This window comes from Choristoneura fumiferana, chromosome 3 (assembly GCF_025370935.1).
Source record: "Choristoneura fumiferana chromosome 3, NRCan_CFum_1, whole genome shotgun sequence".
NCBI lineage: Eukaryota > Metazoa > Arthropoda > Insecta > Lepidoptera > Tortricidae > Choristoneura > Choristoneura fumiferana.
Genome location: NC_133474.1, coordinates 5,849,072 through 5,921,160, shown reverse-complemented (window position 1 = coordinate 5,921,160; position 72,089 = coordinate 5,849,072). Strand labels below are relative to the sequence as shown.

Below are 72,089 nucleotides of genomic sequence, written 5' to 3'. Positions count from 1 at the left end.
AAAAAAAATTGCACGTTAAATAGCATTTAAAATGCAAAATTATTGGGACAGATTTTTTTTTTTATTTGTGGCCTTTTTGTATTTATTTATTACATCATTGCACTTTGTACAGTCACCTTAGGTCTAAGTACCCATTTAAGCAACGCTATGGCCTTCTCTGGGACTCAAACTATCAGTATACCGAATTTCACCCTAATCGGTTCAGTTTGATGCATCTATGTTTCAATTTGTACTTTTGATGTGGATTTTACGGGATGACCGTAAAAGTAACAAAATTTGGAGTTGAAATAAAAAATACAAAAAGACTCCAAAAACCAAACTTAATGAAAATTCAAATGTTTGTTTAAGATTCCCTTTGTAAGGGATACGGCAATTTTTTGCAATATTCCCATGGGATAGGAAGTTATGCAACAGAACAAAGACGAATTATACTAGTTAAGAATACCTAAACAAGTACAGGTTTTAATGCGTGGGTAATTGAATAGCTAACAAACCAAAACCACATAATAACTGGTGGTTCGTGGTGTAAAATTATAGTACTGGCTCTGCTCCACGGTTTCGCTTGTATTTACTCAAGCAATCTAAGGTACTTGTTCTATCGTCTACGATAAACGAGGAAAGAGTCTTAAGTTGAGGAAAGGGTATCAACAATTCTGAAGGGAAATTTTGTGGTTTACGATATTCTAATGCCAAACTGAAGGTAGTAGGTACGGTCAATTGCAAAGATATCGACGAGTATTGCATGACTCCAATTATTAATATTACTATTATTTTTATTGTTTTTTAATTATTCTTTTCTATTTTGATTTTGTATTATTGCCACAACTAATTAATTCATACCAATACCAATTTATTGTTTTGAAAACTCTCTCTCTCTCTCTCTTAAAAATGCTGCGCCCTTCCGGGTCTCATAATGTTAGAGCTATATTGTACTTTTGGCATGTGAATTGCCTTTAATAAATAAATAAATTTTATTATTATTTTATTTATTTATTATTATTTTATTCGACTGGATGGCAAACGAGCAAGTGGGTAAATTATGTTTAGTGCATAAGGTCGTGTATACATATTTTTGCTGGCGTGGTCGTGTCGATATCTTTGCACTTGACTGTACAAACAATTAACAAGAATTACCGTACAGACAACTCTTCTGCTTAGCTTGGTTACTTGGTATGTGAATTCACTTGGTACCATCAGCCAAATATGTGGTCTACCACCCTAAAGTTTATAATCGTTTGCATGTCATAAAACAATAATGCCAATGAGGGCTATCGCGAATGAATTCGCCGCTAGAGGCGCTAGTGTAGCGTGAGGTCTCCGAAATGTCAAATCTCATAGTTTTAGGGTGAGCTACGTGGGTTTATTTATAATTAGAATTATTTTGTGAATATTTTGCAATATCTGAAATTAATTATGGCAAATACGCGTTCCGGGGCAATGAATGTCTGTGTTTTGAGACAGTTTTGTCTTTCGGAAACCATTGTCCTCCCTTTTTTCCGAACAAAACGGGGACTTTGCAACACTGTGGTATGCTCGATATTTTTAAGCTACGGTTTTAAGGTGTATTAAATATGATTTTAATCTAAACTTTGTTTTCACGCCCGTAATAACAGACTTTGAAAGCCATACTTAAAAACCTCACGCAACAGCGCGCCATCTAGTGAGACAAAAAAAGAATAGCCCTCATTGACGTATCTATCAACTTGAGAGTTTGACTTTAGCGACATATTAATTTGATAGGAACTTGTTTAAAAATTGGTAGACCAATTATTTGGCTGATGGTACCTACAATGATCCTATTCTATTAAAGAATATATTGCTTACTTATGAATTAACCATTACTTATGAGTTCAAACGTAGGTGTTCGGAATCCAAAAACTTACCGCGAACTGCAAAACGCGAACTGCAAAATTTACCACAAACTTTACGGTGAAGGAAAACATCGTGGCAAAACCTGCACAAACAGCAAAGCAATTCAATAGTCTGTGTGAAGTTCCCAATCCGCACTCGACTCGCGTGAGAACTACGGCCCAAGCCCTCTCATCCTAAGAGCATGTACCCAGTCAGCGGCGGCCTTAGGGGGTGGCGAACAGGGAAATCACCTGAGGCCTCGCTCTTGAAGGGGCCTCGCGCAACAACCCAAGCAAATTTTAAAAAATATAGATTTTTTTAACTATATTTTCGCATCACATTCTTTTCACGAAGGACAAAGGGCCTCACAAAGACCTGCCGCCCGGACTCTCGCAAGGGTAAGGCCGCCCCTGTACCCAGTGGGACGTACCTAGGTACCTTGTTATATAGACTGAGATGAACTAGCAAATAACTTTCGCAACCACAACCCGTCCGCGGTTATCTTGGCACATGATAAACAGTGTTAATTAACAAGCAGTCGTAATCGCCGCGTATCAATCTGTCGCCTATCTCCGCTCGATCCATAAACCATATTAATTAAACGTTTACGAAACGTTTACCGGCCGTTTTATGAAAGGTTTGTATTTTATTACTGGATTTTCGTGCCCGAATCAAAGTAGAACAATAATGCGCTGTTTTAATCGGATGCAATTTTTATAAAAAAAAATGCTGAAAGAGGGCGTTATGGGTTGTATAAAGTCGTAGAGTTCTAAAATAAAAAAATGAAAATGAAAAAGTTTATTCGAGACAAAGAATAGGTATAATAACACAATAATAAAATAAAAATAAAAACTGGCCAAGAGCGTGTCGGACACGCCCGAAATAGGGTTCCGTAGCCATTATTAATTTGCGATTAGGTTAAGATTTTGCATGCCAAATTGGGGCAGAACAAACATGACATGTACCTGTGTAATATTTCTTCTGACATGTGTAATATTTGTAACACCTGTGTATGTTCCTGCGAAATAAATAATTTCAATTTCAATTTTCAATTTCAATTGCATAAAAATTAAGTAATATTTTTCTAAGGATTTTGTATTTTGTACAGAATGTTCCAAGTTTAGGTATATTTTATACCTTAGGCTGCAATTTACTCTTAAAATACTAATAATTCTCAAGAAAACTTAACCGTTATAGTTTTCTTTGTACGTTTGATATACTTACTACCATCCTGATTTTTTTCAAATTTTTCCACCCACTTGTTTAGATTTTTAAGGGGAGGACGCTCGATTTTTAAGAAAAATTGCACTTTAAAATTGAACATTTGGCAAACAAATCACTGAATCGAAAAATCGTTTTAGAAACTCCCCAATAGTTTTAAAAGGCCTATCCAACGATACCCCACACTACAAGATTGGATAAGAAAAAAAATCACCCCCACTTTACGTGTATGGGAGGCACTCTAAAAAAATTTTTTTTAATTCTTTGTTGTACCATTTTGTCGGCATAGTTTACATATATATTCGTGCAAAAGTTTAAAGGATTGAGATCCGGCTTTACCCAATTAAAATACATTATTCACTATATCTGTAGGTACCTACTGTGCACGACTGTGCATATATAACCTTGTTTTTCTATGTATTTTGTTCCTTTTTTATGATTAGTATTGTCTTTGGATTGCTAGAATAATGTCAATTGAAAAATAAAAGATTTGGTTACAAAATATGCTAATATTGTTTCTATTTTAATATTAGTAGACCAAATAATGGTCCTTCTGTTAATATAACAAATAATACAACCAGTGTAAATACAGTGCAGTGCTACAAAATGGTTGTCACACGTAGCCAAACAAAATTTATACAATCGGCTACAGATAATCAGGAACCTCCTTCAGGTAATGTTTCAAGGCACGTACAAATACCTCAAGGCCCCAATGAGAGCGAAGCAGTGACATCGCGGGAACACCAAACTGATCCGCCACTGCCGCGCCCGTGGCCGGCCCCTCAAATACACGCTCGACAACATCGCGCACGAGCCGCTCCTCGGCGACGGTTACTGCGAGGAAACTCGCAGTAGAGGCACAGCACGCCCGTCACCTCGCACAATTGGAGTTGCATGCCAGAAAAGTGGAGCTCCAGCGGAGGACGGCCGAGCTGGAATACCAGGCTGAGCTCGCAGCTATTGACGCGTGTAGTGAACATGGTTCCGTTAGTAGTAGGAGGCATAATAGTGTCAAAGAATGGGTACAATCTACAGCCAGCCGTACTGGGATGCCCGAAATTTGTAATGACACCTTTAACATGTTGCCTGATGGTTATAACCAAATCGGCAACCCAACTGTAGGCTCAGGAACAGGTGAGTTAAATAATAATGCTATTCCTCAGCATGTGCCTACTAACTCTGCCTACTATTTACAGATTCCTTTACCGAGCTTGAACATCGACAAGTATGACACGATGCACCATCCATCGTTACCATCGTTATTAGCAGCGGAACAGCCGACGACGTCCCAGCCCAATAATTGCCGAGACATCTACGAGGCGACCGACTGTACTACTCCGGTCAATTTCTGCTCTCATGACGGCGTGGATAACGTGTCTCGATTAGTAAAGACATTTGAACGTTTGGTAAATAAAGTCGAACCTAGTAAACGCAATAAATATAAAATAAAGCTTCCGACCTATGACGGCAAGTCCCCTATGGACTGGCTTGTTTTTAAAAGGTCATACTTCGACTCGAACAAATCATTCTCAGCAGCAGAAAATGTAGCTCGATTGAGTGCAGCCTTAACAGGGGTCGCGCGTGATGCGGTCTGCATGCTTCTTGCAACAGCGCCAGAACCCGACATCATAATAGCAGAGTTGGACAGTCGTTTTGGACGACCAGAGCAGATAGTGTTGCGAGAAGTTGCAGCGATCCGCGCCCTGCCCAGAATCACCGGCGACCTAAAGGACCTAGCAACGTTTGCCGCTCGTGTGCGTAACTGCGTTGAAGTAGTCAAGCTGTTGAACGAAACTGACTATTTACGTTCACCGGAATTATTTAGCGCACTTATCAACAAACTTCATCCGCTCCTACGCACACGATGGCTAGACTACGCCGCAGCACAGGCTTCCACCGCGGCGCCGTCTAGCAGCGCAAAAGTAGAGTTATTATCCCATTTTTTGTCGCGAGAAGTGGATCTACACATAAAGTTCGATTCACCGGCCGATGTCCCACACGTGCAGCGAGAACGCACGCACGCTACATCGGAATCAGAACCAGGGCTACGTAAGTATTCTGATACAGGTAATACACCTAAAAACAGGAAAAAATATCAGAGCATTGTGTGTGCACTTTGTAAACAAAGTCATGACTTGTCATTATGTGACACCTTCAAAGCAATGACAGTAGATGATAGGTGGAGTTTCATTAAAGAAAATAAAATATGTTATCGATGTTTGCAAAAAGGTTCGCATAGTTTTAGGTTGTGCAACAAAAATAAAAATAAGTGCGAAATAAATGATTGTCATCGCAAACATCACACTTTGTTACACAATCCAAACTTTCTTCCCATAACATCGGATCGCAAAAATGATGCTAATTACGCACAAGCCACACCTTCATTAATGTCAAATACAACTAGCTCAAACGACACAAGTCATGAAAGGGACGTTACCGCTCACACCACCGCTAACCCGAGTTCTCTTAGTCCAATCAACGTTAATCCTACATCTCGGCCTCTCTTGAAGATAGTCGCAGTAACAGTCTCCGGGCCAGCAGGAAGTGTTGACACGTTTGCCCTCTTGGATGACGGGTCGACGTCATCATTTATAGATTCTGACATTTGCTCTCGTATCGGTGTACGAGGACCGGAAGGGCAAATCCACGTTGATTGTGTGGGTGGTTTACATCGAGAAGCGTCAGTACAATATGTTGATTTTGAGATAAAAGGCCGACACACTAGTCAAACATTTTCAGTATATAGAGCACGGTCGATTGAAAACTTAGGACTAGCATGCAAGCAGTCAGTCAAGTCAGTTGATTTGCGGCAATATCCGTACCTAACAGACTTATGCGCTGAATTGTGTTACGACAATGCTATTCCTACGTTAATAATAGGGATTGATAACTGGCATTTGTCGGTTGCGATCGCCATCAGGAAAGGCACAAAGTCGCAACCTGCAGCAATTCAAACGGCGTTAGGTTGGGTTCTTTTTGGATTCACCAGTTCTAAAACAAAGCCAATTGACTCGCTATATCACGCCTTTTCAATTGAGTCTGAAAACCCTAGGTCTGAGCTCGAAGAGCTTATTAAAGCTCAATACAAATTAGATGGCATCGGAATCACCAAGTACGAGGCACGTAGCACCGATGATCAACGTGCGCTAGAAATTTTAGATCGCACCGCTCGTCGACTTCCTTCCGAGCGTTTTGAAGTAGGTTTACTTTGGAAATCAGACCAACTTACCGCGCCTGAAAGTTACCCCTTAGCATTGTCGAGGTTCAAATGCTTGAGAAAAAGATGTCTAGGGAGCCGACTATGCTGAGCGGTACCGAAAAAATATTCAGGACACACTGGATAAAGGTTACGCCGAAGAATGCACCGGGGCAGAACCTTCGGGTATATGTTGGTATTTAACATTTGGGGTGATAAATGCCAATAAACCCGCAAAACTTCGCGTAGTTCATGACGCAGCTGCGCGGTCTCAGGGAGTGTCTCTAAATTCAATGTTACTTACAGGGCCGATCTTTTACAAAATCAGCTTAGTATTTTGATGCGTTTTAGGGAAGGACGGATCGCCCTATCAGCTGATATCAAGGAAATGTTTCCACAAGTAAAAATAATAGATAAAGATAGGGACGCTCAACGATTCTTGTGGCGCGACGATCTTTCCGGCCCTATTAAGACCTTTCGCATGAGCTCAATGATTTTTGGTGCCTGTTCAGTCCCTCGACTGCAATCTATATAACTAACCTAAACGCATCAGAGTTTCAAAAGAGTTCCCGAGACCGTGGAGGTTATTAAAAGCGATACCTACATGGACGATTTTATCAGCAGTGTTGACAACGTGGAGAAGCAAATCGTCTAGCCACTGAAGTGGTAACCATTTATAAACGTGGCGGGTTTGAAATGCGCGGCTGGACTACAAACAAACCAGAAGCTGTAGCCTCGTTGCCGGACGATTTGCTATCAGACACTGTCAACAATATAACACAAGACGTGGATTTGTGTAAGGATGCCATTTCCCGCACTTTGGGTCTCATTTGGCAACCTCTTCATGACGAGTTGACATTTAACTCTGGCCTATCGAAAGACTCATGTGCCCCTTAACCAAGCGCCAAGCCCTTACACAAGTCATGCGCATCTATGATCCTTTAGGGATATTATCACCGATTGTAGTAAAAGGTCGAATTCTCTTTCAATTTTGTGGCGAAAGGGATTGGAATGGGACGAACAGCTTTGCGAGGTGGATTGCAAGGCGTGGCGAGTGGTTCGAAAGCCTAAAGTCAATTTCAGATATACGAATACCTCGGTGGTATAATATGAGTAACGTGGAAGTGGTAGAAGGGAATTGCACGTGTTCTGCGATGCAAGCGAGTGGCGTATACCGCTGTTGCATACTGGCGATATGTTCATGTCTCTGGCCAAGTTACGCTAGCACTTATTGCCAGCAAAATACGCGTAGCACCGTTAAAACCAGCGTCTATTCCAAGGTTAGAACTTCAAGGCAGTTTGATAGCCACTCGCCTTGCCACATTTATTTGTGAGTCTCACCGCGCTAAACCCAGCCGACGTTACTTTTGGACTGACTCGATGTCTGTATTGGGTTGGTTGCGAAGTGACGCTCGGGAATATAAGCCCTTTGTGGCAAATCGAGTAGGCGAAATTTTGGAAAACAGCTCTGTGGCCGAATGGCGGTGGGTCCCCACGGACCTTAACGTTGCTGACGATGCTACACGTATTAAACCTAGTACATTAGATGTAGAGTCACGCTGGATATCTGGCCCAGGATTTTTGCTCACTGATCCAAGTGACTGGCCTCCTAATCCAGCAAATAGTGCGGTGCGTTGGACCACTCGATCAAATAGAGTTAAAACCATTAGAGCGCACCATCAAATCATCATCTGCACGCTTAAATTCATCTTCGGCTTCAGCACTTAGTAATGTTGCTTGCCACTACAATGAAGTAAACGAGTTTCCCGTAGCTGTAGTTGCGGATCCGACACATTTTAGTTCTTGGTTGAAACTAGTAAGGGCAACCGCTAGAGCTCATCAGTTCATTGCTGCATGCATCACAAGGGTCAGGGGCAATTCTGAAAACTTTATCCTCCCCCCATATAATCCTTCGGCGGTCACATCTCAGACTACCCTGCGGCAACTTAATGTTCAAGCTTTAGAACTGGCAGAAACCCATATTTACGTCATAGTCAAAAGAACACTTTCAACACGAACTGCAATGCTTACTACGTGGCCGGCCCATATCGCCGAAAAGTCGTCTGGCGAATTGTCACCGGCTATAAACCACGATGGTTTGCTGTATTTGAAAGGGCGCACAGCTGCTGTTGAACACGTTCCTACTCAAACCGTCTACCCTATTCTGCTCGACGGCAAGGACCCTGCCGTACGCCTGCTGATCGCGGCATTATCACAAGAAGTTCGCCCACGCCTACGCCGAAACTGTCATAAATGAGCTTCGCCAACATATTGGATAATAGGGTTAAGGAACGCTGTCAGATCAGTTGTACATACATGTCAGCTATGCAAGTTGTTGCGTGGACAACCGCTACAGCTCCTATGGAGATTTACCAGAGCCGACTCGCGCACCATCATCGCGCCTTCACTTTCACTGGTGTCGATTACTTTGGCCCCCTTCAAGTAAAATTGGCCGTAGACGAGAGAAGAGATGGGTCGCATTATTCACTTGCCTTACTCTCGGGCTTTACACCTTGAAGTGGTTTACAGCTTGTCTGCCGATGCTGCTATTATGTGCCTTCGCCGTTTTATCGCTAAAAGAGGGACACCGAGCCAGATATACTCCGATAACGGAACTTCTTTCGTCGGCGCAAACCGACAGTTACGTGCACTATATAATGAAGCCGTTGCTGACTATGCCGCTAATGAAAAATTGAATGGATTTCATTCCCCCCTCTGCGTTCATGGGAGGGGCCTGGAGCGTTTAGTAAAAAGCGTTAAATTGGCCTTAAAGGTTACCCTCCGTGAACGAGCTCCGACCGACGAAGTGCTTGCCACACTCTTGGCCGAAGCCGAAGCACTCGTAAACGCGCGTCCGCTCACACACGTGTCGCCCGACGCTGCTGACCCTGAGGCCCTTACACCGAGTCACCTACTACTGGGATCTTCCTCTGGTCGCCCGATACCGGCCCAGCTCACGGATGCAGACCTCTGCAGCAGGAGCGGATGGCGCAGAGCTCTGAGACTTGCGGATCATTTCTGGCGCCGCTGGGTGATGAATACTTGCAACCCTTGCCCGGCCGTGTCAGAGGCCTCCCGACTCCAACAATTTCGATTGGAGACCCTGTCCTCATTGCCGATGGAGATCTACCGAGGGGCACGTGGCCACGGGGCATAGTTTCACGTACATTCCAGGTCGAGATGGAGTGATAAGAGTGGTTGACATAAGGACTGCCGCAGGGACGTTACGTCGGCCCTTAAAAAAAGTTGTTCTCTTGTAAAATGGGGGAGGATGTGCACGACTGTGCATATATAACCTTGTTTTTCTATGTATTTTGTTCCTTTTTTATGATTAGTATTGTCTTTGGATTGCTAGAATAATGTCAATTGAAAAATATATATTCGTGCAAAAGTTTAAAGGATTGAGATCCGGCTTTACCCAATTAAAATACATTATTCACTATATCTGTAGGTACCTACAGTACACTACGCTAGACCTACTTATCACTCTTCAATTTTCTTTTTTTAAATAAAAATTCTAAAATATAGGCATGTTCGCGGTGCGGGTGCGCCCGCGGCGCGGCTGACGTACGACGTGCGAACTCTGCAATTACACCCGGTGATTACCGCCCTGATAATTGCTGCCTGTTCACGATGCGATAGCAATAACTGTACTTTCTATATTATATTTACAAATTGTGTGACAAAAACTTGTATAGATCTTAACCGTCTCTGTCAAAGTCGCTATGCGCGCATTGCAAGGGTTTTTGCTGCAGCTCTTGGTCTTTTTTAGGGTTCCGGAGCCAAAATGGCAAAAACGGAACCCTTATGGTATCGCCATGTCTGTCTGTCTGTCTGCCCGTCCGTCCGCGGCTTTGCTCAGGGACTATCAATGCTAGAAAGCTGTAATTTTGCACGGATATATATATAAACTATGCCGACAAAATGGTACAACAAAAAACTGAAAAAAAAAATTTTTTTAGGGTACCTCCCGACGTACCATAGACCAAACCATACCATATAACCATAGACGTAAAGTCGGGGTGATTTTTATTCCCTATAATGTGGGGTATCGTTAGATAGGTCTTTTAAAACCATTAGGGGTTTGCTAATTTTTCGATTCAGTGATAAGTTTGCGACATATTCAACTTTAAAGTGCAAATTTTCATTAAAGTCGAGGGTCCCCCCTCCCCCCCTCTAAAATCTAAACCGGTGGGTGGAAAAATTTGAAGAAATTCAGGATGGTAGTAAGTATATCAAACTTTCAAGGAAAACTATAACGGCTAAGTTTGCTTAGAGAATTATTAGTAGTTTATGAGTAAATAGCTGCCTAAGGTATAAAATATACCTAAACTTGGAAGATTCCGTATAAAATACGAAATCCTCAGAAAAATATTACTTAATTTTTTCGTAATGGCTACGGAACCCTATTTTGGGCGTGTCCGACACGCTCTTGGCCGGTTTTTTTTTCTCATATTATTGGTAGTTCTTTTTAGGGTTATGTGCCTAAAGGGCGTCGACGGATTCCTATTACTTAGGCTTTACAGGTCCAAAGTTCTTCGTGTTGTCCATTTGTAATAATATTGTTGTGTCTTGTGCTGTGTGGATATATATTTTTCTCTCTTTCTTTCTTTAAGTCTCTTGGCTGTACTTTTTGAACCGTAAGTTAGATTCTTGAAATTTTCGTAGATGGAGACAAACAATAAAACTAAAAGCAAGTTGAAAATTTAATAGAGTCACTGTAAGTAACTTTTTACATTTCTCTCAATCTTATCATTTTTCGTGACTTGTACGGTACCGAACCATTCGTATTTAAATCTGGCTCACACTTGGCCCGTTTTTAATAAGCTAGCTTGAAGAAAAAATGGCACGCAACTAGAAATATTGCTTTATAATATTGTATTTAATTTGCACAGTAATGTATCTGTTGCTCTTTATATCTTTGTTCAATTACCTGACTAATGGATTTGAAATGGTGATTGTAATTGTAAACGGTGCTGGCTGAAAATCAGCGCTGGGGTGATTATTATTAAAGCTTCAGCATGATGCTGAGCCAGTGTCCGATTCACTACCGCAATGCCACATACTTTCCTTCGTGTTGTCTATTCGTACTTAATACTATTGTTGTGTCTTGTATTGTGAATAAATAAATGTATTTTCTTTTAAACAATTTAACTGAACTGAGTTTAACTGCACAAATTGTTAAAATTAACTGCACAAATTGAAAATATTCATTCAACAAATTAAATAACATTACCGGATAAATTATGCTACTACAGGTCGTAACAAATTTGATAAATTAATAACAAAGCGTAAGCAAAAAATATAAATTACAGCAAAAAAAAGCGTAAACAATTTTCTTTAACCTTTAAGTGAACCGCTTAAGAGCAATTAATCAGGAATTGAGACTGCGGTTAAAAGATCTCACAAAATTACCCTGAATGTTGCCAGTGCATAAATTACTAAGCATGGCAGCACCCGACATGCGTCTGTCAGGTCCGTCGTACTGTGAATGGCACATAATAAATCTCGTCATTACAACAGACAATTTAATCTTGTTAACATTCAACTACACCTTAATTTAATACAATTATCAGTCATTAAAACGCTGTCTGCAACCAACTAATAAACATTTTTTATTATAAATAAACACACTGAAATTGTAACTTTCGTCTTATGACATTTTGAACGCCATTTGATCTTAATCATAAGGTTTACTTAAGTTAATTTAGGGAAAAAAATATAAAACTCAATTTATAATTACAATTACCCTAACTGAGAATTCCGTACCTCAGTCTGCGAAAACGGAACCCTTACAGCATCTGATGACGAGCGGATAGCCAATAAGTGGTTAGAAAACCAGACTACGACGCTTGAGGTCCCGGGTTCGATTTCCGGCCGGGGCAGATATTTTTATAAATAATACGAATGTTTGTTCTCGGGTCTTGGATGTTTAATTGTATTTAAGTATTTATTTATCCATAGCCTAGTATCCATAGTAGGTACAAGCTTTGCTTACACAATATTTTATACTATCGCGGTCATTACTGCGCGTCGATTGTTTTTACGCGGCATTGCGCAAACGCGCTGCATCCCTGCGCCGGGTGCGCGCCAGCCCCAACCGCGTCCTGTCAATGATCGCGGGCAGGCTGGACTGTGCCTATATGACACATTGTGGGAAACTACATGTCCCCACTAGTGTCATAATGTGGTGAACTCCCTATTCAGCATATGTATAACTAACACTTAGATTAAGTCAAACTAACAACATATGTGTCTAAGAACAAGTAATATTGATTTTACCGACGACGTCGCCGTTACGTCCGATTTATTTTTCTGACTGACAGTTATACCAGCATACCTGCAATTCTCCAAGCTTTGCTTAGTTTGTAACCAGGTCAATTGGTGTCAAGTGTCCCATGATAATTATTTATTATTTATTTCTTTATCTCTTCATCGTCCATCTGTCACATCGACATCTAAGTATACAGTGTGTGCCCAGAACCGGGGATAATATTAAAAACAGAGGCTCTACAGGGTGATTTTTAATCGGTGATCAGGAATAACAAAAAGCGATAAAGACGGTCAATACTGAATAACTTTTCCCATGGTACCAATACGAAAATCGGGAAAAAAATCCCTGGTTTCATCCTTTGCGGCTGGTGAGGTGCTGAGGTTTTCTATGAAATAGCTGATTTTTTACCCCGATTTTGGTATTGGTCCCAGGAAAAGTTGTTCAGTATGACCGACCTTATCGCTTTTTGTTATTCCTGATCACCGATTAAAAATCAACGTGCATAGGTCACCGGTAATTGGATCATCATGGTCCCACTTAATTAAAATCAAAACTTAACTTTTTTTTTTTTTCTAACAAGCTTAATCGTTGATGTACGCCATCCTAGAACCCAACTGATGGACGTCGCCTGTCACTCTACAAATATCAAACATTTTGCTTTACAATTACTTCTTCGAATAAACTTTAAAGTGTAATAAAAATAAAAATAAAAACTTATTATTTTTAAAAGTCGCTGAATTAATGTTGTTCAATTTGACCAGTCCGATCTATGTTTTAATGATTTGCTCATGTTAGAGGCCACACCCGGTACATAGACTGCATGATTCTTACGGTATCGGTATCCAATCATTTGGCATAAAACGTTTCACCAAATATTCATTTAAGTAACAATTGATCATTTCACAAACTCTTTATTTGACAAGCCATCATATAAAAAATCAAATCTTGGCAAAAAAATGTATAATAAGATGCTTCATTTGGTTACACTTTAGGTATTAAGAATAATAAGAGGTACCGTAGCTCAGGTTTACTTGGTTAAGAATTAGGCTAGGTTAGAACTGAGACCTTAAGAAAAACTAACTTCTGCCAGTATAGTTGGTTAGATGAGATTAGAACTGTGACCCTATTCCTGGGATTAAACGGATTTGAGGGACGTACAACAAAAATGATCTTTAAGGGTTCTTTGAGGTATGGAACCATGGCACTCTAAAAACAGTCACATTAAAAAACAATTGCTACTGTCGTACGGAGCGCACTTCGAATTTCAAACGAAAGTGACGTCAAAATAGCTGCCAGTACGAAACGTGTCCACAAACAAAGGGCTCTTGGCTTGCTCTTGGTGAATTACGACGTGCGAACACTGAATTACATCAGCTATTACACGGTTTAACTCGTATTGGACCTTTCATTACGCGCCGCTCGCCAGTAACGACAACGACTGAAACGAATCGAAAAACTGCGGTCCGAATGCACCTCTGACGTTTTTTAAACGCATTCTCGCTGAACGCTCAACCATGGTCCGGGACGTCTTAAAAACGGCATGTTAAATCCTGTTTACACGACGCATGGTTTTTTTCTAAATTGATTTAAATTACGGCGCTTGATCTACCCTTTATAACTTTTAAGCATGGCAACCCCGCAATGTTGCTTGCTTGCTCTATTTTAACCGCACCACGTACAAACAGAGCTTAAACTTTAGTTTTTTTTTTATAAATCTACTCATTTGAACTTGACGATGGAATTTAATTATTTCATTCACAGGCAGCCCTTTACAGTTATTATTTTAATAAAAAATAATTGAAAACTTGTTCTGCCCTACAAATGTACTTACGTTTTCTCAAATTAATATAATAATCGTGCATTTATGTCGTGTGGATTAAGGTATTTGCAATTCAACATGACATTAACATTTTATAATTATAGCGATAAAACTTATTAATTAAAACATAAAAGCATCACAGTTATGTATAATTACTCAAAGACCTCCACGCTAGATTCTAGATCTGAGTCCGAGTCCTAAGCTAGGTAATTAACATTACTGAAGGTAATAAAAAGATTATATTCCTGTCTTAAACATTATCTAATAAAGTAAAAAAATCTATCCCAAATCTTTGGCAATGGGTGTGCCCAAAAACCTATGGCAGCATTGCCTCGTTGTTTTAAAAGCTGAGCAAAATATTGACTAGTTTTTAAGCAAGTATCTACGAGTAGGTACATGTACAAGTATATTAAGGTTGCGAGTTAGGTTTATGTATATATAAAGAAAACAGTTGAAGAACATGTTTCCTTGTGATTTGGAAAGGCGCGACAAGATTTTACTATTTTTTGTAGGAAAAAAGTGATATGAAACTCTAGTAAGGTTGTCAGCTAAATTGCACCTGCCATCACGCTATGTTTAATATTTTTTATAATACAAGCTTCTACTAACAGCAGAGCAGATTCACGTGGTTGTATCACTTGTGAATTTTGCATGTATAAATGAAAAGTTTATACAAATTTCGCCTTTCTAAGTCTTAACTAGGCTTAAATGAGTTAGTCACTTAATTCATTTCTATGTATTAATATAAACCTTATAGTTGATAGGTTACAATTTAGAATGGTCCGGTGTAGCCAATTTTAATTAAAATACAGTCCAAAGCGTTTCTAACGACAACGAAGGGACAGCAATATATAAGTGGTCCAATTTCTCCGTAGTTTACTGAAATTAGAGTTAAGTGAATTCCGCCAAAAAAATACTACAGTCCAAAGGTTTTTAACGACTAACCGAAGGTGAGGAATATATCCCTTCGCCTGGTAAAGGGTTAAGCACGCTTTGGTCGTCATAACTTTTTTCTTGGCCGTTACGTTACATCCAATATGTCGTTTCAATTGGTGTCGCTATTTAAACGGTTATAACTGTATTATATTGATAAAAAATCAGCTCCCGATACATCAACTCCAATTTTTAACTCCTTTTTTACCAACACAGTAACAAAACGCTTCTACTCCGTGCCCATAAAACCTTATGGAGGTGCCTTCCATTATCCCTCATAAGCTAAAAGTCCTTATAAAGAGTGGCGTCAGTTATCGACGCCTGCGCATGCTTTACGGCCACTTACCTTAAGCCAGGGGTGTGCAACTCGAATTTCTATTTGCCCATCACTTAATGAAAATAAACCTTGTAAGGCCTTCTGCGGCGCTACAACCCTTTATAGGTCATGGCCTGCTACAAGATTTTTCTCCATTGTAAGACCCACGTCTAATATAAAACACTAATTATTGCCCGCGACTTCGCCTGAGATGAATTCGTTTGTCAAATGCCTGCAATTATCGGGATAAAAAGTATTTAATGTGTCCAGATTAAATGTATGCCAAACTGCATCCAAATCCGTTTAGCCGTTTCAGTGTGTAAAAATGACATACTTTCGCATTTATAGTGTTAGTTATCCCAATGATTTTGTATGACAATAGAGGTCTGTGATATAAAGTTATTTGGGTACTCAATCAACTATTTATTTTTGTTTGTTTCAAAACCAGATGTTTCCTTGCAGTTAATTGAAACATTTTCAGGATTCCGGGGCCAAAAAAGGTGTTTTTTGTTTTATAGTATCAATTACCTTATTCCATAGGTCCACATGAAGGGCCGTGCGTTTGGCACCCCTGCCTCATGCTGAGGTTACATAGAGTAACTACACATAATTGGAAAATGAAACGGATGCATGAGGCTACCGTGCTTCAGATCGCTTTTTTGCTTCAATATTCTTATTTTGACGTAACTCAATTATTATTTTTATCCCTTTGTGTTTGCACAGCAGGACATTGTTAAAGATTATCTCAGAAATCACTGTATAAAGTGGATAAATAATAATATTTTCTAAGTAAACTGCTAATAATTTCATATTAAAATAGCTTTGTCTTTGTATACATAATCTATAATGAAACTCTTGTAACAAGAAAAACTGTACATTTTAACCATAAAAACATGCAGTTAGAATGCTGTCCGTCCGCATTGGCTGCTCGAAGCGAGCCATTGCACGATGGCTTACTTAGGTACTCATCTCTTCTTATCTTCTTCTTAGTTCTCGTTTCTTTATTGTTCCAGAGGTGGATCCTGCGAACATATAAGCTAGCAAGTGTAAGTAGGTACTTATACAGGATGCAGCCTGTAACACGGGCAAATAATTAAAAAATTGATCGTACTCGTCAAACTGAACAAAATTAGTTCAGCGACTTTTAAAAATAATTCGTTTTTTTATTATATATTAAAGTTTATTCGATTCGATTCGATGTTTGATATTTGTAGCGTGACAGGCGACGTCAGTTGGGTTTAAGGATGGCGTACATTGAATTTAAAATTAAGTTTGTTAGAAAAAAACAAAAGTTAAGTTTTTATTTTAATTAAGTGGGACCATGATCATCCAATTACCGATGACCTATAGAGCCCATATTTTTAATATTATCCCCGGTTCTGGGCCACACACTGTCTATGAATCTTATAGAAGCAAAGTCAGCAACATCCACTTCAACTGAAAAGCGTACAGAAGATTTTTATTTATTTACACTTAATGCAGCATCACCTAAAGTACCTACTTACCTATAATAAGTAAGCTGCTGCAGAAAAAAAAGTGGATGTTGCTGACTCGTATGTTTTTGATTCTCCTTGGTCTAGTGCTGCTGCCATCCAAACAAATCTACAAGCTTAAACTAATTCATAATATTGTCAAAACACCAAAGCTACCCGACTAGTTTTAGTTTTAGTAATGTCTTCCCCTATCTCCGTTATCACGTCAGGTCTGACGTGCGCCTACGCAGCAGCGGTCGTGCTTAGATGGAATTAAATGTTTAGAAAATGGATATGAGACAATACATGTTAAGAAAAAACTTGTACAGAAAAAGTATTCTCATCCTTTATTCAGTTTATTATATTTATGTAAGCCTAGCTGCAGGGAATGTCTATATTTCAATTCACTTCAGAAGTAGCGACTCTACTTTCCCTGCCAACTCTTCTCTCATTTTCATCATCATTGGAAGACGTCCACTGCTGAACAAAGACGTTCAACTCTCACGATGTCGTCAGTCCATCTAACCAACTCTTATCTGGGTCTGCATTAAGTCACAATAGTATACAATAATATCTATATCTTGGGACAACTGGTACCAAACTAAGCAAAGCTTGTACTACCTACTTGGCAACGGATGGACATTCATAATTAAATACATACCTATCAAACGTCCAAAATTCGAATACAAACATTCGTATTATTCATACAAATATCTACCTCAACCGGAGGCCAGATGCGGGACCTCTAGGTAGGTTTATAGTCAGGTTTTCTAACCATTTGGCTATCTGGTCGTCAATCAACGGCAATTATATCGTGAATCAAGGCTGAACTGTAGCGGTTATGATAACTATCATGTTAGATGCAGTTCATACAGTAGTCAACTGTAATAATAATAATAAAACACTCCATGAGAGCCTCCGGGCACTCAATATGCACCCAGCCACATACACTCTTTTACAAAAAGCAGTCATCTTAAGCACTTGCCGCATAGTACGTAAATTTCTTTCTATATAATACACAAAGTTACAATTAGAAATTAGTTTGGTACATATTTTAAAGCACTTGGCTTAGGCCCGTGCAATATTTTACCTCTTAATCTAGGAGAGATAACGAAAAGTTAAAAACAAAATAATAATAATAAATAAAAATGTTTATTGTACTCAAAAACAAGTGTTACAAGTAACATTGACTTAAGTACGTGGTCGAGCTTTCGACCCTTATATTGTACTATTACTTATTCTGTGCCCTAAACTAGGTGTAAAGGTGGTGTGCCTTAGGGGCTTGAGTTCGTCCGAATTTAATGTCTTAAACAAACATGTTCTTGGACAATGTAACAGCACATTAATTAGTAGTAAAACTGTACCATGACTTAAGGCAGATCCAAAATAGAGTTGATCAGTGAAGGTAGAGTACATTTGGCGGTAGTCGGAACTCGGGCATGCCTACTTATATATAGAGCTTACTGGTGTTTATTTTTAGATAAAGCGTTTGGAAATATGTACTGTCTGGACATGGTAGAAACACAACAAAATTATTATTCGAACGATTTAATGATTTCTTTTACAGAACTTGATTTCTACCTATATTAAAAGTAAAATGACACATTTCACAATTTGCGTCCTTTAGATTTTATATTATTTTTGTTTATGGCATTAGCAGATAATTCGACTATTTAGTACATTTTTGATGTACTTATAACAAGAACCAATCCAAAAACAAGTCAATTACGATTTTGATATCTAAATCCTGTACAAACAAAACAGAAGTTAAAAACTATTTGTTGGCGGATTCGTTCCTGATTCATTAAGTATATCCAATTGTCTTTTTGTTGTTTGTCACGCAACTTAGAAACATCATCACTTTATTTTCCGTTAGACCAAGCTTTCTAACTAGGTAAGTTATAAGACGCGGCCGCACATTGCTTATCTACGTAGATTTATGACGACTTCCTAATTCTGAGGCGAACAATTACCGGGATTTTCAGTGTATTATAAACTCCTCTAGATAAGAACTGTACTTTAATAAACAGATAAAATACGAGCGACCGGAGGCGCGTCGGTAGTTTTTTTTCTGTTCATTGCTTTCACAGTGTCAGCGGAACGGAACGGAAGTTCGAATTTTGTACTTCGTAGTAGTTAGGGCCTGCAGGGCTACTACGAAACTCGAAACTCGAAGTTCATATCATACCATCCCTCTCGCTGTCTCACTTATTTATTTTTTTATTCGACTGGATGGGAAAATCTGATCTGATCTCCTGATGGTAAGAGATCACAACCACCACACTCTCACTCACTCCAACTCTACCTGTTGCGATCATGTAAATGCGTAATGTAAAATTCTATTTTTTGTAAGGTCGCTCGTACGGGCCACTCTCTGCCATCGATATCATTTACATTTTAAAACTGTATAATTTGATAAGCATTAAATCTACTTTACAACGACACGCGAAAATTTACGAGCTTAAAGTACCAAAGCGAAATTGTTTTACAATAACAGCTGTTTTTCGGCTTAACTAAGTGCAACAAAGTTAATTTAAAAGAGGGAGCGGCGACGAGGTCACAGAAGGACTCCGGTAAACGCTCGCCCATCAACTTTACAGCATCGAGTTCGTAATTTAATTAAAAAATTCACAGAAAAACGAGCGGCGGCCGCGCAATCTTCCAAATTGCGCGCCTCCGCAACGGCAGCCTAATTCCCTTAAATATTATTTTTGCCTTCTTTATCATATATTTTGAAATTAACCCGGCCCGCGTAATGACTGTAATAAGCGCGGTTTTGATTAAAATCCCTCAAAACCAATACTTAACTGTTATCAGAGACGCCTTGTCGAGGACAATTTGAGAGGTCCCCGCGACCAACAGTTGGCATGCTACGATCCTCCTCTTTTATGTCCTCTTAACGAACTCTTTTCTAACTCTAATTCTTATGGAAATGAGATAAATTATACGGAAACTCGTTTAACGACTACACCTACCAGAGTTACGTATAACATGATAAAGTTAATAAGATTCTGAAACTGGTAGGTATTTTGCAAGCTGACTCACGAGCAAATAAATGCTTTTAATGTGGATGTGGAGTTACACTTTTTTCTTTTTACTCTCCGTACAAGAAATTACCGCTCTTTACATTACAGCAAGCAGCCTTAGTGCCCTAATACCTTGCCGATAACAAATCGAAACTATAAAATAAAACGCGACTTTGCTTGTACCCACTGATTGCAGACTACTTAAACATCATTACGTTTCCCGCCATTTTTAAGGCGTCATTTCCCGCGCACTTGTCTCTGGTTAATAGTAATGCGAGGCATTTATGCCTGGCAACACTTTATGCCGCATTTGCATAATAAAATTACGCGTGAGTGGCCAGTGTTATCATCGAGGTTGTAAAAAAGAAACGCCGGGTAAATTGTTTATGGTTATAATATCAATCGATCGATCAATTTATTTTATGTCCATGATGAGAAAATGGTATGCATTACAGTAGGCAATTTAATGGTGCTGTACTTGACTTAAAGAGTAAAAGAATAAGAAGATAAAACTATAAGAGCTCGTTTACGTTCTGATAGTTTTACAAAACTTACTCGTAGTCTCGTTTGCTGCGTAAATAAATGTTTAAGTTATATTTAAACATAAATATCCTAATTACACTTACATTTTCTTTTAATACTAAGTAATCATCAAACCAGTAGTATTTATTCGACTGGGTGGCAAACGAGCAAGTGGGTCTCCTGATGGTAAGAGATCACCACCGCCCATAAACATCTGCAATACCAGGGGTATTACCAGGGGTATTGCAGATGCGTTGCCAACCTAGAGGCCTAAGTAAGATGGGATACCTCAAGTGCCAGTAATTTCACCGGCTATATTATATGTATTAACTTATTAACAGTATTAGCTATTATCTTAACAGAAATTAAACGTCGTTTGAGTACTTAGCAGGTGGCGGGCACTTAGCCCAGTTCCACACCTGCGCCCACGACGAATGACTATTAATTTGGCACAAGTGAGAACATAGATCAACGCTACGGGCGGGGAATTAGATTTAATTATGCACTATTACGAAATAGCTTTAATAACAGCCCTCGAATAAAGATTCGGTTTCGGTTACCATTGCAACTAATTTTGTTTAAATCGCTACACTCCTAACAGAGTAGCCGTAGTCTTCCGATGGAGATCAGTTGTGAACCTCCATAACGACTGTCTTGGAAAAATAGTGTACTTCTCCTGGCCTTCCACACCGCAATACGTAAGTAGTTCTTAGTTAGCAATAGAGAACACTGCTGCCCATTTCATCAAATTGAATCTCGCACAATAATGATTAAAACACTAAAAATATCAGCTGAACAAAGACGCCATAAAATGCCGCAAAAAATCCACTATGAAAAATCTATTAGGTAGGTACCTATATACACTCTAAAACGAGAAAAATCAAGAGCTGCAAGCGATTCATAGATGTAAGTATAACTAAATTCCTTACCCTAACATTTCCATCTCTTTTTTTTTCATTTTATATTGTACCTAGAACTTTAATAGTGCGTGTACTTCACAGCCGGCTTTTGTATGTTAACCTATACACGCTAAATAGACAAATAGAACTTATATTACCACATCCAAGCATAGCCGGGGGCGTATATTACCATATTATTGTCGTGTAGCTAATTAAATACCTGAGGTAAATACAAACAAGTATTCTGTTCAACAGTGAACACGTACGAACAATTTGCCTGTCATTACTTATTAAACACAAAGTTAGGTTGATAATTGTAGTGTTACTTTTAATTCTTATTTCGTAGAGCTGCTCAAAGAATTTCAGCAAGCTTATTATGGTATACTCGTAAATGGGCGATAGTATTATCTTCATAGGACTTACATACTCCACGTAGTCATCGTCGCATTTGAAATAAAAAAAATACAACAATAACGACACAGATAATGTACCAAAAGTAAAAAAATACGAACATTTTGGCCCGAACGGCCAGCAGCTCAATAAGTAATTTAGTTACATTACCATGGGTTTATAAACTTAAAAATAAAACTACTTATTACTTATCAGCGATAAGTTTTTACTAATCAAATGCCTGGATCTATAACATAGAACTTGGAAAGGGTCCATGCGGCGTCAATAATTAGGTCCGTTATCTTTAACATTATGTACTCTAGTACCGCGTAAAAAAGTCCTGGTTTTTTTTTAGTACCTAAAGTGCCTCCGACACAATAAGTACTTAAAGTATCCAGTAACCTCATAATTACGCCATCATTACACCACATCACACTTAATCAGCTACATGCTAGAACAAAATGCCACGTGTACGTTAGAAATTCTAGATAAACGTGCGAAAACTGTAATGTTACAATGTTGTGGCAATTTGTAGTGATGCCCAACTATACAAATACCTAGTCTGTCGATAGAGCATTATGATTGGTAGGTAGGTATCGAAATTACCAATTTGTGCAAGTGATAGATACCCTTTGTCACACCCGCCTATCACATCCGTCGTGAAGTGAACAGTGGAAAAATTTGTTCCTCAAGATTTAATTTACCTAATACTTACTCTTTAAAACAGTATTTAAAGTTCCCACTAAAAATTCTCAAAAATTGATAAGTACCTGAATTATTCAGCTACCGATAGTTCTTTTGAGAAACAAAGAAGCTAGATAGAGAGAGAGAGAGAGATACATTTATTTACATAATATTCGATACACAATGAAAACGCATAGAAGGAAAGAATAAATAAGAACATCGAATAATATAAATCGGGCCCCAGTCAGCAATGCGGCGCGACAAGCAACAACGCAGTCCAATCCACGCAATCCCGCACTGAAAATGGGATATCTATTTGGGAAGATATTGCCACACTATCGATTTGCGATATGGCAACACCCCACGCATTGACACCGGCAGTAATTCAAACTTAACAAGTCTTCGCAATTAACACGCGTTCCGCCGCCATAACAATTTACAATGCTAAAATGAAGCGATCGTTGCCGTTCGCTGCGTTCAAAGACATCAAACCTACCACGTGGATATTGTTAGTATACCGGCACAATTTTTTGCACAAGACGGAAAAATTCTAAAACGTCACTTGTGCGTCCATTTTTTCATACACACGGCATGAGCGTAACAGAACTGACTCATAAAATTTGTATGAAAAAATTAAATTTATACATTTTGAAAGAAAAGGTAGGTACACTTTTTTTAACTATCTATTGTGTTTTAACTATCTACTGTCAAAGATATATTTAACTTTTAGTACCTTGTCACTGTATGCCTTCTGACAATTTCAAACTAAAGTTCAAACACTAGTAAAGTACTTACATATAAACATAAACATGTATTTGAATTCGTCCGTAGGTACAATACTAGGTAGGTTAAGGATATTAAACGAATTTAATTATCACCTTTTGTCGTCAAATGAACCAACACGAGGCCAATAACACAATTACTATAACAATCTAAAGAAAATAATTATTAAAGTATTAGCAGTTATAAAATTTATATTTTATAGCTGTTAAAACTCGGAGACCTCTGTAAAGTCGTTCTTGGCCGATTCAAAGTAGGTATGTCTGATCAAATTAATTTCCTTTTACCCGACTTGAAAAAGGAAGAAGTGATTAATTCGGCTGATTATATGTGTTTGTTACCTCAGAACGGATTCCAATATCTTAAAATTTCACTCATTCAAATACACCTACCATGATTAAATAACAAGGATGTTGATGTGTTGCCACTGTTTTATTTTGGAAAAAACTAAATAAATAACAATTCTGACCTTAGGGCCAATTCTAACCATATTGATACCCATTGAATAGAAAATCAGAAAATAAAGAAACCCTCGGCGAAAGTGTCCCACTCGCGCATGACCACTTGTTAATCACACCTAATTAAATTGATTTAATTGCATTATTTTTTCATATTTCCGTTAATCTTAATTGTGATCAAGAACGCGAATAGAATAATTAAGCAAAAATTGTTTAATCAAGTCCCTAGCTTGTTATGGATTAATTGTTAGGCTGCTTCATAAATGGATAGCGAATGTGAATAAAATTCCTTTTCATTAAAACTAATTACAAGCGTAATTATCATAAGAAGGCCGCAGTAAGCGGTTAGCTAATGACGGAAAAAATGTACAGATGGCCACAGCCTTCTTTGAGCTACTATCTTTTCTCATAAGTCTCAACATTGCGGGATGCATCCAGACCGCTACTATACCATCTCACTTGTTGACCCTGTCGCCAAGCAGTGTTAGTTCTGCTGTGTTCCGGAGTAAAGAACAAGACTGCAGGTGTACTGACTCATGATACGAGTATCTTAATCCTCTAGGCAACGCATTGTAATCCTCTGGGGTTGAGAATGTCCATGGCTATATACTTACCAAACATCCTAGGTATATCATAAGAAACCGGCTAAGTGTGAATCAGACTCGCGCATCAAGCAAGCAAGTCTATGAATATGCATTGCAGTGTTAGCAGAGCTAACGCTTGTAATCAAAATGAACGCAGTTCGCAGAAAAGACACGGAGAAGAACACAGACGTAAAAAAAAAGATTTTCAGACTTTTCTTATTGATTGCGTTATACGAGGTACCTTCATAACAAAATTCAAGTTTCTAAGACAACCGAAAATATCGTGAAGGTTTTTCGGTTATAGCAATGATAACACCTTTTTTAACAACAGCTGTATCTTTTGATTGCGTTAACTTAGAACTTTGGTATTTCTGCTGCTTCAGGGGGTAGCAGAGAATTTGATATTAATTCTACTTGATACTTCCACGCGTTGTTGAGCATTTGAGCGTTGCTCAGCCCGTGCCCAGAGGCTTTGTTGTAGGGAGAGCACCGAAACTCCCATACAACTCACTCTGCATAAATGACTGTTCGATCTTTGAGTTTTCCTTTCTAGTTAAGGTTAGCTTGAAAAGATCCCTTTTAGGGATAAGTTCGCCTGTGTACTCTTTTGGTTTTGTTGTTATCTTTTTGTATTGTCCTTTTATTTATAAACAAACAAATAAGTAATATATACAATAATTAACAGAAATAAATAAAAATCGAACTAAAACTAACTTTTTGTATTATTTTGTGTTTTAAGTACAATAAAAAATATTTACATACATAGGTACAACTTGCAACTTACTTTTGAATTCAGCGCTAGCTTTGCTGACGTTTGCTTGTTAGGATCCGAGGGTTTTTGAGCGTGGCGCCTCGGTGCACGGCATCGCCTAGCCCTCCGGTAGGCTACGCCACTGTTTTTAACGTTCCAAGGAGGCAGCATATTCGTTGGTCTAAGGACCCTAACGTCCTCTCAGCGTCGACTCTAGATAGCGAGAGTAGAGCGAGATTTTCTACACCGCTTCCGCGCCTTTCAAAAGGTGCCATCGTAATTTTATTTGGCACTGGAAATCTGGTGACAAGAGCTCCTCTTGCTCTACTCAGGGCCGGTGCTAGCAAGTAAAATTAAAATCTAAAAGTTCGGCAGCAAAAAATTGTCGATGCAGCTGTTGCGGTTGGTCCAATCTTGCGGTCCCGATTGACTAATGACAGAATTGGGCACAGGTCCGGTGTCGCCGACATCTCATTTCCTTTCTCTGATTGCTTTATTAAAACCTCGGGATTTGGACAAACGGCACGCGATGTCTTAATAAAGTCTGTTTAGGAAATTGCAGGCGGAAGTCGGATAATAACAGGGCTAAGGTACAAAATGTTTTAGACAGGGCCGAGTGTAAAGGTCTGTACTTCCATAGACATACTGTTTTTCTGCAATTCAGAAATATGGAACTAATTTTGAATATTTTTTTTTTTATTTTAGGCCCAGTAGTTTTGGAGATAAGGAGCGGGGCGGGAGACGGTCAACTTTCACTTATTTTATTGTTAAATTCATTAAAAGGTCTATACTTCTTCAAATATCAGAAAATAATAAAAGACCTATAATTTGATATTCTTACAACAGGGCCTTTTATTTGATGGGACACACGATATAGTTTGTAAATGTAAAAAAAAATCTAAACTGGCCGTCCATGTTTAGGTATTATCCATTTATTTATGCTGACCCGATGAAATTGGTTATTTTTTAAACCTCTACCATAGAAGCCCCTTCCTTCTTGGAGGTCATCTAACGTGTAGTATGCCAGCCATCATAGTGCCTCTAAAAATTTATCTTGCCCGCGCCAAATTTAAGTCCTGCACCGCCACTGCTTTTAGGTAAAGCCCGTGTGGTAAGCAATTTAAGTAGGTAAATAATTGATCCAATTATCCGGGGGCGGGTTGGGCCCGGGATAAAGCAATTTTAGTAATCAAAGGACATCACGTCGGCTTCTTTGTGTACCAACAATTACCCTCATTACCCCGATTAGAGGGAAATCAACAGCAAGATGTTTAGTGGTAAACAAATAATTAACTTACTTTGTAACTTCCTATCGTGTTTAATTATAATTTAAAAAAACTACCAGCGTCTTCACTCATTAGAGGCTAGTTAATTGGTATTGATACTTTGTTTGTATGTTTCGAGATGATTACTTACTGAGGTAGGTATGGTATGGGCAATGTAAACCCATAAAGAGCCCACCACACTCGTACAGGAATCGGTGATTTCAAATGCGTTTCGATTCAACCGCTCCCATCATTCAAAGAGAAAGAAGGCAAAATGAGTTAGGTATTTACAATCTGTGAGCTCTTGGAAAAACCTTCAGGTTTCGGGAGGAATCGGAAGGATTCGTTAGAAGGAAATGACAATTGTCTTTTTGACTTAGTAGGTGCTTAGATACGGTGTTTAGTAGCAATCCATCACGCGAAGAGTGCACTCGGTTGTGTTTTCATTCATTTATATAGAGCAGTTAAAACCACCACTTACATTTTTGTTTAGTTTGTTATTTTTCGGAAATTGATTTCCATGGCGAGTCAACTTAAACAAGGTATTTCTGTAAATAGCCAATCACGGGAAATTGTTTATAATGTATATAAATATTTTGTAATGAAGCTGAAAGTTTTAAGAAAAGTGTTGATCGTAAATATTTTAATAGGTAAGGTTCAAGACCGAGTTATAGAAGCAACGGGGATTTCGAAAAGTGCATTAAAAAAATATTGAACGAAACAGACCAAAAAAATTCATTTGACATACCCAAAAGAAGTAGATACAATATAACAACAGCTCTATATACTTCCAAATAAATGTTCTCGATTTAAATTAACGATGGAAGAATTCGAAAATGCTGATTTTATTTTATTTGTATCATGACAAAAAGTCATATTGTATTAAAATTAGAAAAAGATAAAGAAGCGGAATATTATTACAGTAAGGTGTATTTTGTAGTGATGGTTATTCCTTACATAACTTTTTACGGTAACTTTTTTATACACAATAACTTTTCACGGAGTGTACTTTGGTTCACTTCGATGATAGGCGATATGGTTGACTCTGCGATTTTATGAACATCAAATGGAACGCGTCAGGAACACTAATGTTCACTAATGTTGTATGCCGTAGCATGGAAGCCTACGTGATGCACCGTCAGCTTCATTAGTGTGGATACATGGTAAAGTTGTGTGGTACATCGTAAAGTAGTTGCCTTCTTGGCCTCTGGTCACTCTCACTGTCACTTTAGGTTCATAAAAATTAGGTAGGTATGTATGACAAGCGAAGCATGGAGTGTTAGATAATAATGGCGACCACATCGCGCGAGCCTAGAGAGATCGCCGGGGTAGCGGCCGGCGAAGCACCAGGACTAAATTGTTAATTTACGCTATTGTGCGATCAGGATAAAGTATATTAATCTTCGGCATTAGTTTTCAGGTGTATAGGCTTTCAATACCTTATAATAAGACAAAGATGCGTATTGAACGATATGACGTGTGTTAACTAATCAGTTTATGAAATTGCGGGAATTCCATAATCTACTTGCTTGGCATAACAAAACAAAAACACTGTGACTGCACGAAATTTTATTACCAAATAGAAACTCAGTTATTCTGCTTAGTGTCCTTCGCATTCTGAAGCGCTTGGGTGACGTACAACTTGGCCAGGCTCTGCGAACAGAACTGGCTGATGTGCTGGCTGTATGTGTTGATCTGGCCTGACACGATCATGGGGTTCAGTCTGAAAATAAGGAAAAAATATGATATGTATCCATCTGTATAATTTCGTATGTACCTATATGATTGTTTAGTGCATGTTATAAATAATGGGTGAGTGCGTATTTATTACTTCTTCACGCGAAAACGTGACTCAGATGAAATTTGGTATGTAGATAGCTGGACATCTGGGATAACACGTAGTTTTCTTTTGGTCCCGATATTCCCACGGCACCGGGACGAAATGTCGAAATTTCAGCCATTACTATTAGGGACATGAAATTTGGCATGGGTGTTTTATATGTATACCTACTCGTACGTTACTAAAATCCACTATATAATTTTTGAGAATTCCCAAAGAAAATTAATAAAATCTCGGACATTCAATACAACTGCCGGATCTAATGGATTATACGCTTGCGAAGCCGCGGGTAAAGTCTACTTAAAAATATATCAAAAACTACAGACAATATTTGGAATTATATTTAAATGACAGGATTCATAGAAAAGTGCAGACTGAATAACTAAGATGTGGGGTGACCCCACATTTTTGACTCTGTAACATGTTGGTGAAGGGTTTGAATGGTACAGGTCGATTCATAAGAGCTGGATCGAATGAATTGAACGAAAGTAATGTGTCGCTTAGACATTTTTGTAGAAAATTGTACATTTTCACATTTGTGTGAATGCACTGAATGTGTATTCAAATAGGTAACACATAGATACTTTCATTCAATCCTTCAGTCCATTCGTGCCAGCTCACTCGCTCACTCGTACCTCAGCGGTATGGGGAGGAGTTTGAACATGTTGATGACGGGTTTGAATAGTAACATGTGTTAAAGATGCTTACCTCAGCGGTACGGGGAGGGGTTTGAACAGTTTGTTGACGTCTTCCTCGGGCAGCGGCGGCTCGTCTTTGGCGGCGCGCGCGGCATTCTCTTGCGTGCGCTTCAGCAACCAACGGTGCTTGTCTTGTTGTTGACGGACCACCAGCTGTTGGTAGCGGTTGAACTTGATGGCCTCTTGGTTAAGCTCGTCTACGCGCTCCATTAGGCTGCGGAGTTGGCCTGGAATATTATTGAAATTAATTAATATTATTAGTGTGCGTGCGTGCGTGCATGCGTGCGTGAGTGTGTTTGTTACTACTTGGCGCTAAAACGGATTTGGATGAAATTTGGTATGTAGATAGTTAGACGCCTGGAATAAAACATAGGCTACTTTTTATCATAGGGATAGGGATAAAATCTCTAAATAACAACCGCTGGGCTTAGTGTCACAAAATTTTGCAGGATTTTTTTAATGCAAGGTCAATGTGAACTATTCACATGGGAATTTCGTAAAATCCCAGAATTTGAATTCCAAGTACCGGGTCAAATGGTTTAAGCGAGAGAAGCCGCGGGTAAACTCTAGTACAAAATAAAGAAGAACGAGGGTTTCTAACATAGCGAGTGAATTAGGTCATTGAAGTGGCAATCGACAGGCCATCATATAGCAGAGAACAGACGGCCGATGGGGCCGAAAAATTCTCGAAAGGGTCCACCAAGGACACGGACGGATGACCTGGTTAATATCTAGATAAACAACAACAACTGTTAGTCTTGGTTGACATCAGCGACATTTGAAGACAATGGCCACAACACAAGACCGAAAAGTGTGCTTGAAAAGTTAACAAACTAGTTAAACATTACAAAAACAGGAATCGCAGTAGCCAGTGAGATAATTTTGTATCCTCCATTTAGTCCGAATGTTAAAGAAGAGACCTTCTAATACTGAAGCAGTGCCCAGATCCAGGAACTTGGAGCCTTCCTCCTCAGGGATCATCTCGGACAGCTCCGACATCATGATGTTGGTCAGTGGCGAGTTGCGGATGACGATGGGCACCTCGATGAACAGGCTCTCATACCCAATCTTCAGGTTCCTCAACGCTTCTGGGGTGTAATCCTGGTCTTTGTACATAGCGATAGCCTGTAAGAAAAAAGATAAAATTTATAGATATGAAAACAACACAATTTGACTTGAGAATTTTTTGCAAAATTAGATAGCTAGGCTACAACACTAGTTACTGCATTTACAATGAACAGGCTTCAATTTTTTGCATGATACAAGATTAGTGCTCCAAGCTCCGTAAATATTATACAATATACCTACCTAATACAATAACTAAATTTTCTTATTTAATTAGTCTATTTTTATTTAGGAAGACCGTTTTTATGAGTTTGAGGTTTAGTTTCAAGTAAGTAATGAACATGCTAAATTTAGTCCGACTAATTTAAACAATAACATTAAGAGAAATTGACTTCATCTGGCCTGTTATTATTAACAGAAATCAAAAATAACATGTACCTATTATAAAATGATGTTGATAGTTGTGAATATTTTGGTTGTTTGTTTTTTTTTGCAGTTACCATTACACTTTGTAAAGAATAATACTTGTCATAGAGATTGACTCATTGCATTATCTATTCAAAGATGCATTTTTCAAAGATAAGATAAAAAAGATAAAAAAAACAAACATTCAAAGAAACAGTTCAAAGATAAAAAACAAACATATCGCATGAAAATCTTCTACAACCACAACCGTCAGATTATTTGATTCTCTTAAATCCTTGACAAATCTTAATTAAATATATCATGGGACACTTGACACCAAACGTCAAATAATCATAATTTCTAAAAGATACTTAATTAATTAAAACTAAAAGAATTGACAAGATTTCATATTTCTAAGACTATAATTTGATTTGTTCTCTGTATTCTGTTTGGAAAGAGAAAAACGCTAATATTTTTAAAATTTCGCTACAACTATTAATTAATTTATTAATTTTTTTTTAAGATGTGCTTATTCTAAAAGGGCATAACTCCAAAACTACGACACAATAGATCCATTACTTTTGTCTAGTCTCTTAAAAAAAAGATCACGTAAATCTGACGTAGACGTTGCATAGAGACAATATCAAAATTATGACAGCTCCTTTTTCTGGTGATAAAGGCAAAGGAAACATATCTATTCTGTTGTAGTGTTGGCAAATTCAGACATATTTTTTCAATTTTTTGTATTTTTTTTAATATGGAGAAATCAATTATAATAAATATTTTCCCATGTTCAGGAGGCAAAACTCTTTCGATTCCTGTAGTAATTAAAAGATGTTAAAAAAATGAAATCTTGTCAATTATGTACTGTGTGTATTATGGGTGTGTGTAGAAAATCCAATTATATATATATACGATTTTCTTGGTACATAATTCTTTTAGTTTTAATTAATCTAAGTATCTTTTATATATTTATTGAATTGATAAATTATTTTAATTTATTTATTAAAAGCAGGTCACCATTTTTTTACCACATTCACAGAATTCTTACAGAAACTAACCCCCTTCTAGCATATTGTGTGTAGTAGTAGTATAGTATGTGTATGATTTTCCACAAGTTACATATAGCTTCTTTATACTGCTACTTGCAAATAGGGTTTTTTAAGTTCTTCAGCCATAATTATCAGTGGCAAGATACTAAACAGCTACTTTAAACGCTGACTAAAAGCAGTGTACCAACCTGAGGTGTCAACCTATAAGCCTTCAGCGTGAGGAAACCGCGAGCAGACTTCTTTGTGTCGTAGATGACCACCACACTCTCCTCTATGGATGTCTGGTAGTGGTACTGCGACTCCAAGAGAGACAGGCTCAAGAAGTTGCCAACATCGGCACTCTGGTACCTGGACATTGATTAAAATTTAAGAAAAAATTAACAAACACTATTAAAATGAACATATATATAACATGACACCATTATATTATATAGAACATGGCACCATTTTGATTGCTGTATTCCAAACAATATGGAAAAAAGCATGTATTTCAATTGATAACATATACTTAATCCTATGAAGAATAAAGTTCACTAAGTAAGATTCTTAAACACAAGGTTTTTTTAAAGTACTGACAAAATACAAAGATATAACAGCTAATTAAATATGGAAACAAACTTTTTCTGTCTCTTTAAATGATCGTGTAGACACTGCCTATGTAAGCATAATAGCTATGCTTACTTTTCCTGACATGACCTTCCATTTAGAAATGAGGTGTACTTCACACCTCAACACGTAAAAATGCTTACATACCATCCAACATGGAAGTGATCTACATTGACCCTTCGCAGACGCCTCATCATGGCAAGCTGGTACTCCTCCTCGTCCATAGTGTCATCATGCTTCGGGAACGGGAAGCAGTTGGTGATCTCCAAACGGTTCTCAACCACTAGCCCGAGCAAAGCTCCCTGCGCTACCTCCATGTTGCTGCATGATTCCTCATGGCAGTGCTTCAAAATTTTCATTACCGCCTAGAAAGGAATCAAAGGTTGAAGTTAAAATGTGATGTACATTTAATTTTGTAGAGGTGTTGACATTTTATAATTCCAGTTATCATTTAGTAAAATAGCCTGTTTATTTTCATACATAGAATGTCACTACTTTGGAAAAAACTGGTATCTCAACTTCGAAGATCTTTCCGGTGAACTTGATGAACATTGTTTTAAGGGTCAAATTTGTTGACGTATTGATTTGAGATATGAGATTTTTTTCAAAGTAGTGATAATATTGGAGGTTCCTTAAGTAGCCCAGGGGTCCACAGGGGTCCATCTTGGGTTAAAAAAAGAGTTTTAGAAGTTTTGGTAATATAGTGGAAATATAGCAGCAGGGAGTCTACTGAAACCAGTAAAACTTCTGCTATAAATTCACAAAATGTTAAATAAACTTTAAAAGCAGATAGCAACAACAATTCTTTACAAAAATTAGAATTCAAATTAACTTCAGCTTGCTTCCTCAAACACATATTTGCAGCCGATGACTGCTAATGACAATTTAAGGTAATTAGTGATTTAAAAGTAAATTTGTGTTCCAATTTGTTAAATATATACTCAGCGGCACAAAATTTGGCGCACTCCACATACAAAATTACCTATTACTGCATACATTTGAGGGCCAGATTGTTTGCTGCTCAGCATATTATCTTTAACAATTACATTTACTTATAACATTGTTGGAGTTATGCTATTGACTTTTATCATGTGAAAATACAAGGTTGGCAAGATTATGTGTCACTATTTTCAATTTTCTGAAAAAAGGACTTTTGGTTCTCAAAGTTATACCGGACACTGGGACAGAATACCTAAGAGCAGAATATTCGCGTTTAAAACGGGATCTACGGTCCACGCTAGCTATAAAGTAAGTATAAACAAAATTCTTCCACATCTCAACATGCTACATCATAACACAAAATAAATAATCAACAAAACTAAGTAAATGACATGTAGACTTTATCTAAAGCAAATAATGGGGCTCATGTCGCGTTGAGATCATCACTGAATTCGGTAACCTCCAGACAGGTCAACTTATTAATGTTATAGCTGTCCTAAAACGATGTATGACTAATTTGTACTCAAAGGTAAACAAACTGTTTTGCAAGCGCAATGGCTTTGTTTAGATATTACTGAAAATATTATTGGGAATGTTTAAGGTTTCTTTGTTTGGTTTTACTATGTTTATAATATATATTTGATAATACAAATTATTTCGCCAGGTTGCGAACATAACCTCTATACAAAATTGAAAATGTATTTTGAACATTTTTTTAAAGCAATAACGACTGTATGGATTATAATCTAACTTAAAACACGTACTTATTATTGATAAAAAGTACTTAACTACTAGGATCCTTGTTAAAATCAACAAAACAAGAAAAAATTTGACGCGTCGACATATTTGCTGTTAATAGAAAACGATAGGTCAACGCTGATTTATTTGAAGCACATTAAAACAAAAATTACTTGTTACATGTACTCACCAGTCCATCGCATTGGACGTACGTAATTGCGGTTTCTTTTTCAGGAACACGTCTTGCTGACCCACCGCGGCTCGCCATTTTTACTACGAAAAGAAGTCGTCGCACTGACTGTTGACTGCAGGGCTACTACGAAACTCATCGTCAAACAAAAACTCGAAGTTCGTGTCGTGCGGTCTCTCTGACACTTTCACTATTTAATACGAGAGCGAGAGGGACCGCACGATACGAGCGAACTTCGACTTACGTGGTAGCCCTGCTGAAAGTTCAAATTTGACAGGTTTGCTGTCACTTTTCATCATCTTTTCATTCATTATATTCGTTCTTTTTACTGTGGCAACACTTTTCATTCACTCACGCTATTTAAGGCACTGTTTTTACATCTTCGTAGGGCGTGAAATTTAATGGAATCGATTAAGTGTCATGCATTGACCGCTTTACCTGCTAATCAGCTTTATTTGTCATTGTTCAACTGTCAAATCAAAAATACCCACCAACCACCCCGAATGATAAATAAATCAAGTTACTCCCTTGAAAATTATAATTGATTGCAATAATAATGTGTTTGTTGACCTAATAAATATAACAAGAAGTGCGTGATTAAATTATACAGTGTTGCAGTTCCAATTTTTGAATCTGAACAGTGAGAAGGATTTCTTCATGTATTTAAATGAAGTCAGGAAATTATGAGTCAGCATAAGTTTTGGAAGGGAATAAAAACTTGCAAATATTCAGAGTCCAATCATGTTCCTGACAAAATTGTAAAGTTGTGCTCTCTGGGCACGGAAGTGATCGTCCTTGGCAATGACCATGGCCTCTATCACAGTGACATTGAAGAAGATTGCCTAAACTTCCGAAAAATCAGTGGTATATCAGCAATAGACATATCATATCACAATGATACCCTCTACATTATCGACGTACATGGCAGGCTATACAAGACGAATTCTAAGTTTGAAAACAAAGAAGAAATCGTTGTTCGCGAGGATGCTAAGTGTTGCCCCCATGGCTTTAAAAGTTCTAGTATAAAAGTGAAATTTCGGAATGTAGTATCTAGTAACTTAGGACAGCTCTTTATTAGTAGCGATGGGCAGCTCTGGGGCTCCGGTGTTATGCCCCAAATCGCATTAGACACTAGCAGTATAAAAAAGGTACCGTTTTTTGATGGCCGGACAGTGTACAGTGCTTCTATAGGTGATGACTTTGCTGCAGTAATAGTTAGGAAAAATGTGCGCCAGTCTGACAATTGTGACACAGATAGTGATAATGATGATGAAGAGGTTTTTGCATCAAATTGCTCACAGTGTCAAACAATTATAGGCTTAGCGTCTCCAGCCTCTGTACCATCTTTGTCAGAAACCTGTCCTCTTGGAGTTCAGATCAGTAAGTCAAGTGAAGACTCTAGCAGTACCACAGCTCCTCAGACAGATGTGCTTATAGATGCACATAGTTTTACTGAAGACTCAAGTCCTTCATCAGAAGAATCAAAAATAGCTAAAATAAATTCAAACCTAAAAGCTCCTATAAAGTTGAAACCAGAACAAACTGAAAAGGAATGTAAAGATGGTGAAGTAGCCAATGAAACAAGCGATGATGAGACAGAGGAAAACAAGGAAAAGCTTAACAATATCTTTATTAACACAGATGCTGCAAGACAATTTTTAAGTAAACAATTATCTTGGGTGTCAGCAGGTGAAGACTATCTGGTAGAATACACAGAAAAGCCCACCAGAATAATCAAAGAGAATGTTTCTAATCTAACTAATTTTGTTTATGAAGGTGTGAAAACTGTAGGAGACAAAGTGGCAACACTGTCCAGGCATGTGAGTGGCAGCAGTGATAACAATGAAGCAGCAGAGATACAAATGAGACTGCAGCATGAAGAAATCAACTCTCTGATGTATAGTTGTACATCTGATTGTAACCTTGATGATCTACAGTTCTCTACAAGTACAATCAGTAGTGAAAAAGAATTTGAGGCTGGCAGGAAATCTGAAAACATAAAAAATATGGCTAAACTTGGTAAGAATATCTTGGCCACTGAACTGTGGACATGGGGTGACATAAGTCATGGGCAACTAGGTGTTGGTGACTCTGTCAAAAGGTTAAAACCGATGGTTGTCATGACTTTATCAGGTTTTGGTTTACAGAAAGTTTCCTGTGGTAAGTGGCACTGTGCTGCATTAACCTTAGATGGAAGGCTATTTATATGGGGCTATAATCATTTCCATCAAGCCAGTTTTGAAAACAGAGAAGATAAAAGTGGGCCTAAACAGTTCACCGGAAACTCTAATAGTGATAGAGTCAGGGACATGATGGCAACAGATCATCACACTTTAGCTTATACTCATAATGAAAATGTATTCTACATGGGTAAGCACACAGATGGCTTTACAGAGGCTGTAGTCAACTTGAACATGAGAGAAGATGAAGTCAACGAGAATGGTGATATTGAGGCTGTGCAACTTAGTGAACCTGAGAAGTTCGCAAATAGACCCCAAAATATGTGCTACCATTGGAGAATACTGTCCTCTGGTAATATAACATACTGTTCTATTGAAGAGCCGATGAAATGTCCGGAATTCCAAGATCTGTCTATTGCTCAAAGATATTTAGAAGAAATGCTCTTGATTTATCATTCTCTTGTAAAGCCATTTCTAAAGAAAAGTAAATCTATCATCCTACATTCTAATGTATATGAAACAGTTTGTGATATATTTGGTGACATATTGAATGTAAATGCTCTAAATGTGCTCTCAATGTGGCAGTATGCAGAGAAGCATATAAACGAATGTGATATTTCATTGATCAAAAATTTAGAAGAATATATCTATTTATACAGAAAGTATTATTTAGCAGTAAGCAATTTGATTGTTATTGGTGGTTTCGCTCACATAAACAATGTTATTGATGTTCCAATGAGCATATACAATTTATTTAGTGATCAATTACCATCCAACAAACAGAAAAACAACAAAAAAACACTGGAAGCCATAGTGGCACTTGCTTTCGTGCAACCACTAACAAGATTGAGCTCTTACAAATGCATAGCTCAGTCTCTATTACGTTATAAAACTAAACGAATAAAACTCGAAGCAAAAACGAATATAGATGAAAGACTAAACAAGGTTGTGTCGTCATTAGATGCATTAATAGAGGAGCAAGAAAAAAAGCGCAAAGAGGCAGATGTCACGAAGCTATTTTGGGAAACAATTGGAAAGAACCTAGAACAATATAGGACACCAGAGCGCCGTTTAGTTCGGGAATCGAAGTCCCGACAGCTCAATCTAGTAAACCCTGGAAGATTTTCATCCCACTGGTTCATATTGTTCAACGATCTTTTCGTCCATGTGAATGGTAGTACACCTACTGTTCATCCCTTGGTTACACTTTGGGTTGAACCTATTCCTAACACAGATTCATTAGTCAATGTAATCCAACTGACAACTCCAGAGGAAATCTTGTCAGTGACAACAAGCTCGGAACAAGAGAAGACAGAATGGGTTCACGCGTTAAATTCCTCCATAAGATCAGCTCTTAACAAAGAGTCTTCGTTCAAAACACCAGCAATTAGAACAGCCGTCTACACTTTCTCGAGTAAAAGTCCCTTCTACAAAGACGCGAAGTATCAGGGTAGATGGTTGGACGGTAAAATCCATGGACACGGAAAAGTGGAATGGCCTGATGGCAAGCTTTATGTTGGTCAGTTCCAAATGAATGCACTGTGTGGTCATGGAAAGATGGAAGATCCTGCTTTTGGTAAATATTTAATTAAGTATATATTTTTTTATGTTCTATCGCTAAGTTCTCCTGTTACTTCAAAATTCCAGTTTGCGGAAAATTTACTTGATGTGTCACATCACACGTTTTCAGGATTCCGTAGTCAACTAGAAACCCTTAGGTATAGCTTCGCCGTATCTAATAACTGAATGAGCCAATTGCAAGCAAGACTGTAACATCAAAAATCCTCATGATGTATACTTTAGCTCTCATAGGGAGAATAAGGTCACTTTATTGTCACCAATGGCACCATTTTAGAGAATCATTTCAATTGAACTCTCGTGTTTGTAATATTTACAGGAATCTATGAAGGTCAATGGAAAGACAACTTCCAGAACGGTTACGGGGTGCTGAAGTTCATAAATGGCGACATTTATGAGGGTTATTTCAAGGATGGGGCAGCTCATGGACATGGGGTCAAGAAGCAGGGTGATTTCACTTCGTCATCGGCGACCATTTATACGGGAGAGTGGAGCAATGGTGTTAAGAGTGGTTACGGCGTTATGGATGATATTGGGAAAGGGGAGAAGTATTTAGGGAGTTGGAGCGATAATAAAAAACATGGATGCGGACTGATAGTCACCTTAGACGGGATATATTACGAAGGATTGTTTATGCAAGACGTGCTAACGGTGAGACCTTGCTTTTCGTTTTTGTTTGAGCATTTCATTTCGCGGTCGTTTTATTTGCTTTTTATCTGAAGTATTTATGAGCGGTGAGAGGCCTTGTTTGAGTTGTAATAAGTACTTGTTTATGCTTGGCGGTTTGACATGATATAATTATGATTATGTAGCTATCAACTGAGTATACTTAGGTGAACCATTATGAAAGAATCATCTTTAATTTGTTAAATAGTGCATAAACAATATGAAACTTGCCTTATCGTTTTTCTTATTTAGAACTTAAACTGGTCTGTATGGACACTTTTTTACGTGCAATAATCCCGTGGTGACTTTGCAATTATCCGGGATAAAAATTATGGCATGTTCTTCTCAGGCTGTTAAACTATCTCCGTACCTCATCATGATCTGTTGAGTAGGTACGTTCAACGGGGAAGCGTTTACATATAATATTATTATTAAGTACAGGTGTAGTGGCCTAGAGGTTTGACCTATCGCGTCTCAAGCACAGGATCGTGGGTTCATACCCCGGCTCGCACCTCACAGCGCGGCGCACCTCGCAGTTATTCGAAATTCATGTGCGGAATTACATTTGATATTTACCACGACAGCAATTCAATGGTGCGTGTGAAGTTCCCAATCCGCACTGGGGCCGCGTGGGAACTATGGCCCAAGCCCTCTTGTTCTGAGAGGAGGCCTGTGCCCAGCAGTGGGACGTATATAGGCTGGGATGGATGGATGGACAGCTGTAGTGGATAATGTTTTGTCATCCTATTTTGTCGATTATCCTACAAAATACAATGGAAAAAATTATTCATTACATCTGTAGTAAAAATTAGGATTACTTTATTACTTGTTTATACACACACACAAACATCACATCTGTATTCCCAAATGGGTTAGGCAGAGCACGAAACGTTACCGCTTCGGAGCCACTTAGCAATTTTAAGTTTTAGTTTGACAAAACAGTACAACAGTGACAGGTTACTAGCCTGTCGCATACGGTATACCTTACGCCTCTTACGAAATCCACGGAAGAAATGGAGAGGTGTAATTCTAACCCGACACCACACGGGTCTTGTTACACCTGACCTGTTGTTGTTGTACTTGTTTACATACGATGAAAAATCGGCACCCTATTACATACATGAGCTTTCGTAACTAAGCACTCAAGATCACAGATTATAAGGTATTATTTAAGTAATTTAACGCCAATTTAATGTTTTTTGACAGGGTCATGGAGTTATGGTGTTCGAAGACGGCACGCACTATGAAGGCGAGTTTCGCTCGGCCGGCGTGTTTTCTGGCAAGGGAGTTCTGACCTTCTCCAGTGGGGATAAGATCGAAGGTTCCCTGAGTGGCGCATGGACGGAAGGCGTTAAGATTTCTAACGCAACCATGCATTTAAATGTATCGAATCCAATACTCCCTGCTAATCCTAAACCAAAGTAAGTGTATTTACTGGTAACCGATCGATTCGTCGAATTTCATTGCGCCGATTTAGTTAGATTTAGTTCTTACGGAAGTAAATCTTCAGTAGGTGAATTGCATTACGAATTACCTACCTACTACATTGGTTTTCGTGTTTATTGTTCGTTCATCCTTGACATAATAAATCAGGATATCCTTATTTAAAAATAACATCTGTGAAAAATATTTTACTATTAGGTGTAGTACACATTCAAGTAAAAAATATGTGAGTTGAATTTTTTTTTAATTCCGCTGTCATAATTAATCTGTACCTACCAACACCACTTACTTTAACGACGGTATATTGCTATAATTTTTTGCGGTTTTTTGTGCATTAACACTTAAGTTATAAATCAAAAACTATTATAAAACTTGAAGTGACACTTTCTACCTTCACATAATAAAATTATGTCGACTTGTCCTCAAGACACGCGTTAATATTTAAGTACCCCTTGTTTCACCATCCGTTAATTAAATTTATCTGACGGACAAATGTGATATCGTCTCTGTTTGTTTTGTTCGAATAGACGGTTACGGCATTACGTTTCGTCAAATAAAATTAATCAATGGGTAGTGAAACAGCCCCTTACCTACAGTGCTATTTTTTTTTCCCTCAGTTCCTTTGGCAAACTTTGCGTGGCGCCAAATCAAAAATGGAACGCACTTTTCCACCAATGTTTCAACTGCCTCGGCGTCTCGGAAACCCTACTAACACCGACTGGCAACCATTTTGGGAATGGAAACTCAACCGCCATAGAGAACAAAAAGATCTGGCAGAATGTGGCCGTAGCCATATCTAGTTCGCACAAAGAAAAACATAACAGATTGTCTGTGAAGAAACCGAAGGATCCAGAGTTGGATAAGTCTGATTGTCTAGAGGTGATACCGCTGTTTGGACAGAAGAAGTTGGATTTGGATGACTTTATGGAAGTTAAGCTGTATTTGCAAAATGTAAGTCATATTTTTAAAGCGAAGCCAAGCGAATTACCCTTGTCCAAGTAGCAATGGGCAGGCCTATAGCACGGAGAATAGATGGCCGTTGGGGCGGAAAAGTTTTCGAGTGGTAAGACGTCCACAAACAAGATGGACGGATGACCTTTTTAATGTCGGGGTTCAGGATGGATACAGGCAGCTTCCAACCGAAGCAACTGGAGATCTATGGGGGAGGCCTATATCCAACAGTGGATAGCTTACTGATATGATAATGATGAAATCATATTTTTATAATATTAAGCTCTTGTGAGAAATGATTTATGAAATTACAGAATTAAATGGTTCAACTCACTATTATATTATAAGTCAGAAACGGACCGATTAGTTTCGATCCTTTCGGAAGTTCTTGTTCAAGGCTGAGTCGCTCCGCCTCCTGCCTGCTGGGCCTGCTGTCTCCGCGCAAGCTAATAGATATTTTTACCAGGTTTTTGAGAATTTTCGGAGCCATCAGCATCAGTCGTTAGTCGTCTACTCCCAAAAAATACACCGTGTGCATAAACCCCAATAGAAAGTGTTGTACCTATGGACGTTTTTACCCGTGGCACAACCTGTGGACACAAAAAATTACTCAAAATATGGGAATTGGGGATCGTGACGTCACGCCGTGCAACACCCGAACATCTTCACAATTTTTTGTTAAACACGTTCGGCCCCGGCCACGATCCACTAAGCTCTTACGCTATGCCTACGCATATCCCACAGCATTCACTTCTATGCCAGTGACACGTATTTGTAAGAATTAAAAGTCACAGACGTAACACATTCCGGTGCCAGTAACACAACGTTTATGATCAAAAATTCTTACTCCTATGCGCCGGTGACACGCATGTGTGTCTACAGAATTCGTGCCTCTTAAAGGCTGGCATAGCGGAACGTTGCCGGAGCCGAATGTGACGATCCTACGCATATCCCACAGCAGTCACAAATATGTACGTGTCACTGGCATAGGAGTTAAGAACTAAAAGTCACAGACGTTGTGTCACTGGGGCCGAATGTGTTTTATTTTATTTTCTTTATTGGGGAAAACAAACAGCAATACAATCATACATAGGTAAAGTTAGTATTCATGCAGGTAAATCATGAGCCAGTAAAGTTTTCACTAATATATCTACACTTATTATGAAAATATTATGCACAACGTAAACATCAGAAAACAGTCACTACTTATAGGTGTTGCGCCCGAAGAGTCCAAAAAAAACAATTATATTTTAATTAAATTTAATAACTTCAAAAATGTTTACAATTAATTATAAATTAATATCTAAGTACTGAATCAATCCGATGCAAGTGATTGAATGATTCCCGCGGTCCGAGTTCCCAGGCCTTCGCGGCCATATGCGGCGGTATGCTTCGTCAGCGCCTCGTGCATCGGGCGATGTGCGGTGTCGTCACATGTTCTTTCGTCAGCATTATGCAATTCACAGTAGCGTTACTAAGTTAGCTTTCTTCCTGTGACGATGCCTCATAACACACTAAACAACTATAAAGTGCTTCTTATTGTGGCTACATAACTATTATACTTTTGATGAATAATATCAGTATGGTTATAATTACTATTATGTGTGGAACAAGCTCTTATGAGAAAGCGATTTTTTGCATAGTTACACCTACATGTCCTAACGGCAAAATTATATTTGGAGCGAGTACGCAGGCGAGAGCATTTAAGTGATACGTATGTTACCTAGGAGGTATAGGGAATCGACAATATTATTGATAATTTGCAAATGTCCTATATTTTCTGATAATTTAACCGACGGACTATACCTACCTAGATTTTTTAGGGCACTGCAGCTTTGACTTGCAGCAAGACTTAAAATAACAATGTGTTTTGTTTTTCAGGCGTGTGAATCATCCCACCACCCACTTGGGCAGCTAGTGCTGAGTCTAACGAACGCGTTCAACACGACTTACGGTGGTGTGCGTGTTCATCCATTGCTGCTTAGCCACGCTGTCAAAGAACTCAAGAGTATCACCACGCGACTGTACCAGGTAGGCTCGGGGGAAATTCAGGGAATTGCAGTTGTGGGGAAAATTTACAGAAATCAAGTTTTTTTTTTGTTGCTCCTACACTTTGCTGGTAATCCTCATTACCTATTTCGCACCAATAACCGACAATTCCATGACACAGCTTTTAATAATAAACCATTAAATTCGGAATTTTTATTGTCACCCCATCACACCGACACACAACACTGACAACGTCCGATGGCCTCTCCGAATGCTCATCCCGACGCCGACACTTATTTATTACAGGATTCTTTCTATTATGCCTGCTCGGAATTGAGTTATTAAAATAGCCAGCGCTTGTGTAAATGGTCCCATCTTCGCCAGGTGGTGCGACTGTTGTTCCCGGCGTTGCCGCCTGAGGGCTCCGAGCTGGTGCTGCCGTTTAAGGACCAAGTGGTGGAAGAGGGCGGCAATCCCATCGACGGGTGAGTTAGATAAAACATAAAAAAAAGATTACCACAACCGGGGACCTCAAGCTTTATACTCAGGTTTTCTAACCATTGGGCTATCTGGTCGCCTCATCATCCCAGCCTATATACGTACTGCTGGGCACAGGCCTCCTCTCAGGATGAGAGGGCTTGGACCGTAGTTCCCACGCGGGCCCAGTGCGGATTGGGCACTTCACACACACCATTGAATTTCTTCGCAGGTTTGTGCAGGTTTCCTCACGATGTTTTCTTTCACCGTAAAGCACATGGTAAATTTCAAATGTAATTTCGCACATGAATTTCGAAAAAATCAGAGATGCGATTCTCGATTTGAACCCACGATCCTCTGCTTGAGAGGCCATAGGTCAAACCACTAGGCCACCACGGCTTCTGGTGGGTCTGGTAGCCTATTGTAACAAAAATGTAACCGACAACATTTTTTTTTTATCTTTTTGAAGTCGAGGCCTCAGCACAAGCCAGCATTGTTTAAGTTTATTTGTGAATTGTGTACTTTCCTGGGTAAAAAAAAAAAAATTTGTCCGTCAATTAGATTATAGTTCGATATTGTGTTTTTTGTGTTATGGTGAAAATAAAATTTTAATCAATCAATCACAAAATTTTCTTTTGTCAATCAAACAAAATATGACAGATGAAGCGAGTCAAAGTTGGAGAAACTGCGTGACGTCACGCAAAACTGTAAGGAAGAAAGAAAGAAAGATTTATTTCGGCTCCATAAGTACCACCACCTGACTACATCTTGATCATTTTTGTTTAACCCTTATAAGGCCCCATTTATTGGAGCATACTACCACAATCAAAAGCAGCTTTCGACACCTGAGAAAGGATATTTTTAAAGCTAGTAGTATTTTCAATAACTACAATGGATATTGTAACTTATAACTAATACAATAAGGTTGAATTTTCATGTCAATGCATGCGGTCGCTAAATCGCCTCTACCCTTTTAAGGGTTAATTGTCAAAACAAAAATACGTCCAATATTCTCTGATAATCTAACTTATGGTATGGTCTAAATAAAATAATGTTTTTACCCAAGAAACTACCCTACTTTCCGTGTCAGAGTAATATGTTTCACCTTATTTCCCAGTGAAGTGGTATCCGCAGCGTCCTTGCTACAACCGACGCTGCTGCCGCGCGTCCATCCGGCCCTGTTCGTCTTATACGCGTTGCACAACAAGCGCGAAGACGACTTGTACTGGCGGCGACTCGTCAAGTGGAACAGGCAACCCGACCCTACGTTGATGCCGTTTCTGGGTATCGACCAGTAAGTATAATTGTGTGGCGGATTATAACCGCTACTTCTTCCGCTGCGCTTATGAAGCTTGGGTCACGCAACAACGTAATGCCCCGCGGCAGGCGGCGGACTGCGCCCGCGCCGACGGGCACTTCTACCCGGAACGCGCGACGCGACGTATTGTGGTGTATTTACAACCCAAGCACTTATTGCATTGTATGTAACATTAAGTTTAATTATAGTTATTCTTGTACTTTAACTTCGCTATTCTTATTTCGCTTCCGCTTTACTTTTGCCCGCATCTTTACTCATTGTGTTGTGAGGATAATTACCACAACTGTACAGTCAAGGGCAAAGATATCGACACGGCCAAAGTTGCGAAAATATGTATACACGACTTTATGCACTTAACATTAAAGCCGTGTATATATATTTTTGCAACTTTGCCCGTGTCGATATCTTTGCCCTTGACTGTACTGTACTGCAGTACAACTAGAATGTTAATGTTGCTCCGGGCTCGTCAGAAGGTTTCTGGCGTTCGCGATCGCAATCAAATGAAAGTTGTCGCATGCAAAATCTATCTCTGTCATTTGATTGTGACCGCGAGTGTCAGAAACCTTAGTCAGTACGGCCTCAGGTTGCGAGGTCTAAAAACAAGTCTGATGTTGAGCTCTAAAAGCCTGACATGATCACATTACGTCATCATCATCATCATCATCATGTCAGCCGAAAGACGTCCACTGCTGACATAGGCCTCCCCAAGGCTTTCCACTCAGACCGGTCTTTACGTATACGTACGGCACATTACGTATTTATAGAAAAAAAAAGTTGGTACTGTTGTTCGTATTCTTAATACTGTTACGGTCTATGCTATACCTTGACGAGTTTGTATGGTACACCCGGTAGAACCTTGTTGCTGTCAGCATTTGCCGAACTTAATAAAAATCTTCATGGAGGCAGCAGTGGCTCCCTGCGACAGTGTGTCACATACGAACTCGTCAAGGTATAGCTAACGTGGTTTGCGAGGAGCTGGTGGACGTCTATTGAAAAATAGTATGAGCAGAGCTAACAGCACGCGTCCGACCGAAAAGTCAAGGAAAAACCAGACTACAGCAGGACTGTCAACAATAAACGAGAACCTAAGCCTCTAACTACAACGCAAACGCAACTAAACCCACAGCCGAGACCACTGCCAAACCAATATCAAAACTATATTTTTCAGGAAATTCTACACAAACTACCTATCCCGGATACCCGGCTCGCCCCGCGAACAGCTGTTCCAAGAAGCCGTGGAAACTCTACAGCAGCTTAAAACCACCTTCTCCCCGACGGAGAAGCTGCTCGTCATCAGAACAACGTTCCAGAAGATGACAGTCGCTGTACAGCAGGAGCTAGGTGAGATATAGCTCAAAACTACCCACTTTTTTCATCTCGGTTTGGGTGTTCTAAAAGTAACCCACGTACTTGTTGAAATTTTATAGATACATTTGAAATGAAAATTAAATGAAATTTATTCCGTATCAATGAATGGTGAAACAGCCCCTAAACAAACTAAATTTACATTGCATTTGATAGCCACTTGTGCTAGTTGGTCCTTGTAATGTGTAGACAATTGTATGTCCCCAGGCCAGAGCTACCTGTGGAGCATGGACGAGCTGTTCCCGGTGTTCCACTTCGTGGTGGTGCGCGCGCGCATCCTGCAGCTCGGCTCCGAGATACACTTCGTCGAGGACTTCCTAGAGCCCGGCATGCAGAATGGAGAGCTGGGCCTCATGTTTACCACATTAAAGGTAGGTAATTCAGTCAAATTAGTTATTTTTATATCGATTTGATATCTTAAAAGTGCTTATGAACTTGAGCATTCACTTTTTTTTATCTTATATTTTAACGAGGCTGAAGTACACCACCGAAACCTAGTCTCTGAATGGAAAGGCCTGTCTAATGGACTTGTAAATCAACATCGCTTCTTCTAAAACCGGTCGACTCAGTAATCACATTAACACCTGCATTGAACAAACCCATACCATCAAAATGAGCATTCACTTGTAACAGAATATCGAGCATTTGACTGTTTTAAATTTCGAAAATACAAACTGAGACATGGATGCACAGAAAAACCAGAAAAAGAGACCAGCACTGGGAATCGAACCCAGGTCCTCAGCATTCCGTGCTGCGTGCTGGACAGGAATCTAGACACGAATTTTTCCTATGCATACATATCTCAGGTTGCTTATTTCTACTTTGCTACTTAAGCAGCAGCACCAGCGACATCTATGTGGCGTCGACAGACGTCACACTCTTTCGGAACCAACCGCTCACCCAGACAAGAGAAATAAATAAATAAATATAAAAATAAAATTTGTAGAACTGAACAACGAAAGAAGCAAGCATAGAGCCTTTGGAGTTTATAAAGTTTTTATTTGATACGCACAGTAATTAATTACAGATATTGTAAGTACAATGATGATGATCCGGCTAACACTTACGTGTCGTTGGTGGCGTGGAGGAATAGAAAAGAAAAAGAGAGAGATTCAGCTCCGCAGGGCGTTTTATACTGAACCAATTCGTCATTACGTTCAGAGTGAACGGAACGTACTCGCGGCTGGCTCAACCAATCAGTGGTCCGATCTTCGCTAGAAGACCTCGTCAGTGTGGCCACAACAGAGACACATAAATGTTTCGGCATCCAGGCTTTCTGTCCGGGAGTGAGTCGTGCTTCAGACGTCACAAGCCAAAGATTGCTATGAACTTTTTTAGGAACATTCGAGGGAACGTTTTAGTGAATGCTGGTCAAAAATTTCATTATTCACGACAATGTCGGTCGGATGCTCACCAAAAAGTTGGAAGCTTTACCGTCGTTTCACTTGAACGGTCGCTAAAACGCTGCGGTTTATTTTGTGTTTTACCTGTAATGTAACATTCGCTATACTTCGTTTCTTTTTTACCATTAGAAAAATGGTAAACAATCTTGAAGAGTCTTTTTATTGATTAACGTTTTTTTTTAAACAGTAACTATTATTCACGAATATGATACCACAAGCATGTAAATGATCATATGTCCTTGCTAATTGTTACATATTTGTGACTTAGTTGTCAAAAGTGTTTTTCATTAAAAAGACACGTCAAGATCGCTTACCTTCTTTCTAATGCTATAAAAAACGAAGTATAGAATGTTCATTACAAGCGAATGCTTAAGTTCATCAGCAGTTTAACAGCGTACAATTTTTTATTCACAGGCCTGCTATTTCCAAATACTTCAAGAGAAGATGTCCATTAATTAGACCAGATGCTCAGAAATCACTGACCTTCCGCTAGTCTACTTGGAAAAGAATATAATTTATAAAGTTATCGTTAATTAAGTGTAGTCTAGAACCAATAACAGGTTTCAGAAAAAGTGCTCATGAATGTAAAGGTGTTACTCTGTTTTGAGGCGTACCCTAGATATTGTAAAACCTTAGAAGGACATCCAAATAAAAAATAGTCACGCTCTATGAAATTACTAGACATACCCAATTACGAGTATATTACAGATCAAAGGTAAAGTAATGCAGTAACCGTAGGGTACGCCTCTGTTCGAATATTTTACCTAAGGGTTTACCCACCTCTATCGACGCGGAATTGGCTTATGACGTTGAAAAATGTGTCATGTCCTTTTTATATTATCTAAGTGTATTGAAAGGAGTTACATATGTCATCAGCGTGCCGAAAATTAAGCGTAAAAAAGGCGACGATTATAAAATCTCGTCTTAAATGACATCAAAGGAATAGACAGCATATGTATTACATAAAGGGAGTAAAAAGGGAATGAAGGGTATATGCGCGTGCTGCTGCTGCGTTTGGACCGTGTTTTGCAGTTTTTTTTTGTGAAAATGACGTAGGTATGTTAACTTATAAAATCATTGATACCCACGCAATGAGATGAGAGTAAAAGGACGTCGGTCGGATCGGCTAAAGCAGATTCCACGCCGATGTTATTATAAAATAAAATCGAGATGAGAATACAATTCGAAAGTACCGTTAGCACAGCAGTACATACTGAATAAATATATTGATAGGTTAATCTATGATTATGTTCATAGTTTGAGTGCAGACACCTATTTTACAAAGGATGCTTCATCATAATCTAATCATCTAACATATTTATTATAACTCTGATTCTTGGTGAATGCAGTGTCCCTTATTTTATAATAAATATTATCATCACATCATTTACCTGCATACTGTATCATTGACAATGTCATTCTCATTTTATGTAATGATTCAAAAACGGCATAATGTGCTCAATCGTATTCTAATCTTGATTTGATAACATATATGTGGGGAGACCCTTGTTTGTTACAATTGTGTGATGCATTATTTTTATAATTAAGAACTGTGGTTAAGTGAGCATTGAAATACGATTCGCGGAGATGAAATTGTTTTGATAATTTTATTTTTTTACTTGCATGTTAAATCGTAGTAAGTATTCATTTACGGCCGATGCCTGGCAAACTTGTATTGTACCTCATTTTTGGATCGAATCTTTTAATTTGGTTTTCACTTTTTTGTATGATCTCGCAATACTATGGTGCGTTTAAAGACTCATTTATACGGTACGAGAAATGTACGAGTAGCGGTACACTGCCGGCGGTGTTCGATCATTTATACATCCATGGCCGTCTGTGGTCTCCGGCCACGCAATGTACCTCGCGCGGTATTTCTTGTGTCGTCTAGTTGAGGACTTAGTATGAGGCTTGTCAGCAATAATTTGCTTTAGTGAGATAACGCTAGTAATAAATCGTTGTTGTTGAAAAATATAACCAATGTTGCATAGAATTAGCGTAATTTTAGAGAGCGAAAATGTTTGACTTAGTATGCTTGGTTTTATGGTATTCAATGAACAAAAGTATGAATGTTTTTCGTATCTATGGATGATTAAGTGGAGTGCTGCCATCAGACCACATTGTTTTATGAATATGTTTAAAATTGTATACCTGTGATTTTAAAAAGTAAATAAGTATTTATATATAATTCGATTTTTGGTTTCGAAACAAAATTATTGATAGAAAAACATTTGTTTCACATTTCTTGTTTTAGTTTTATTAAGTTTTATTAAATTATAAATCTTGGCATAATCGTTACTCACTATTTACTTGTTTTGACTTCTGAATTAAATATATAAAAATAAATTCATATGTGGCACAAGTGAAATGCCATATCGGTATAGCATATCTTAAAAAAGTATCTTAAATCATAATAACTTTGATTTTCACAATTTCTTATTTACTTTCACCGGCAATAGTTATTTTGTATAATTTCAGGATCCTGACTTCCCGCCGAAATTATTTTTCCCAAACTATTCGTATCCCAACTGTTTCATGGACGAACGATTTTTTTGAAACTGTAAACTATCCAGGATATATTTCAGGACTGTCCTGTCGAACTCTATAGATTAGGTTAAGTTAGTTTTATAAAAATCCTGATACTTACAGTTTCAATAAAAAATCGTTCGTCCATATGAAGTTAACTTGCTTTTAAATAGCTAATAAAGTGCCAAATTATTAAAGCAGCATGTCCAGTTATTTAGCTAGAGTATTCTCTGAAATCTTTATGACGGTCCAGGTGTGTCTACCAAATTTCAAGTCTCTAGCTCCATTGATTTGGGATGTGCGTTGTCCATGTCACTTGCATTATTATGTATCTGCCACAGCGGAGCGTGCAAAAGTATCAGACACGTCCTACCGGCCTAGAGTCGCATCAGATATTTATGCACGCTTTCTGTCAGATATTGGTGCTGGTGTCTGTCAGTCATGCAGTAACGGTACTGGTTTGCGGCATAGATGACAGACTTTCATTCCTATTTACAATATTGTAAGCGCATGTTTTGTTTTATTCGAATGAGGCTTTCTTGGCAGGCGAAATTTCGCTAGATGGCGTTAGTGTCTTGCTTGCGTTTGGCTCCTTTATTTACCCATTCACAAACGTGACTCAAATGTCAAAATTCTCGAACGGACCTCAAGGTGCGGCCACATGCAAGTCACTCAACGCTCGTCTCCAGTAATAAATCTGGTCACGTGACCCTATTTTGAATTTCCCGCGACTCACAAAAGCAGCGTCAAGATGGCTGCTAGCAGGAATGATCTTGTTCTTGGAAGCTAATTTCTTAACCTTTAGTGGCAGTCGTGGCAGTGGTACTTATAAAAGGAATTGGAGAGAATGAAAAAATAAGTGTTTTTTCCGAAATTGACGAATTTTTTTTGCCAGCGATAAAGTTCAATATTTTCAGCTTTATCCCTATATGTCACTTGACCAGATTTGACGCTGGAAGTGAGCGTCGATCAACTGCATGTGGCCGCACCTTTACGATACTAGCGCCAAATAGGCTATTTAATGTTTATTTAATGTAGGTAGGAATTTTAAATGTAATTATATCGGTTTCATATATCTTTTACGGGATGTAGACCCCGATTAGTTTTCATGAGCTTTCGATACCTGTGATCGTGACGCTTATAGATGAGTCGAAATATTATCAGGATCTCATTTAAGTTCAGTTTACATCCGGTAGAAAATATTTCTAACGTAATTGCTGAATTCGCAAAAAATACTACCTAATTTTTTTATTGCTTCTGTGCTCTCTAGCTTAAATGTCATTATTAATCTTACTTTAATTCGGAATGAAAATAGTGTGGGAAATTAGATTATAATTAAATTTATTAAGTACTTCTATAGAGCTAGTCGAGTGGTAATCGAACTGTATGGAACTGAGCATTCTCGTAATTGCCCCATTTTTGCCCATGTATGTACGTTATATATTTTCATTTAATACAATGTTTTATTTATACAGTTCAACACAAATATTCTTTATTTAGCACCACAAATCAGTACAGTAGGTTAACAAAAATTATGTTAATTTATGGAAGCAATACAGATAAGAATGAAATGTTAGGTGTAGGAAAGTGGCAAATCGTTTCGTGCGCTTACTACGTATTGTCAATACATTCCAGTTTATTTATAATGAAAATATGTGCTATTATTATTAATTTTTCATTTACGTTACAGCTGTTATAATTGTTGAAAACAATTCTCAGGATGTTTTGACAAAACTACTATAAAGCCATTTTTGAGTAATAAAAAGAAAAATTAATAAAAAAGGTTTTATCGTTTCGCTAATTTAATGAGATTACAAAGTTATCTATTATTTAAATATTGTTTAATTATGTTAGTCGATTTAGAAATCTGAAAATTTATTTTCTTACATTTAGCTTATTATTTTGTGAGGTTTATCGAAGCTCATTATTCTGTAATTATTATATGACATTCTAGCTTTAGCAGTAATTATTCCAAAGATTTTAGTACAAAACTAAAATGTAGAGATCAATCGTTTGTTTACTTTTTAAATTAATGTTGCCATAGATAGGGAAAAAAAATAACGTCGTCTTTAACGGCCTGGCCACTACTACGCGCGATCGGAGGCGCGGCGGTATTTTATTTCTGGCCCTGTACTACGAAGTGCAGAATTCAAACTTCGTATCTTGCCGTCCTGCTGACGCTAATATTATTTGATACCAGAGTGAGAGGGACGGTACGATACGAACTTCGATTTTCGAATTTCGTAAGTAGCCCCCAGTTCTGTTCATTGCTTGTTTTGCGAGGTAGCCACTACGCAGCAAATGTCTCGACTGCGCAATGAATAGAGAAATTCGTCGCGTCGGCGCTCGTTCGCTCGTGGTCGTAGTCAGTCAGAGGGCCTACTCCGAAGTTCGAAAATCGAATTTCGTATCGTACTGTCCCTCTCACACGTATTAAATAGTATAAAGTGTCAGAGGGACCGAACGACACGAACTTCGAATTTCGTAGTAGCCCTGCTGGCTTTAGTAAGAATCTTGTTATGATTATGAATAATACGAAGTTGTTGTAACCGAGTTATGTGCGGATTGTTAAAACTATCACACTTGTAATATTAAGTACCATATCATTTAGCTATATCTTCGTGTGTTTGAAGTATTTAAAGAATTGTAACTATAACATTTAATAAACTTCGCAGCAAAGTGTAATCTTTTATTTTGTGATATCAATTTAACCTTTTCAACGCAAACGACGGATAGGTATAAGGATGAGTACCTACAGCGTAACATTGATCTTCACGCAATGGTGTATGCAAGTTTTAAACTAGCTTTGCTATTTAGCTAACATCGGGGTGGTATTGAAATGATTGAATCAAGTGTGACGCAACAGAGGGGCGAAAATCCTTGAGACAAGAAATGAAGAAAAATGCTACTCATTGGCAGTTTTAACAGTTTTTCTCGAACACCTGAAGGGAGGGTGCGCCACCATCAAGGTTTTGCTCCGGTTCGAAAAAATCGTAGATCCGGAGCTGACGGACGGTACGATACGAACTTCGAATTTCGTAGTAATATAATACAAGGTTTGATAGTTTAATAGGATCGCTGATCATGAAGTAAATAATACAAACATTGTTTATTAAGGCTATTTATTTCATTCCTATAAAATAACATACCAAACGTCTCTTTTGTACAACATCATATCAAAAATGTACACCGTTATATAAATTTCGTCTTAGGTAAATGTTACCTATCTACTCTCGCGATCTATGTCCGGCTATTACACATAAATATAATTATAGTCCTCTCACTTGCGCTTCTCTGATAGGTACAAAATGTTAATACCGTCCAGTAATGCTGTACAAGCTATCTACAATTAGGATAATTAGAATACCACTAACTATCTGAACCGGTCACAACGTCGCTGTAATAACCTCAATGCTGCCGTTACAATACTATTTGTACACTGACGACATCAGTTCCAGTTTTGACCACCAGAGGCCGTATTACCTAACGCACGGGCGACGCTCGCAATCATATTCACCAGCTCTTTTTCTTTATCATCTATACCGTTGACGGAAATAAATCGTCACTATAAAAAAAACTCTTACTTCAAAATAGATATTTTTTCCGAGTGAACTTTATGAACATTACGTCAAGGTTCAATTTTGTGGACATAACTATTGATTTTAGATACGATATTTTTTCAAAGTAGTGACGAAAATGTGTAAGCGATTAAGATTATGTATCGTGCGTTAGACAATAGCCTCGGTCAGATAAGTTTGTGACACCTAATTAAAACCCCCACGTCAAATAACATGCTGTCACTTTAAAACAAATTCGAGTTAAAAGTCGGATATTGCACTATAAAAACAAGCTAAAGAATTAAAATACCGCATATTTATGGCATAAGGTTGATTTGCAGCAAATTAGAGATGTGAATATTTTAAAACAATTGGAGAGTTTGCACGACATTCCAGTAATGCGACATAGAGGTCGCTGCATTCATCATATTAATAATTGTTAGCAGACACGCTACGACCTTATAATTTCATGGTCACATAGCACAGACGTATTTTCTTTTAAACTGTATTGAAAAAACTTTCAAGTTTAAAAAATAAGCCATGTAGGTAATCAATGTTGTTTATTTCCACTTTTCTCAACTTAATTTGAGTTTTCTTGCTAGGGAGCACCAAGATGACGTTCCCGCTTCATATTGGTTAAAATCTAATGACGCTGCTTTCGTGTAACTACCAATGATCGTGCGTTATTGTCATTCAGTATTTCCACGGTTAGAAAAGCAACATATAAGCTCGATTTTCTATAAACAACAAAAGCTAAGGTAAAGAAACTTCTCAAATGTAAAGAAACTTCTGGAACTACTACAATTTCCTACCGGCTTAAAAATTATAAAGCTTGCCGATTGGTTGATAAGGAAAATTAAGCGAGCTTTTCAGTGCGACAATACCCATTTTTCATTGGTCCATTTTGTCGCATCCGTGTCTGTAAAGCTTTTGATACGTTCATTGAACGATGGCTTTCATATAGGGCAGTGACTTAGCGGTAAATAGTCATTTGGCGGTATAAAAATTAAGAGTATTTTTACGTTTAATCCTAGAGGCAAGAATTTCAATTATTTTGTCAATCTAAATTCCAGGAGCAAAAGGACAGTCTGATATATACTATTTGAAGACTTTATTCGCGTATAATGCTATTCACTGATTTGTACTTTGTTTACAAGCAAATTATATCGCAGGAAATTAAAACTGCAAGGGTTATATGGAAATATTTAAGTTTGAGATGTAATGGATGGATGTAGTGTATTCATTATGGCCATACAATGCGATACAAGCATACAATAGTTGTTCGAACAAGCACCGCTATTTCGCGGGCGGGTTAATCTTTAGCATTTAATCCTTAAACTTCGGAGTATTTCCATCACTAATTAAACAAATGACAATAAGAACTACCTACCATTTGCAACAAAGAGCAGGTGTTTTCTAAAGATTCACCCGCTCAGTAACAAACATTTTAAATTCCATTTCGTCAATTACCATATTGTTAAATCAGAATCCAATCGAACAGAACCTTAACACCAAATGTTAATTGACAATAAAAAAAATATAATAATGATACAACGACGAATCCACAAATCTCTAAATAATGTTAGACATAAAATAAATTTTAATTTTATTAATATAAGATTAATAGCAAAATATCAATCAATTTTTATTGCATGCATCATTAAAAAGAAATTAACAATATACTTTTTTTTCCTAAATAACATTTCGGACGATTTGAATTCAAATATATAATTAAGAAGGGGAGTGTTCAATTTAAATATTGTTTTCATAAAACGCGTCGTTCAAACAACAGGATGCTTACAACTAGAGAAATCAACGTATATATTACTATAACATCCTAGGGCTACTGTTAATGCTTATAAATAAATACCGACTACCGTGGTCTACGGACTCGCCTGCGACCCGGGCCTATCTGGGACATATCGCTTTCACTAAAAAAACTTGTCACTAAACTAGCATTTTCATTCATAATTTTGTGTAACCTTCCTCTTATTCACAAAAAATTACCAACTCTTGTTTTTTCTGTTTCTTGCGAAAACAGGTATGATTGTAACAGATAACGACAAATTATTAACCTCTTCATAGCCACAAAACAAACGAAGTGACGTGCTCTGTACGCCACAGAAAAACCAGGCAACCAGCGATAAAATCAACTTGATTTTTAATTCCATTGCAGAAGGATTAATTTCGAGTTGAATGTTGGTCATGTAAAGATGACCGTGGCGTGTGAGGCAATTCCATTGGCTGTCACGACTAGATAGATGACTGGGGCCGTGAATAAGTTAACTAACCTGAGGGCCTACTCCGAAAATCGAAGTTCGTATCGTATCGTCCCTCTCACTCTCGTATTAAATAGTATAAGTGTCAGAAAGACGGAACGACACGAACTTCGATTTCGAATTTCGTAGTAGGCGCTGAGGCCGTATTGACTAACGCGCTGACGTTCGAGATCGCATTCCCCATGTCTTTCTACCCTCGTTTTGTTTTACCGTGTGACAGAAAGAAATGGTGAAATCGATTGTGATTCACTGTTAGAAAAGAAGGCCTCTGAAATAAGCAAGCCTTTATGAATAAGAGGATAAGTGTTTGATCATTCCAAATGTCAACTAAAGAAAATATACATTTTCATATTTGTTTAACGTTTAAGGTCACAGCTCATTACAGCCACCCGGCACCCGACTAGCACCGCCTCGACTCGAGCAGTTAGTATTCTTCATATGGATTTGTATGGGCATGCGCTCACTACATCAACTCCGTAGCGTCACCGGATCGCCTCACTCGCTAGGTTGCCACGCACGCTTACGATGCGGCGCTCTCCACCCCCCCCTTCATCCCCCCTACTGGGAAATTCGTAGACAGCGCGAGGTCCACTCGTTATCGACAGGTGGTCCACGCGCGGACGGGGGGCCTAAAGTCGAGGCGGTGCTGGTCGGGTGCCGAGTGGCTCTAATGAGCTGTAACCTTTAGACCTCAAAATCACAATCACATTTAGTTTTATTCGTTACTTTTAACAATTAAAGGTATGTTTAAGTATGCAGTGAAAAAAATACTGGTATCTAAGTCGCAGGCTATTTCTCTGGAAGGATATTACTCTAGAAAGAAGATTACAACTAGCAATTGCGTAAATCTAGTAATAAAACATATGTATAGTACAGTCAGCTGCAGAGACAGGGTACCCCCCTGTAACGGCGGTAAGTATGGATACCGCCGTTATAGAGGGGTACCTATTCTCTGCAGCTGACTGTACATATACATACACCGGCGTAGTACTAAATAACAAAAACTAACACGTACATTCAATTGAGAATAATGAAGTTCAAATCGATCCAAGAAATGCTTTCAAGTTAAAATCTTATGTACACTGCTACCAACACAATAATATATTGACATTGTTTAAAAATATGACATAAAAAAACAATAAAACCATTTAGCTAAGCAACTAATATAAAACAATAAATAGCTGGCGATGTGCCGAGATGAAAAATGGTTATGGATATTTCACACAATTTTTTTTTGCCTGGGACAATAATGTAAAAATGTATCATATTTAGAAAGATTATTGACACGTTTTAAGTACATACTTAAAAAATAATAATGTAATATTTATAAAAGTATTTGATAATATCTCACTTTGCTTAAAAACATTTAATTGTGTTTTGGTTCATTGGATCTTCGCTGCTAACATCACACATATAGGCATGCACACACACTGTTTATCTAACCTCCAACACGAAAAAATCAACCCATTACTAGAAAAAAAAATCGCTTAATATAATCGCTAGAAAAATGCACTGACATTAAATTACCCTATCTCGAATCACAAGCCTCACACACACACACACAGGTAGACAAGCGTACAGACAGATAGGCTTTAAGATAATCTTTAGATCAAGAGTTCCCAACCGGGGCGGCACGCCTCCCGAGGGGGGCATAGAGCTGTCAAGGAGGGTAAAAACACTTTGACATTTTTAAAAGGCGTTGGCTGTTCACACACTGTTCCAGTTTATTAGATACTGTCCTGTATTACAGCGTCAAACAAATAGAGTTAGTTTTATTTACCTACTGAAATCATGAAAGCTAGAAATATTATTTGGAATTGCAGATGCTGGAAAATATGTTGGGAGACCCTGCTTTAAATAGACAGAGGATTTTTGAGTATAAAAGGCAACTTGTGCCTTTCGCTCCCGGGAAAATCCGACAAGTTCAGCAAAGTGAAGCGCACGAATTACTATCCAATACCTTTACAAATAGTACTATCAGATATACATTATTCCAACGTGTACGAACACAACGTAATAATCTTCTTAAATAAGATCTTACAATGGCATGCGTGAAAATACATTATTGCATGAATGTCAGTTTTCACAACCTCTACCCGCGGTCTCAGAATAATTATTTTATTTGAAAAAAAATCGTTAAAACCAAATGTGCGTTTCTAGTACTACTGGGTTACTTATCGTTTCCGCTTACTCAACTAATACTGAAAGCACCATTTTGTTTACCTAATTTAATCGAATTCTTATAAAAACGTTACAATTTTGAATGAAGTGCGTTTCGGGGCTTTTTTTTTCTTTTTCGATTCCGTTTACGTAAAAGGCATAGGTCATAAGTTCAGATTTCAGAATGGCGGTGGCTATAGAAAATGAGGAAAACTTGGTATCTGACACCACCCAATGAATAAGTATTTTTCATCACACTTGCTCGTAAACAGTGTCGTAACATGCAGGCTACCTTGGTTGCAACCCCCCAAATAAAACCCTCGACCTTAATGTGCTTGTCATGAAACCCGTGGTCGGTAAATGAGTCAGTGCCCTTACTGATACTGCATGGCGCGCTGCTGCAGGACCACATACACACGGACGCTGCGGCGCATGCTGTGGGAGGGGGAGGGGGAGGGCGGCGCTGCCAAGAATGCACCTCAAGGTATCGCCAATATTTGGAAGAATTATATTTTTTCTTTTACAAATAAAAATTTTACTCGCAAATGTGATGAAAAACATTGTATGTCGCACGGGCGGTACTAGAATTACGAACATCGACTCATTAAAGCCCTCAGTCTTCGACTTCGGGCTTCTAATAGACTCTCGTTCGTAATTCCTTATTTACCGCCCTTAAGACACAATGTACTATTAAATGAGAAAGTGATATTTAGTTACTAAATCACGCAATAACGGCTCGACGGATTCCAAAGGCATTTCCCGCGGGATAGCGATAGACGAATTCTTCGCAGAGAACAGTAGTTAAGATACAACCCTAGTAATAAAATGATTTTAAAGCGAAAAATAAGATTTATCTTAGAAACTTTGAAAAAAAAAAGATTTCGAATGACTTGGCTACTACTAACATCACGATTCAGTATCACCATACGAAATTAATTGGGGTAATTGCATTTTTAGAGCACATAAAAAGGATGCCAATTGATGTGATGTCAAATAGCCTATGTTGATTTTTTGTGATTTTGGAGTCAGAATAATATTCATACAGCTAAAGCACTGTACTAAAGCCCGTAAACATTTAAACTATATAATTTACCTCAGTTTACTTTTAAGTGCCGTATCAGTGCTTTTTAGAACATTTTCATTGGAAACTTTAGAATGTAGACAGTCGATAATAATTATTTTATCATTATGGTATTGAATATGCAAATTATCTAGCACATTATTGTGTTATGGCATCAAATACTACACTAGTTTAATACTGAGATGACATACAAATTACGTACGGCTTTCTGCCCTCATAGACAAAAAAAGTCGGAACACTATATAAATTACATCAATGTAGTGAGCGACATTTATACTTAGTTTAAGAAAAATAAATTAATTAACAAACCATAATCCATCACATGTAAAAGTATTACAGAATGACAGAATCAAAGCCTGAGTTTGTCCATTGGCCAATCCGGAATGACCCGGTTTCATCCGCTTTTCAACCAGTCAACAAAACCGGTAGATACCAATTTAGCCAATGAAAAATCTCTGGCATTTTCGTCTATGAAATACTCATTTGGAACATAAGTTGCACTTAACTCTCCCTCGATTGCTCAGGGCTATTTGTTCTACCTGATCTAGTAAGGGTTTCTATGAGAGCAGATTTAATACATTTAGATACCGAATTGAACTGTCCCTTCCTACCGTGTTCGTAACCATATTCAATAAATTACATTACAACGATCATATGACACTTGACTGACGATATCACCAATGCTATAAAATGGGATTTATTGAACACCAACACATCTGAGCCGGTATAATAGTACACTAATTTGAAATACAATCAGCGTTAAACATAAGGGAGTGGCCTAGGTACTCAGATATATGATTTGAACGCCGTAGAAGCTCCCTTATATTTGACGTTGAATGTACTTATAGCCTTTACAGTTGTACCTGCAGGCTTTCGCATTTTACCGAATGCTATACCGGTTCAGGTAATTCTTAAGTGGCCAAAGTAAGGATATAAACACCAAGGTATGTACACAGGAAAATACAACCTACAGTAACGTTGTTACCAAATCGTGTAATGTGCACAAACCTTATAAGGACTGTGTTACACCAAGTGCATTACATTATGGGTTAATTTAACATTAAGTAGTTCTTTTAAGCGATAAAAATTAAATACAATTATATGTCAAATTATAATTTGAAGAAAATATATAATCAATAAGAAACGTAAACAACTATTAATCAATAATTTGATGATTATGTTATGATTTTATTATTTATTCTAAAAAAATATTTGTTGATTTGTCAGAAAGTGTGAAAACTTTCACATTGATTAATCTTGTTCTGCCTCACTTATATTTATTTAACTATATATACACTAAAATGATTCCGTTACATGATTAAAGCGGCGTTCTGTCACATTATATAAAACTTTAATATTTACAATTCGTCCGGTGCGGGATATACCATGATTCAAAATAAATTAATATAAAAATCTATTTATGATTTTAGATTTTTACACAGTCAAAGTTCCAATGTAATAGTAGAGTCAGCGTCAAATATATCTTAAAAAAAGCTTATTGTCCAAAACATGGACAAGGGCGGCCCTTTCTTACTATTGATCAACACTCACGATACAATCGAACCTGACTGTACATGAACTTGAGAGAGTCAAAATGTATTAAACGAGTGAAGACGCTGGCAAGACTCCAAGCCACACGTTGTAAAAGTATTCTAACTTACTTATATTTGATCCCGAGCACGATATAAAAAAGGTTGTAATTGAAAAAAAAATCAGCCCAAGTCGATTCAATCTGTTGTAGAGGTAATCCGACGAAAAAAAACATCAAATCGTTTACATTAGTCAAATTCCGCATTACAATTGGATTACATTAAAAATATACACACATTATACCGCAAGCTTACAGCGTCGTGTTAAAACAGACAAACTGAAATATATAAATCAAGAATCATACGGACCACTTACGCACTAAGAAATACCTAAACTGTAAAATAGGTACAAATAAGGTCCTTACTATCCAGAAGGCAAAATTGGCACTTAAGACGAAATTCGCTCCTTTTTTGATGAGTGTTTCGAGGAAGGTGGCGGGGGCGGGTGAGGGCGCGGGGGCCGGGGCTCGCTCGAGGTCCGCGGAGGGGCCCGCCGGGTCCCGCGGCTCGCCGGGCCCCGCGCGCGCGCAGGGCTTTCGCCGGGCGCGGCGGGCCGGCGGGCGAGGCTATGTCGTGCTCGGCGAGTTATTCTGCGTCGGATTGTATGGGTGGTTGGAATTCCGCAACACTGTGTACACACTGTCCACCTTGCTTAGTTTCTCGAAAAACGGTATCAAGTCCAACAGTTCTGAGTCTGTCATGTCGTCGAACCATGACGCGACGGGCACCTGTGAAATGAAAACTTGCTCAGTTTTTTCTGACTTTTTTACAACAAACCGACTCCTATTTCACCTGACAGATAGTGCAGATGAGGTCAAAAAGGTGTAACTCGCTGATTTAGTAACAGCCTATTCACTCTAGCCTTGAGAGCACTTTCGGCAGGCAAGTCCTCTATAGGGTCAGCTTCTATTAACCCTTTCACGAGCATAGAAATCACAGATGGAGCTAAGAGTAATGAACCTTATTCATGGTTATTAAGGATAAATTTAGTAATCGTAAAAAACACCGCCTGGCAAGTGTTATGCCTATACCAATGAAAAGGTTAAATAAGGCGGAGGTAAATATGAGTTTAAATTTGAAACGAATATCTCACCCTATTCCAATTCCCCTTGTAATTTGATATTATACTATATGTTTCTCCATTCTCCACTTCAAGAAAGCGGACCCTTACTGTCATACAATGCATGTAAATATACATGCAAATACAAGCATACTTATATATTTTGTCACCTATTTTAAATGCGTACTTTGTGGTTTGTGCACACTGGCCACTTGACCAGACGTTAGTTATGTATGTGTTGCGGTTTTTTTTACATCGCGCTACAAGCACAGCATAACGTAATAATAACAGCTAGTGAGGTAACTTGGCCGTATCGACAAGGTAACTATGCAGTTATGCAGTGTGGGGTAGGGCCACATTCCTCTACCCTCCACACAACGCAAATTCGACCCACAGTCCATCCGATTCAATATTAAAAATTATTACGTAGCATAGAGTTCTACAGGCGCACGATTTTAATGTGTACAATAAAATAATGCTCAAGCTCTCGTTTAATGAAGTTACGCTCGATCCCATTGTGCCTAAATCGAATACTAGGTAAAAACTTTGCATTTAATTTCTTAATGTAAGTAATATTATTAAATTGTTTCCATATAAAAGCAGCTTGTCCTTGACTTCGGTCAAAGTATGTCGCATCACAATCACATAAATATATTATTTAACTATTGCTATGAATGTATGCTCGAATACATCACTCAAACAGTTGCATATTAATAACCCGTCAAGAATAAACAATAGGTGTCATTAGAACATTGAAACATTCTCATGGTAGACATTGTTTTAACTAACTCGGCTGCACTGTCACTGTCAAGTAATTGAAGATGTTAACTTTACTCGTTACTTTGTTTCGCTAGACAGATTTTTGCAGTAAGACATTCGAGGACGTTCAGTTTCAACTAAGCTAAGATATTGAGCAAGATTTGGCAGATGGCTAGCTAACTAATGCTTATTTTTGTAATTGACAAAGTAGCCAATTTGCAGTCGCTTCAATGGAAAGAACTTCCAAAACTTTCATAATTGGAGTTAACCCTTCAACTAAGTTATATATAAAATATCAATTCGGTAAGCGAGTAGTTTGGGTTATTCAATGAAGATATGAAAAGACAGACGCAAAAGCCCCTTTTCTTATACTATGTATAGACGTTACTACCAAATAAATTAGTAGAACAACTTCTGAAAACTGGAATTCGTTTATATTTTATACTTAACTAAAAGAGATTCTAGATTCACGAATACAGGTAATCTAGATTAACGCCAACGAGTTCGCGTAACGTCACGTTTAAACGCGTTACTGACAATGAATCTTTGTGATGACAAGTCATTGTCCACATCTCGGCGATAACTGACAATCGCTATTGTGGCCGAAGGGCAAATACAGATAATCGATATGTTATCTGCTGTCAAACAATGCCGTTAAGATCTAATTTAGAATAGACGGAAAATGGCACTTATTACGCTTTAATCCGAGCATAAATTAGAAAATATTTATCGCATCCTATCGTATGAGAAAATAATTGTGATAAAGTTTTACGTCAACATAGGGCACGTTATATTTAGACGCATGCTTAATTACTCTTAACGTAATCACGAGTGCGGAGCGCTGCAGCGATACAATTTTCAGAGAAAACTCATTCTATTTTTTTTATTACTATCTAACTAATATCAAAACTGTCAAAAAAGTACGCGTTTTTATTTATAATTGAAATAGGGCACACTTCAGTGAAGAGTGTACTATACTATTACATTACTAGAGTCCGGCTGGAGTGACACAGTTGTCACTCCAGCCGGACTCCAGCACTGCAGTGTGAATTGCAAGGGGAAACCACCACAACTCCTCATCAACAACTGACGACAAAGACCACTTTGTCAAGAGTGTAGCCACCTAGAAGATTGCACTCTTATTGAGACACCCTACATCAGTGGTCGTCAAACTGCGGCCCGCAGCCGATATTTTCGCGGCCCGCGAAATACGCAACGAATTTGGTAGAGACTTTAGAAGATATCTGATACGCGGGTAACAGTTGCGGGAGGAACAGTTGGGTAAAATTTGTATACATTTATTATAAGCTGAGCAAGTGCAATCACACTCATCAGCTTCCTCCGATCATCACCCATTAATAGCCAAGCCTATCAGTAGCGGCTTTAGGGTAGGGCGCGGTGGGGCGACCGCCAAGGGCGCTGGACTTAAAGGGGCGTCTGAAGCCTATGCCTTCTAGAAAATTCCCAAAATTTGAGGGCGCCGTAGAAATCTCACCCAGGGCGCTGGAAGTGCTAAAACCGGCACTGAAGCCAATTGATGCTTTGTCTAATCGACCGCTTACTTTCTCAACCTCGTATCTAACCGAATTGTACAACAAACAACACAACACTATCATACTTAACATAAAGATGATTCTAAAGCAATTTAATGTGGACAGATACGAGGTTGAGAAAGTAAGCGGTCGTAATGTGGCCCTTGATCATAAAATTGCCGATTTGTCACCAAATTAGTTTTAAACATTATGTTAGTGTAAGGTATTTATTGTTTGGGCCAAGTTCCAAGCCGAAAAAAATGGATTTATTATTTTATTATTACAAAAGTGTGACGACTACAGCTGATACATAGTGTTAGTGTACTCACAGCGTTGTCCGGATGGAATATGTAGGAGGCGGGCGAGTTGTCGACGATGACGACGCGGCGCAGGTCCCGGCCGAGGCTGTTCAGGTCTTTCACGTAGTTGCCGCGGTGGAACACACAGCTGTCGCGGAACAGCCGCGCGCGGAACACACCCCATCTGGAACACCAGTTCATACTTGTAAAATACAGTGCCGAGCAAAGGGCAACGCAACCATCAGTGTTCAGGAAGGAATAGGAAGGCCTCTAGCTATGCGGGAACTTGTTGACACGTGATCAGACTGGAACGTGCTGACCCCTCCCTGCATGAGACCTTGGAGCCCTACCAGTAGCGTCGACTGAACATTTCCGTTAGGCAACGCGGAGGGTGAGAGAAACGGAGAAGCGTAACTCGTAAGATAGGTATGCGGCAAGATTCTCGGTCCAGCAAATACCTCCTGGATAGAGCAATCGATTCACCAGGGTCACGAAATCTACTTTGTTGATTGACTAGAAAGTGACTAGAATACTCTACCTACATCTTGAGGTGTAATTACCTGCCTAGAAGATGCACAAAAGGATCGAAGCTTCAACCGTGCACTCTTACAGAAGAATACCAAGAAATTAAGAAATAGCTGTAATTTTCTAGAATATTGTACGGGTTCTCACTAACCTGTCTAGCAAGTCAGCTACAGGATCCGCATACTTGGCGAGCGATGCAGTGAACAGCACGCACTCGTATAGCTCGCCGCAGCGCCGGAGGAACTCGTCGACGTGTGGTCGCTTCAGAACGTACACTTGGTGGACGGAGCCGTCTATCTCGACAGGAACCACGAAATCCGCGTTGTTTATTGGCTGGAAAAGATGAGGCAGGTTAGGATGGTATAGCTGCGGCAATAAGGACCCTATCAGCCAAGTAAATTGTATATGGGACAATAGAGTGGTCGTTAAATACTAATCAGTATTACTGACGGCCTACAAGAGCTGAGTTGTGTTGAAAATGGGTGCTCCTTTTTATACAACCTATGCTAAAGTATAGTATTTCTTCAAGAATCTTAGTGTAAGAACGTTTCATTGTCTCGCGTAAAGAGTTTCATATATACCAAATGCAAAGCCTGATCCCTTTATGAGAATAGTACTCCCAGAGTCCTTATGACAATGGCGTAAAGCAATAAAATAACGAACTCAACAGCGCAGACGACCCTACCTACATGTCCTGATTACGAATTGCTCACTCAACTTCCCGCTCGTTTACAATCAGAGCTGAGTCATATAGGTCTAGGACTCTTAGCACTTTAGCTTCCTGGAGACATTGTACAATACAATACAGCTACTCCCATTAAAACTACATTGTAAAAGCTATAAAGCTGTAACAAAATTTTCGAGTTCTTACTCTAGCAATGGCGCCAAAAGTCTATTTTTTAAAATAAAACTCAAATCGCCTGCACGTGACTCGGGTGAAATCACTTGACAAAAGCTACATTCAGAAATGAAATGTCAATTAACTTACTATAGTTGCGATAAGTAATCGTATTAGCGACCTTTTGGTAAGGCTTTGCGAGTCCTCACAGTGAATTGACTCCCCTAAAAGCGGCAGTCAGTGAACACTATTATTCACCAAACATCCCAAGGAACCCATTGACATTAAGTCAAGCCGCAAACCGTATAATTGGCTCCAAATACTCCAATATTGACACGGCAATATAAACAAAGCGTAATATAGTATTTGCCGAGCATAGACAAAGGGCTATGATGCCAGTCGGCACGCGTTAGTCAAACAAGGAATTCCCTGGGTTACGCATTGTCTGATGTTATGATGAATTTTCTGTTAGTGATTTATGGTCAAGAGAGCCTCAACAGAGAGCATGTTGTATTAAAGATATATTTATGAATGACGTACGGTAAACATTTTGATTAGAATTCTGTTTACTTCAGTACAAGACAAGTAAATAATGCTTGTGTAGCTGGGGGGTTACTATGAAATTCAAAAACCGAAGTTCGTATCGTACCGTCCCTCTCACTCTCTTATTAAATAATATAAGCGTCAGCGGGACGGCAAGGTACGAAGTTCGTATTTTGCACCTCATCCTAGTAAGGGCCTGTGTGTTGTGCTGCAATTCCCAAAGATTCTGTTTCAGGTATATCAGAAGGTCAGAAAAGGAAAATATTTATATCTTAGTCTAGTGCATACGGGCATGTATACTGGTAAGTCGACATCGTCATTTTTATACTAGGTATTTAGAATGTAAGGATTTTTTACAACCTTGACCTAATCACCGACAAAACTGCGACTGTTTTAAAATTCTGGTTTTAAGATCCTTGAAAAAATCACGACATAAATTCTTGGTATAAAAAAGACATTCATTAGAAAAGCTAAATGTTCTAAATAAACGGATAACTCTCGTAAGTCTTCTTTCATCTAACTCTAACATGTACCGGACCCTATTTTAAGAAGTACAGGGGACCCCTTTAAGTTAATAGCAGGGATGTTACGGAGCTCCGATTCCGTTTCCGTTAAGTCGGAACTTCCGTTTGAAACGGAAGTTATATCGGATGTCAATCAAAAACAAACAGAATGATAATTATGTAACGATTCTAACACTCGCGATCACAATCTAATGACAGTTTTTGTACGCGAAAACTATCATTTGATTGTGATCGCGAGTGTCCGAAACGTTACGCAACAGACCCTCAGGTTTAGTAGACCCGACCCTTAACATCTCGTCCACCTGTCCCTCAGGCTCCGATTCTGGTTCCGGTTCCGTTTTCGGTTCCGATTCCGTTTCTGGTTCCGATGAACTAAATTGAAAACATCTGGTTCCGCTTTCGGTTCCGATAAAACCACATCCGTTACATCCCCGGTTAATAGTTACGCCTTCCGTCAGTTATCTACTTGTCTTACGATAGTTTCATTTAAGTAACTATATCCTTACCCAATACAATTTTGTTTACTTGAAATTGGGCGCCAATTTATGTCTCATTCCCGAATTTTTCGGCTTGTTTATATTGATGACATTGTTGACATCGAATTACAATTATTTAGACTATGGACTTCCCTTGGCCTGCAAACATATTTAACCTTTGCAATATTTATGTAAGTACTATGAGCAAAGAATTATAAAGAGAAATAGAAATGTCACGCGAACTAATTGCGTCAAGCGCATATGTGCCTAAAAAAACATTATTTATTTTTTGAACTCAATATTTGTAACGAAGATAACTGCTCAAGTAATGAATTATCCCACAGATTGCGGTTTAAAAGGATGAGGTATGTTTCGATAATTAAGTATCAAAATTTACTTAAGCATATGAAACAAAAACTAATTCGTATTATAGCTAGTGGTGAAAGTGGCGATACGACATTTCCATTCCTCTTTATTATTAGAGTGCTGGCGGACTACTATTATTTTCGCTTTTTTTAGAACCATCCATTTTTATTTAAAATGTAAATGTCCTTACAGGTTGTTATAGTCTGATTGAAGTTAACGTGTTTTATTAGTACTAAAGGTAACAAATATTCATTATTTATGCCCTATTTGTGGGTCGTAAGAAGGAAAGGTTGTAATAAACTTAATGCGAGCTCGTGGACTAAGTTGGTCACGAAAGAATTTTGTGATTATATTACCGATAATACAACGTTTAAAAATAGATTACAAGTATGAGGTATACTACCAGAGTGTTAACTATGTTTTGTTACTTAATATCTTTAAAATTAGGGTAAAGCATAATGATATTTCATTTGAAGCACGGAATACATAATAGTACATTCACCAGCAGCAATAATTGATATCTGATAAGACTTTATTTCTAGAGCCGGTAAGACGTGTCAGATATTTTTGCACGCTCCGGCAGGGGCAGATATTAATTGAGGTGACTGTACAAGTACAGAATGTTCTCTATGCTAACTCATGTAAATAAATAGCGATTCTGGATACGACACAAGATGATAAATGATAATGTAACGCAAAATTTATAAGTTTTCGTCAAATCTACCTTACGCCCATCCAACATAGTCGCGAAGGGGTCTGATTATGTCTCCCTTTGAAGTGCCACCCCACGACACAGCCATAGATAATAATGATCCAATAATAGCACCCCAAACTACCATCCCGTCTGATCCATTGTGTTGTGAAGCAATATCATGCTAAGGAGCACAAGTTGGGTTTTCCTAGTGGTCCCATATGGCTTGCTAAAGTGTATACGGCTGTTTAATGTTTATCGGTGAAGAAACAGCTACACATATAAGTAAGCTGTTGCCAGTGTTTTGACCACGAAGTATTCTACACCCACAAACGAATAATGAACTGACTGACTGCACAGCCTAATATTCCTTCATAATCATACATTCCACAAAGAAGGAATTTTCTAGAATTTGTTAAGTTGTTATTCATCTACGGGAGCGAAGCTGCAGGTAAAGTCTAGCATTTTATATACATCGGTTTTACGTACGTAACTATCCGGAATGAAATCGTCTACATAAATGACCGAAACATGCGAAATCTGCGCTTCTGAACCTGTCGATGTCTTTTAGTGTTGTAATGTTTTTCTTTTATTTGAAAAAGACGCCTAGTATATGTAACTATACATTACAGCTATGCCCAATCCTGACCCGAATGAAACATCAAATCGAAAAAAACGACCACCATAAAACCTAATGTCGCTCACAAATCAATCCGTATCCGAAAAAATCCTTCGCATACATCGTCCCTCGAAAACTTGAAATATAGTGGTCGACTCGCAATGTAAGTGCGATGTCCCTTTCTGATAAGACTAGTCAAAAAGAGATGCACTAACTGACAATCACAGCAGACAAGCGAGAATACTAGTACTCGTCGTATTGAACATTGATTCCTGTAACACATAAATCCAAGGCCGAAGCCTTGACATGTGCGTCGGGCTCCTAAATAGCGTTCACAATAGAGTAACATATGGATCGGGAGGTTGTTGGGTAATGACTGTGGCCTTATAAATCTACTACGGTCACGTACAAACTGAAGTCTTGATAATTTTTAGGCGTAACATTTTTTGACAAGTTTAGTGTTTCTTATGAATCCTGGTGGACGTAAAAGAGGATATCACGCCTCTTACATAATTTTTACATATACTACAACATCGCATCTGGAATAGCATAGTACTCGTAGAATACTACGCCGATAGCGATATTGTCTGTTAATTGATTCAGGCTTCAAATAATTTGTAGCGAAAGAGCAAGTTTAAAACAGCGTAGTAGGTACTTTGTTTGTCAATAAGATAAAAAGAAGCGTAAAAGGCGTAAAAATGAAAAACGAGGCAGTTCTTGAAATAATCTCAGCGAACCAACTAAAATACAACCGCAATAAAAGGCCAAAAAGTTGTCTAAAAATGGAAGTAGCAACGGCCACGCGCTTTAACAAAGTTCAGGGTTATTCGAGACGGTTTAAAAATATCAGGGGATGATTGTGGTTTTGTTAAAACTGCGATACTAAAGGAATACGAAAAAAATAAAAATTACATGAAAAAACAAAACACGATCACACACCATACATAATTTTACACGTCTCAATAAATCATCAACATACATTTCTGGCACGATTTTTACAGCATAGCAGCAGGGCTACTACGAAACTCGAAACTCAAAGTTCGTGTCGTGCGGTCCCTCTGACACTTATACTATTTAATACGAGAGCGAGAGGACGGTATGATACGAACTTCGATTTCGAGTTTCGTAGTAGCCCTACAGAATCAAACTACGCAGAAGCAATTTAGGAATATATATAGAGTTGATTAGTCCTTATTTTAATATAGCTGTTCATATTATAAATTCATCATTTGGAGTTGGGTAGCACTAAGTTCGGAAATGATCGCATTACTTAGGACACTAATTTTATTTATATTATTGTAACTTCATAGTAAGTTGTGTTGTATACATTACTAGTCAGACCTGAGTGTGCAATAAAGCTACAACTATAGGAGATTCAATCTCTTTGATCGATACTTCTTAGAGCGATACCTTTCGGTCACACTTATACGAGTATATAGCTTTAGCAACACCGACTAGCTCAGATAAGACGTTTTGCATAGACCAAGCAACAAAAAAAATACGGCGAAGGCAGCGCCGTAAGATATCGATAAAGATAAAATAATTGCGATGTACGCATCGTTCGTCATTTTGACATCGGAATGTGGCAATACCATAAATGTCACAGTAACTTGTGCGGTGACGTAATTTGTCAAATTTCCGGATAAACAATGGGCGATAAAGCAATGCCCTATGTCGAGGCTGCGACCTCGATGCGCTGACACTAAGTAGATTTTTACTTTAATCAGACATATTCGGTCCTTTACCAACCAACGGTACCAAGGAACGAATTTTGCTTCTTTATATGCATCTATCTCGGAAATTTTCCTTAGATTTTGCTTTTTAAACTTACGGTTTTCAATAGTCAGCTGGGGCTGGGTCTCGAGTCCATTTTCTCATTATCCCATGATGAGTGTTTTGTTTTACCATCTACCTACACTAACCCAAGCAGCAATACACGGAACACTTGTTCAATGTGTTCTCGAAACAGATTAGGTTTTTTTTTTGGGTTCCGGTTTTGGTATGACTTTAAAAAAAATGTTCCATTTACAGTAGGAGGACTAATAAATTCGCTTACGCTTAATTTTTGTTTTAACAGCTATGAAGGAAGTTTTGAAACGTATCAATTACCTTAACGCGGGATTTTCTGGCAAGGGGGAGAGACAAAAGACGTTCGCTTGCGGCGAAATAAGATAGGATTCCTTATTGAATCTATATTCTAATAATTAGGTTTGGCAGGTTGTTGATTGCACAAAAACATTACTAATTTTGCCGAGATGGCGTCGAGTTTCAATGGTAGCATTCAGGTATTTTTAGAGGCGGTACGGCTTGGCTGATAAAGTGGCGTTAGTAAGGCTTCGTGCGGGAAGTGACGTAGAATAAATTGCAAGGGGTTGAAGTGGGGAAAATAGCCATAGAATAAATGAAATAACATTCAAAACGAACCGAAGTTTTCAACAAGTGCTTATAGCGCGGCGGCTGTTGAAATTTTATAACCCAACCCAAATATCATACTGTATCTGTGATAAAATAAATGTGACAAAATCAAGTGATAATATCTAAAGGTTATGATATCTAGTTCTAACGAACAAATCACAATCTTCTTAGAATTGCACAGAACAATCACCAGTCATCAGCCTGATAGCTTTCAAACGAAACGAAACGAACTTTCACATTTCAACTCGTCACTTTTCAAATCTCGTATCTACGGAATGGCGTAGGTATAAAGACAACCTTGTTTTGCACTAGATAGAGCTAAATTTTCAGGTGAATATAGGTAATCCAGTTATAGTAGAAGAATGTATTAAGTTGATTTTCTCTTCAAATAAAGGGCCAGACGGTCGGAACCACGTGTTGCCACGCTCTACTTCCTAAGCTGAAATGATAGACAGGAATAGGCACGGAAACTCCGGAACATGACAGAGATAGCAGCACGCGTTTCAAATAGTGGTTGGACCACAAAACGAATAAAAAAATGAAAGAAATGTCACGGGAAAAAGGAGGCACACATATTTCTTTTCCAAGCTATTTGTGATAGATAAGGCTTTATTTGGGTTAATTGCTCAAAAAGTTTGTTATTGTAGGAGGGGCAAAACATGGCGACAGAGTTCTGTGGGTTGGACAGAGTAGAAAATGTATCAGAAAAAAGGCAGGAGAATATAGTAACTCAAATTGAAGTCTTACTTCATATAGATCTGCTAAAAGTGCTGCTTTAAATAAAATCAAGACAGATACTGATAAACAACAGTGACCAGATGAAGCAGGTAACAGTATTTTAGATGCTCAGGGGGGCTGGGATGGTACGTCAATTGAAAGCGTCCATTTAAATAAGGAAAACCTCTG

General features: G+C 38.3%; 3 protein-coding genes across 3 annotated transcripts; 1 reads left to right on the top strand and 2 right to left on the bottom strand.

Moving 5' to 3' along the window:
- Positions 1-27,993: 27,993 nt before the first annotated feature.
- Positions 27,994-34,085, bottom strand: eIF3h (eukaryotic translation initiation factor 3 subunit h). Its single transcript, XM_074085306.1, has 6 exons — positions 33,975-34,085; positions 32,255-32,472; positions 31,690-31,849; positions 29,900-30,104; positions 28,990-29,206; positions 27,994-28,164 (listed from the first exon to the last, which is right to left on the bottom strand). Exons 1-6 carry the CDS (start codon positions 34,050-34,052, stop codon positions 28,029-28,031), a joined length of 1,014 nt encoding a protein of 337 aa, XP_073941407.1. The 5' UTR covers positions 34,053-34,085; the 3' UTR covers positions 27,994-28,028.
- A 370-nt stretch (positions 34,086-34,455) lies between these two features.
- Positions 34,456-49,321, top strand: Als2 (Amyotrophic lateral sclerosis 2). The gene is made up of 10 exons (XM_074085303.1): positions 34,456-37,730; positions 38,052-38,383; positions 39,605-39,819; positions 40,459-40,792; positions 42,674-42,823; positions 43,166-43,266; positions 44,376-44,552; positions 45,745-45,917; positions 46,149-46,312; positions 47,759-49,321. The coding sequence occupies exons 1-10, from the start codon at positions 34,658-34,660 to the stop codon at positions 47,801-47,803; spliced, it is 4,764 nt and encodes a 1,587-aa protein (XP_073941404.1). The 5' UTR covers positions 34,456-34,657; the 3' UTR covers positions 47,804-49,321.
- Positions 49,322-52,975: 3,654 nt separating this feature from the next.
- On the bottom strand, positions 52,976-68,200 carry LOC141426082 (carboxy-terminal domain RNA polymerase II polypeptide A small phosphatase 1-like). Its single transcript, XM_074084944.1, has 5 exons — positions 68,188-68,200; positions 65,700-65,773; positions 64,863-65,044; positions 64,217-64,370; positions 52,976-61,264 (listed from the first exon to the last, which is right to left on the bottom strand). Exons 1-5 carry the CDS (start codon positions 68,198-68,200, stop codon positions 61,103-61,105), a joined length of 585 nt encoding a protein of 194 aa, XP_073941045.1. The 3' UTR covers positions 52,976-61,102.
- Between the last annotated feature and the right edge of the window lie 3,889 nt (positions 68,201-72,089).

What these genes read in the sequence shown, in the direction of transcription:
- eIF3h (XM_074085306.1), bottom strand. Translation starts at nt 34,052, where the DNA reads ATGGCGAGCCGCGGTGGGTCAGCAAGACGTGTTCCTGAAAAAGAAACC. An exon ending in ACGTCCAATGCGATGGACTG is followed by an intron (nt 32,473 to 33,974) that starts GTGAGTACATGT and finishes ATTCCTTTCTAG; the next exon opens with GCGGTAATGAAAATTTTGAA. An exon ending in CACTGCTTCAGTATTAGAAG is followed by an intron (nt 29,207 to 29,899) that starts GTCTCTTCTTTA and finishes ATAATATTCCAG; the next exon opens with GCCAACTCCGCAGCCTAATG.
- Als2 (XM_074085303.1), top strand. Translation starts at nt 34,658, where the DNA reads ATGAGTCAGCATAAGTTTTGGAAGGGAATAAAAACTTGCAAATATTCA. An exon ending in TTATGCAAGACGTGCTAACG is followed by an intron (nt 38,384 to 39,604) that starts GTGAGACCTTGC and finishes GTTTTTTGACAG; the next exon opens with GGTCATGGAGTTATGGTGTT. An exon ending in GGCGGCAATCCCATCGACGG is followed by an intron (nt 43,267 to 44,375) that starts GTGAGTTAGATA and finishes CTTATTTCCCAG; the next exon opens with TGAAGTGGTATCCGCAGCGT.
- LOC141426082 (XM_074084944.1), bottom strand. An exon ending in GATTACTTATCGCAACTATA is followed by an intron (nt 65,045 to 65,699) that starts GTAAGTTAATTG and finishes CATCTTTTCCAG; the next exon opens with CCAATAAACAACGCGGATTT. An exon ending in GTAGCTGACTTGCTAGACAG is followed by an intron (nt 64,371 to 64,862) that starts GTTAGTGAGAAC and finishes CTGGTGTTCCAG; the next exon opens with ATGGGGTGTGTTCCGCGCGC.